General features: G+C 47.1%; 1 protein-coding gene across 10 annotated transcripts; it reads left to right on the top strand.

Moving 5' to 3' along the window:
* The first annotated feature begins 21,124 nt into the window (after window positions 1-21,124).
* Window positions 21,125-59,871, top strand: tle3b (TLE family member 3, transcriptional corepressor b). 10 transcript variants are annotated; one of them, XM_045225257.1, is made up of 22 exons: window positions 21,125-21,570; window positions 22,273-22,475; window positions 23,434-23,534; window positions 23,854-23,917; window positions 25,711-25,755; window positions 35,511-35,573; window positions 35,866-35,940; window positions 41,804-41,836; window positions 44,389-44,602; window positions 44,995-45,056; window positions 50,016-50,138; window positions 50,276-50,326; window positions 51,159-51,311; window positions 52,158-52,290; window positions 52,482-52,657; window positions 53,971-54,044; window positions 54,442-54,691; window positions 57,331-57,578; window positions 57,755-57,902; window positions 58,024-58,174; window positions 58,477-58,553; window positions 58,841-59,871. In XM_045225257.1, the coding sequence occupies exons 2-22, from the start codon at window positions 22,452-22,454 to the stop codon at window positions 58,946-58,948; spliced, it is 2,373 nt and encodes a 790-aa protein (XP_045081192.1). In that variant the 5' UTR covers window positions 21,125-21,570; window positions 22,273-22,451; the 3' UTR covers window positions 58,949-59,871. The 10 variants fall into 10 exon arrangements, with proteins under 10 accessions (XP_045081192.1, XP_045081194.1, XP_045081191.1 ...); XM_045225259.1 differs by having other exon boundaries at window positions 35,866-35,970; window positions 45,040-45,056; XM_045225256.1 differs by having other exon boundaries at window positions 35,866-35,970; window positions 52,485-52,657.
* Window positions 59,872-71,837: the final 11,966 nt, after the last annotated feature.

Below are 71,837 nucleotides of genomic sequence, written 5' to 3'. Positions count from 1 at the left end.
ATAAGTTCAATAGCGTTACCGGCCTCAGAAATTGCAGACCAAATAAATGCTTCACAGAGTTCAAGTAACAGACACATCTCAACATCAACTGTTCAGAGGAGATTGCGTGAATCAGGCCTTCATGGTCGAATTGCTGCAAACAATCACTACTAAAGGACACCAATAATAAGAAGAGACTTGCTTGGGCCAAGAAACACGAGCAATGGACGTTAGACCGGTGGAAATCTGTCCTTTGGTCTGATGAGTCCAAATTTGAGATTTTTGGATCCAACCGCTGTGTCTTTGTGAGACGCGGTGTGGGTGAACGGATGATCTCTGCATGTGTGGTTCCCACCATGAAGCATGGAGGAGGAGGTGTGATGGTGTGGGGGTGCTTTGCTGGTGACACTGTCTGTGATTTATTTAGAATTCAAGGCACACTTAACCAGCATGGCTACCACCGCATTCTGCAGCGATACACCATCCCATCTGGTTAGGCCTTAGTGGGACTATCATTTGTTTTTCAACAGGACAATGACCTAAAACACACCTCCAGGCTGGGTAAGGGCTATTTGACCAAGAAGGAGAGTGATGGAGTGCTGCATCAGATGACCTGGCCTCCACAATCACCCAACCTCAACCCAATTGAGATGGTTTTGGATGACTTGGACCGCAGAGTGAAGGAAAGCAGCCAACAAGTGCTCAGCATATGTGGGAACATCTTCAAGACTGTTGGAAAAGGATTCCACGTGACTACCTCATGAAGCTGGTTGAGAGAATGCCAAGAGTGTGCAAAGCTGTCATAAAGGCAAAGGGTGGCTACTTTGAAGAATCTAAAATCTAAAATATATTTTGATTTGTTTAACACTTTTTTGGTTACTACATGATTCCATATGTGTTATTTCATAGTTTTTATGTCTTCACTATTATTCTACAATGTAGAAAATAGTAAAAAATAAAGAAAAACCCTTTAATGAGTAGGTGTGTCCAAACTTTTGACTGGTACTGTATATCCAGTCGGATAAACACTCCAAACAGCCTACCCGACTGCTCGGAGGCGTCCGCATGGTCCTAAAGCACACCGTTGCCTCATTTTGTATCACATTCCAATGATAAAACTGGGGGGGGGGGGAATGCAATTTTAGAATATGGGGGGGGTTATGCGCCCCCTGGTTTTATGACTGTGCACTAGCTGTAGACTGTGTCTTTGTACAATGAGCCTTACAGCACAGAGGTGTCTACACAATCTCTCTGTGGCCACAATCCATCTGCCTGTACTATAACACGTCTAGCCAGAGTCACCCTGCTAAAAAGGCTGAGAGGCAGAGAAATAAAGAACAAAGGGAAGATAGTAGGGGAAAACAGGAGTTGAGTCTTAGTCTGCCATGCCAGAAGAGTATGGATTTATCTCCCTGTCTCTCCGACCTTGCGGGCTGTAGCCGGTGGGAGACGAGAGCGGGGACAAGCAGCCAGCCGGCCAGGCCAGTCGATTGTTCAGTGGAGCTGAAAATGTGTTTTCAGATCTCTGGCTGACATGCTGTCCTATGGGGGAGGAGAGAAGCTGAGTGGCAGGGATTCACCATCATTGTCCAGGGGCAAACTAGATATGATAGTGGGGGATAGACAGTCAGGGTGTGTATGTGTGACATATTATATGGAGATTGTGTGTGTCTGTGTGTGTGTGTGTGTGTGTGTGTGTGTGTGTGTGTGTGTGTGTGTGTGTGTGTGCGCATGGGTAGGTGGGTGGGCGTATTCATCTTCAATTTGTAGGTGTACTCTGTGTGATGTTTAGGCTGAGCGAGGTGTTTCAACGTGCTCTACAGTGGATGCCATTGCTGGCCTGCTTCCCCTTCTGGAACACAGTGTCAGAATTGAGTGACCTTAGGCAGACAGGCCTGGGAGTTCACTGGACCCAGATCAGTCAAAATGTGTGTGACTGTCTGTCTGTGTGTGTGTGTGTGTGTATGTGTGTGTGTGTAAGCATACATGTGTGCATATCTGTGTTTGTGTGTGTATCTCTCAGTCCCAGAGGCAGAGATCCATGTTGACAGTCTGTGAGACCCATCACATCACTGTCACAGCCCCGGGCCAGTCAGAACAGTGATGGAGTGACTTCGGAGGGAGAGAGGGAACGAGAGAACGACAGATCACATCGGACTCATCAGGAAAAGTGCTGTGACACGCTGTTCTGGTGGAGATAGGGTGAGGGCGCCGGACAGAGGAAGAACAAGCCAAACCAAAACAACTTCCCCTGATCTGGCTGTATTTCCTTAATTGGAACTCTTACATGGATTTTCCGTCTATGTATACAGAGCACAGATTTTCTAGTGCCTCCAAGGTTCACGCTGCGAGCGATATTGACTCGAGATGTACTCAATGTGCACGTGATGAAACCAGCACACTCCTGTTTAGAGAAAACTAACAAGATACCAAAAAGCATCTATAGTGAAAAGACGTTCTAGCTTGAATCGTCTTCGAGAACAGCAAGAATGTTACATGATGACACGGGTCGTTTACTTTAATGCAATTCACCAATGGCTATTTATTTGTCACAGTGCTTTGTTTAGCTGACTGTGCATAGTAGCTGCCCCCCTGGGGATATGTCAGATGTTATCTATCAACCCATTATCTCAACAGACAGACATGGTACTAGAGGTACTGTAGTGAAGGCGGATGTCTGGCTGATGTCTGATGACAATGTCAACGTGTTCGCTATGACAGGTGCGGTATCTGAGAAGGTTATTGAAAACCTGTCGTTGACTCTGTATCCTACAATACACTTTTTATCTGGTAACTTCTTATAAAAAAGTACACAGTAATCTGTGTAGTAGTGTTAAGAACAAACAGAGGTTAAACTGATACTAACAGGTTTTTTAACTCTCTCTGTTGCTCATAGAGATAGAAAGAGGACTTTGTATCTGTGCCATTGTGGCGTCTGTGACAGGATGTAGTCAGTTTTCTTCTTCACGATTGGCTGATCCCTCCTGATGACCCAGTTGGACATGACTCCCACACGGTCACTAGGAGGGATCAGCCAATGAAGTTTGAAGTCCCACATAGTTGACTACATTAAAATGGTGGAAGCCCTGAATGGCGCTGACCATGCTAAAGGTGTCAGCATGCTTCAGTTTGGCTGACGCCTAGACGAACTCGGCTACCTGAATGAGTGTTGCTCGCAATGTCCCTTAAAAGTCCTTCTCTTGAAAAATGAGAAAAAAAGCGGCAATAGTACTGTTTGTCCATTTTGAGACGCCGTAGCCAGTATACACTTCCTCAAAATAGTCAGAATTAATCTAAGATAACTCAAATCGGTCATTCATTTTGACATTTTTGCTGAAGAGAACTTAGTCGCGCAATTTGACATCTAACTAAGATGTTTGGTGCAGTATTTTTTTATGAAAAAATTAGCATGAAAACGAGTCGTCTCTCTGTATTTAAGAATCCCTACTGTTGACCAATCACCGACGAAGGGGCGTAGACTTCGGTTCCGAACTTCGGCTTGCCTCCAGAAAAAAATGTGCATGCCCGAACAGCCCGAAAAAACCCTCACTGAAGTCCAAAACGAACAGAAATGTCACCAAATGTCGTCATAATATATGCACAAACTCTACCGAACAGTTTCGGCTGGGAAGCGTGCGGATGCCTTAATACGGTCTTTTGACCACTAGAGGCCTCTGTCATTCTCTATGGTTGCGTAACACGGTTCACGTTTCCTCATTTTATAGGTGCCCTCTCTACTGCCTGAGCAAAAATCACAACAAACTGATCCACCCTGTTCAGAGAGGACACGTCGAGTAGAAGGCAACTTTGTATGTTTTTCCTTTTTGATTTATGTTTTTCGTGTTTAACAGAATTCTCCCCCACAGTAGACTCTATAAATGGAAAGTGGGTATAAACAAATCCATATACATTTTACCCTATGGGCGTCTGACATTGGGAAAGGAGAGAAAAACGTTGGAGATGAGGGAAAATTAGGTTCCATGAGGGATCTTATTAAAGAAAATGTCAATAGTTGACCTTGAGATTTAACCACGGCCATACATAAAACGGGGAATAAGAAAATCAATAGTCTCTTGAAAAATGTGTTCAACATATTTGGATCTGCTGTGGTGGGTCATTAAGTTTGAAGGCTCAAGCCTTCACATGGAAGAGATGTGTAGTGCTGTGTATGACTACGCTGGGTGCTACTACTCTATTTTCATAGGATTGTTAGATTGTTATTTTGAGTATCAAAGGTAATGCTAGTCATCTTTTAAAACCACTTTACTCAAATTCGGCCTTGAATATGTGTCTTGAAAATAATCATATTTTCCATATTTTTCTTGTATAGGCCTACTCAGGACTTACATGACTCTTTCTCTCTCCCTTTCTCCCTTTCTCCCTTTTCTCTCTCTCTCTCTCTCTCTCTCTCTCTCTCTCTCTCTCTCTCTCTCTCTCTCTCTCTCTCTCTCTCTCTCTCTCTCTCTCTCTCTCTCTCTGGTGATGTGTATGACACTCCCCTGCTCATTTGTCCTAGCCTCTCTAGGCAGCTGTGTAACCGTGGCGACACCTGCATGAATCTTATTAAGATCTCCGACAGGGGAGTAGGTCGCTGAGCCTTGGCAACGGGGCTAAGTGGCCCTCGAAGGAGACCAAATTATAGCTTTGTCTAAGGACACCCGGGTGGAAGCTAGCAACCCACACCGCTCCAACCCTCAGGAGCCTAATGCCTGAGCTCTTCCACGTCGTGATTGTTTTCTCATCATGGAGGTTTTTCCTCTCTCTCTTTACTCCTTTCTGTCTCATAAACATCACTTAACAAGATCCAGCCCCGTCTAATATGACTTCCTGGTTGTGGATGGAGTTTATGCTTCCCAAACGTGATGTTTGGCCTTTCCCCGATCAGCGTCGTTCCATTAAATCTGATCTCGCCGTTTTGGAGTAATGATTTATGAAACCGCACAGGGTAAACTTTTATGACATCATTTTATTTTCTCAGCTGTGAATGTAATCAGTTGCATGTCCAATTATACTCAAAGTCGGTCGTCTATCGCAGAGCCAAGATCTGAAGCACGACACTGTTTGGATGACAAGGGGTGTCGCGAACTGAAACCGTGTGGATTCTCTTGGATTGTTCGTCTTGTTGACTGCCGATTGTAATCTAAATTATCTCGTGAAAAAAGTGTCCAGATTGCGCCGGCACCTTTTCACCCAATCCTTTCGTGTCCCCCATGTGGCCTCGAAGAACACAAGGAACATCTCCAGGAATACTCCTGGCTTTCTCAACCTTTGCTGAAAATGTGGAGCACAGATGGCCAATAGTTTCTGCATGTGTTTATTAGTCCTGGCCAGGTCCCGGCTCTTCTAAAAGATTGGTGTAATGTTTTTACCATTTAGGGTTGTCCAGAAGTTTGGATCTGAATTCAGTCAGGGCAAGTAGTGGATGAGAAATAACAAATCTGCCTGGGAATGGAAGATGATATCAAAAACTGAGTTCTTCAGCTGTGAACTTCTTCAAGAGAATTTCAGATGACTTAATCCTATTAGTAAGGGACTAAATATTACAATTTGTTTCAAGCTTGCCATCAGGGCTGTTTATGGTAATTGGGTATGGGGAGCTACAGGCTTGTTTGAGGCCCATTTGCAAGGCGAAAAGCTCATAATTAGAGCATTAAAAATAGAGTCCATTTGAAATCTTCATTGGCATAGACAAATGAGACGCTTTGCCTTTCGCACACAGAGATGTATTAGTTCCATTAATTTGTGTTGATTCGGTTAATCATCGTCGGTCTCTGTCAAGCCCAGATTATAGGGAGATGTTTATGGCCTCCGTGCTTGGCAAACAGAGATGTTATTGTAATTCCGAAGCCGGATAATCATAGCCGGATGCTTAATGAGGTTAAATAGGGAATGGGGCAGCGCTGCAATCAATGAGTCATCAATCAAGAATTGGCAGAATGCACATCTGGGAATGATCCGGCCGAGCGGGGTCCACACACGTCAACATGTATCGAGCGGGCAAAGAGACAGACACCCCTGCTTTGCCTTCTGACCAGTGATGGGGAGAGAAAGAGATCTGTGGGCGAGAAGCACAGCCTTCTGGGAAACCCGCCTCTGGCTCTTCATGTTGGGCCGTTGAATCCCTGTTTGTTATCTCCATGTTCTTCAGTGTGTAGCAGTTTTCTGTCGTTCTTCCTTTCACTCCTTCCCTCTGTGCCTGGGAGTGCTCGCTGACAGGAAGATGCTGCTCTAAAGCGATCCGTCGTTGATAGAGGGGGTTATTTATAACGGGCCCCATGTCAGTCACCGAGCCTGGAAGTGCTTGTGTGAAGTCAATTTGTGCCTGGAGGACCATTGCTTCTGTGGCAGCGGAGGAGAAAAATAAGTTATCTTTATTTCAGGAGGAGGTCATGGAATTAACATTCAGAAAAAAAAGTCAAAATGAATCATAGCAGTGCCTAGAGAGACATGTAGCATTTGTTGTTGGTTGCTATAAGTGGAAATATGATGGATTAGAATGGCCTGTATTACTGTTGCTGCCTCTCCTCGTCTTCGCTGTAGGGTTCAGTTGACGGTGCGGCCGTACCAAAGCAGTCTAGAGAAGGTGGGAGGAAAATAACAATCTAATTTTAAAAGTTCACAGCTGGAAACAGTATTATTGTGAGACAACAAGCTGGGAAAAATAGAATATGATTGTTTAAAGTGTAATAAATTAAAGGCTTTGATTTTCTTCCAAACTTATTTTGAGGGTGGGAATGTAGGATTGTGTTCAAGAGGGCCATGTGTTCACTCTCTGGAGGTAAGAAAATACACATCTGATACCCTAAAAAGGTGAGGCTCAATTTGTGTGTCACCACTAGAGGCTGATCGCATTTCTTGAAGCAGTATCAGGTTCCAGGAGACGACCTTAAGGTGAACTCTATTGGTCCTCTATTTTAACATGTGGAAGTAGTCAATGCTCTCTCTCTCTCTCTCTCTCTCTCTCTCTCTCTCTCTCTCTCTCTCTCTCTCTCTCTCTCTCTCTCTCTCTCTCTCTCTCTCTCTCTCTCTCTCTCTCTCTCTCTCTCTCTCTCTCTCTCTCTCTCTCTCTCTCTCTCTCTCTCTCTCTCTCTCTCTCTCTCTCTCTCTCTCTCTCTCTCTCTCTCTCTCTCTCTCTCTCTCTCTCTCTCTCTCTCTCTCTCTCCCTCTCCCTCTCCCCCTCCCCCTCCCCCCCCTCACTATGACTTAGTCACATAAGCTGTGAGCTGTATCTTAGTCTAGTAGGACATCATGGCAATATACTTGTCAGAACTCCAGTTGGCTCTCATTCAACAGTCTAAATGCAACACAATTAGTACGAGAGAAAAGCCCTGTTTGTTCTGTACAGAACAATGGCCGATCTGGGAGGTGGTTTGCATAATTTCACATTCCGTTTCAGTTGTCCACGTTACGTTAGTATTCAACTTCAATAAAACATTTGATATGCAACGATTCCCTGTGATTTTTGTATTCTTCTTTGTATCGCAATCATTTCTCCTCTTGGTATTAAAGGCTTGTGTCCTACTTCTTGCTCTCTTGCACAGGAGCATGGGAGTTGTAGTGCTTTGGGCTGGCTGGCTAAACTCAGCGCCGGGTAAGGCAATCTGAATCTCATTCAGCGCTTACCTTTTGGGACAATGCCAAGGAACTTTAAGTCACGGCAAAAGGCAATTCCTTTAAGTCATTTAGCATAGGTTTAATAGCTCCCATATCGCTGTGAGCTAGCCTGCTTTAATGGCTCCCCCCAACAAGAGGCCAAGACTTACCCTTTAAATGGCCACTTCACTCTTATTTCACTCTTTGAATGTATACTGAACAAAAATATAAACGCAACATGCAACAATTTCAAAGATTTTACTGAGTTACAGTTCATATAAGGGAATCAGTCAATTGAAATAAAGGTCCTAATCTATGGATTTCACAACTGGGCATACTTCCCCTTTAAATGGCCACTTCACACTGCCTTAATCTTTTGAGTTAGGTCTGATCAACAAAAAAAATCGAGTTGACAAAACTGAGGAACAAAATATGAGTTACATTATAATAGAAGTTCATACAACTTGGCATAGAACATACAGTGATATACTCCAACAAACTGAGTTGTCTGCCTCACCTTCTTTCGAAACCTATTTTTATCCATTTGAAACTCATACTATTCCACGTCTCCGTCTTCATCCAGAACACATCACAAACCCTGATTTCCCCCTGCACATGAACACGGCAGTGGTTGCTAATGCCTCTCTCATACTGATTAATACAGAATCACACACATGAATACTGAACTGGAGGGGGTGTTTTGTGTGTGCTCTCTGAATGAGAGACTATGTGGGATGCTCAGGCTTGCTCTGCTGCTTGAGAGACACGTCAGCCCTGTTCTAAAGTTTGAGTGTGTGTGTGTGTGTTTCTGTGTGTGTGTGTGCGCGCTGTGTAGTGTGTGTGGTTGGATTGGGTTGGAGAGGATTGTGTGTGTGAGTGATTAGCCTCTTTGTCGTGACCCCTGGGCTGTTGATCACGTTTTGTCACAAACTCATCTTCTCAGCCGGGGCGCTGGAGAGGCCGTGGAGTGCCTCTGTCATTCACTGACAACACTTGAACCTGAGGCTGCCGCGCAGACAGAGGTTCCCCCCCCCCCAAAAAAATCCCAATTAATGAGGGAAAGGTTTGAAGAGGGTGCCCTTGACTCTGCCTGTGACGGCTTAATTGTAATCTCCCACAAGCCCCCTGGCAACAACCTTCCCCGTTCAACGGCCCCCCTGCACTTCTGATTGAACTGAAAGGTGTTTTGCATATTAATTTACCTCTCAGGTCTAACGTACAGCGGAACATACGTTACGTTCCGAGCCTCTGCACATTGTCAGGTAGCGAGTATATAGAGGCCTTAATGCGACTGTATAGAACCTGCTGCTCCAATGGGTAGTTAGAACTGCGGGAGGAAAAGCGGTGGAAGAGAATTTAATACACATCTGTCATATCAATATGTATTTACTCTTGAGGGATTTGACCTCGGGGTTAATACTCTCTAGGTCCATTATTGCACAGAGAGGAACAGCAGTGCTTCATGGTACAGTGAGGGAAAAAAGTATTTGATCCCCTGCTGATTTTGTACGTTTGCCCACTGACAAAGAAATGATCAGTCTATAATTTTAATGGTAGGATTATTTGAACAGTGAGAGACAGAATAACAACAAAAAAATCCAGAAAAACGCATGTAAAAAATTTTATAAATTGATTTGCATTTTAATGAGGGAAATAAGTATTTGACCCCCTCTCAATCAGAAAGATTTCTGGCTCCCAGGTGTCTTTTATACAGGTAACGAGCTGAGATTAGGAGCACATTCTTAAAGGTAGTGCTCCTAATATCAGCTTGTTACCTGTATAAAAGACACCTGTCCACAGAAGCAATCAATCAATCAGATTCCAAACTCTCCACCATGGCCAAGACCAAAGAGCTCTCCAAGGATGTCAGGGACAAGGTTTTAGACCTACACAAGGCTGTAATGGGCTACAAGACCATCGCCAAGCAGCTTAGTGAGAAGGTGACAACAGTTGGTGCGATTATTCGCAAATGGAAGAAACACAAAATAACTGTCAATCTCCCTCGGCCTGGGGCTCCATGCAAGATCTCACCTCGTGGAGTTGCAATGATCATGAGTATGGTGAGGAATCAGCCCAGAACTACACGGGAGGATCTTGTCAATGATCTCAAGGCAGCTGGGACCATAGTCACCAAGAAAACAATTGGTAACACACTACGCTGTGAAGGACTGAAATCCTGCAGCGCCCGCAAGGTCCCCCTGCTCAAGAAAGCACATATACAGGCCCATCTGAAGTTTGCCAATGAACATCTGAATGATTCAGAGGAGAACTGGGTGAAAGTGTTGTGGTCAGATGAGACCAAAATCGAGCTCTTTGGCATCAACTCAACTCGCTGTGTTTGGAGGAGGAATGCTGCCTATGACCCCAAGAACACCATCCCCACCGTCAAACATGGAGGTGGAAACATTATGCTTTGGGGGTGTTTTTCTGCTAAGGGGACAGGACAACTTCACTGCATCAAAGGGACGATGGACGGCGCCATGTACCGTCAAATCTTGGGTGAGAACCTCCTTCCCTCAGCCAGGGCATTGAAAATGGGTCATGGATGGGTATTCCAGCATGACAATGACCCAAAACACACGGCCAAGGCAACAAAGGAGAGGCTCAAGAAGAAGCACATTAAGGTCCTGGATGGGCCTAGCCAGTCTCCAGACCTTAATCCCATAGAAAATCTGTGGAGAAAGCTGAAGGTTCGAGTTGCCAAATGTCAGGCTCGAAACCTTAATGACTTGGAGAAGATCTGCAAAGAGCAGTGGGACAAAATCCCTCCTGAGATGTGTGAAAACCTGGTGGCCAACTACAAGAAAAGTCTGACCTCTGATTGCCAACAAGGGTTTTGCCACCAAGTACTAAGTCATGTTTTGCAGAGGGGTCAAATACTTATTTCCCTCATTAAAATGCAAATAAATTCATAACATTTTTGACATGCGTTTTTCTGGATTTTTCTGTTGTTATTCTGTCTCTCACTGTTCAAATAAACCTACCATTAAAATTATAGACGGATCATGTCTTTGTCAGTGGGCAAACGTACAAAATCAGCAGTAGATCAAATCCTTTTTTCCCCTCACTGTATGTATGGCTCTATACTTTATGTCGTTACTCCCATTAGAGAGCTATCCTACACAGACCCTCATCTTCATTTAAGCCTGCTGCGACCACTGGGTCATGTTAATGCGACGGTATGACAGGAAGAGGCACATCCCATCCGAAGATTACCCTGCTACATACCATGTACAACGCTCATTAGCGTCTCTGTATTCAGTAGAAACTATCATCCATTGGTACCATTTGTAGTTATCATACTGTCTATCATTACTAGGTCTATGCATAGTGTAGAACATCTGGAGCGTGATTCATATGATTTTGTGCAGTTGTGGCTATTCTGTGAAGAGATGCGTTCATGTTCTCATGTCTAATGAATTGCGTGTCTGTGTAAATCCCCCTCCCTGTCTTCCACAGTCATTTCGAAGGACTGCGATCAAAGATGACCTTTATTAAGGCCTCCGATATCTGTACAGTGGACTGCTGTTCTTCCTGCTGGCTTTTGCAGATTCAGCAGTGTGTGAGGAAATTGTCTCCGGGACACTTGGGACTGGGGGGGGAGAAACATTTTCAACATCCCCTCTCCAGCAGTAGATCATGCGCACCAACTTAAAGTAGCATATCAAAAGGCCATGGATTAATGCCAGAGTCAGCCCCTGTGTTTTAATCGAGGAGCTAGCCTAGCCTGGTACAGTGCTGGCTGAGGTAGAGTGGATGATATGTTGTAATCAAGGAGCTAGCCTAGCCTAGCCTGCTACAGTACTGGCTGAAGTAGAGTGGATAATATGTTGTAATCAAGGAGCTAGCCTAGCCTAGCCTGCTACAGTGCTGTCTGAGGTAGAGTGGATGATGTGTTGTAATCAAGGAGCTAGCCTAGCCTAGCCTAGCCTGCTACAGTGGTGGCTGAGGTAGAGTGGATGATATGTTGTAATCAAGGAGCTAGCCTAGCCTAGCCTGCTACAATGGTGGCTGAGATGATGGATGTGGATGATGCCCCAGTCCCTGCTGTTCATAGAGGTGCCATCTGAGCTCAGACCAAAGCTCTTATCTCTAGCCTGATTGCTTCCTCCATCCCGGTCGCCGCGTTGGTGTCTCAGAGTGGAGCTTGTGGTGGGTTTCACGCCCTGGTGGATTGTGGGTGGGCTCTGATGCAACACTCCCAGGACTTTACGTTCCAGACCTGACAGTATGGGCCATTATTAAATCGCAGGGCACGCTGGGTAAAGGAATGAAGACAGGGCGGCCATGGTGGAAGTAAGGTGCATTAACGGGAGGCTTTTCAAAGTGAACGAGGGTGAAAAGGCGCCCCATTTTGTCATTGTGTGCGAAGCACGCAGCTTCTGTGGATTTGCCTCTTGTTAACATAATGCCTCCTTTAAAAAAAAAAAAGAGGGCGCTGAAAGCATTTCTCCTGCATAAATAATGCAAATGGGAGAAATACATTTTGCAACAGGTTAGGGTTCTGCTCATTTCTATTCAAAGTCTTGCAGCCTTTCCCCCTCATATACATGAGGTTCTTAAAAGCCTCTCCTGAGAGTGCAACGAGGTGGGTGGCAGAGCGGAACCGAGGACCTTTTGTAGAAAAGATGAAAGACGACATAAAACTATTAAAGGCCCAGTGCAGTCAAAATGATATGTTTCCTGTGCTTTATATCATATTGTACAACAGCTGATGAAACCAACACTGTAAAAGTGTGAAAAAACATAATCCGTTTTATTTCCTGATTGTTATGATTGAAAATACAATCTACACAGGATCTTCTAATCAGCTGGTTTGCATGGGCTGGAGTTTTGTTCTTTCCATGGTGACATCACCATGCGGTAAATTGGTTAATAGACCAATGTCAGCTAGTTTTCAGTTCTTGCTTGCGAAAAAGTTTTTCCCCCTAAAAAGCAACTTTTGCCCATTTTAATGGAAATCTATTACAGTAAGGTACTTAATTGTTATCCAGAAATGATTTGATATCGATATAAAAATGGCTGCAATGGGCCTCTACTCATTGTCGAGGCTGGGGAAAAGCTGTCAAAGCGCAGGGGCGAAATCTCCGGGGGTATTTGAGAAGTGGCAAAAAGCACTCGACATGGCTGGTCTCACCCGGTGCTCAGTGCTTCCCTCCAGTGGTGGGACACTTACAAGCACGTTTTCTCTTTCTGCCCCTGGTTCTCCCACAGAAAACAGAATAGCTTACACAACCTGTCTCCCTTCCTTTCCTTCAACACCGCTAATTGAGGAACTTGATAGATGCAGTGTACATGGTGGATGCAGAGACAGATAGATGCAGTGTACATGGTGGATGCAGAGACAGATAGATGCAGTGTACATGGTGGATGCAGAGACAGATAGATGCAGTGTACATGGTGGATGCAGAGACAGATAGATGCAGTGTACATGGTGGATGCAGAGACAGATAGATGCAGTGTACATGGTGGATGCAGAGACAGATAGATGCAGTGTACATGGTGGATGCAGAGACAGATAGATGCAGTGTACATGGTGGATGCAGAGACAGATAGATGCAGTGTACATGGTGGATGCAGAGACAGATAGATGCAGTGTACATGGTGGATGCTGGATGCAGAGACAGATAGATGCAGTGTACATGGTGGATGCAGAGACAGATCGATACAGTGTACACGGTGGATGCTGGATGCAGAGCCAGATAGATGCAGTGTACACGGTGGATGCTGGATGCAGAGCCAGATATCTCTGAGATCATGAAGGAAATGAGACAAGGATCAGAACAAGGAAGCCAGTTCACATTATGGGAACACATCGTTTCTCCGCCTGGAACTGGACATACAGTATACCCCCCCCACCCTGACTCTAAGAGCTTGTTTGGTGGTGGTGCTGCTTGATGTTTGCACGGTTTCAGTTTCCTCTCAGCAGGCTGTGTGATGAAGCCGTGTAACCCCCACTAACCCCCACTAAGCCCTGGACGGGTTTATCATCTGTCTCTCCTGAGGAAGCTAAAGAGAAGTGCTGCTGGGGCCAATGCATTCCTCCACTGTGACATCATCAAATCCTGACAGCCTCCTCACTCCGGTTACATCTCCGTTGTCAACAACTGATTGAGGGTCAGTTCGACACCCTAGTTATATTCAGTCACCACTGTGAGCGGAACAGCTGAACTGGCCCTGGGCCAGTTGATAAGCATGTGCAAACAAGTTTCGCCGTTGCATTAGCGGCGGGTATCAGCATGGTGGCAGCATAGCCAAAGACCTTCAGCGGCGCATGGATGGAGACACTCCACACACACACACTTCCCGTCCCTGTGACGAGTCAACCCCAGCTCTGAGAGTTAATTAAGGAGTGCTTAACCTCATCTGGGCTTTTATGACATGATGGACTGCGGAGTGACGACACTTTGGAGTGGCGGTCTGTCCAAGTGTCCTATACGCTCCTCTCCGGCAGCGCTGTCACACACACACACACACGCAGTAGAGACCCTTCTGTCTTCTGATTAGCCCTTGCTGTCGAACGCGCTAAGTGGGCTGCCACCACGCAGGAGAGGGGCTTAAGAGGGTGGCGGCTGGTCTGCTGTGCACCAACCACGTGGGAGAGAGAGAGAGAGAGAGAGAGAGAGAGAGACAGAGACAGAGACAGAGACAGAGAGAGAGAGAGAGAGAGAGAGAGAGACAGAGAGACAGAGAGACAGATAGAGAGAGAGAGAGACCTTGTTGCAGCTCTCCAGACCAGCGATAAGTGGGACCAGGAAGTTAGGATGGGCGTGACCCAATAGCAGGATGGAAGCACTCAATGAAATCAACATGCAAAAAAAACATTACACTGACAACAGCATTGCTTTTAAGAGGGCAGCTTGAAGGTATCAGCGCTGGAGGCCGTTGGCTGTGTGTGTGTGTCAGCGGGCTTGAGGTGTCAACGATAGGACAAGAGGAAGGGGTGTGGAGGAAGCTTCCTCTAACAGGCTATTGAGAGAGTGGGGCACTGCTCTGATTGAGCCGTATCAGCAGCTCTAGTGTGTGTGTGTGTGTGTGCACACTGCGCTTGTGGGTGGTCTACATGATAAACACTAGCTCTTTGATAGCCTCACCAGATATTAGTGGTGATAATAATAGCTAGTCATTATCCTTGTGTATTACAGATCTTCCTCATTTGTGATCCCAGCTCCTTGGAGACGCTTGGGCGGTCTGAGATGACTGCCATGGAATAGTTGGTCATTAGTCGCTATTGATCGGCACAAACGATAGCCTTCTCGTTGGGGGGGCATGTGACTGGCAAGTCTCGGCGTTAGCTGATGACCCGTGAACTGCCGGACCAGTTGTTTTTACCCCCAGGTGAAGTACCCTTCTCATTTATCTCTCCCTTGCAAAACACATACACACACACATCTCCATTCTCCAGCCCCAGGCCTTAGGGGAATTGGTGCTGGGGCTTGTTTCCTTGGAAACCCCGTTCAGGGCTGTAATGACCTCACAAGTCTGGTGACCTGTGGAGAGAGAGAGTAATCTGAAGATGAGACCGGGGAAAGAGACTGAGATACCAGTGAAGTTGTACTCAAATACTGGAGAAGATCACTCATTATCTAATACCATTTGACCGGTCCAGAAGTATTAGTCATGTTTTCTAGTGACAAAGCTGGATAAACAGAGATAATATGATTGGCAAAATATGGGATGGTAAATAACAGGGTGTGTGTGCGTATATGTATGTTTGTGAGTATGCCCATTTTATGAGCTTGTGTGTGTGTGTGTGTGTGTGTGAGAGCATGAGTGTTTGTTTGGGTATGTGTTTCTACACTCACACACACACACACACACACACACACACACAGATTACCTCCATCAATCCTTCAGCATATAGACTGCCATTGGCTTTGTGTGTCTATGGAAGTTCTGCCTCCTCTTCTTAGCTGTGCCCCCTACCGTGTCACCGGGGGCTGTCAAATGGGGGTGAGATAACCTGTTTGCGCTGCATTGAGGCCTAATTGATCCCCGAGGCCGGGGAGTTAAGCTCTTCTCAGCACTGCTTGACTCCACAATGACTCGTCTGGGAGGGAGACAACACCTGCTGGTTCACACCAGGGTGTTTCAATGACAGGGAAGACAGAGGGGGGGTGTAAGGACAGTAGGAGGAGGCCTCATCTGTCTTTCACATACAGATGTAAGGGACCACATACCGTACCGAATGTCGATCTGCCGTTCATCTGTCGCTCGTCTGCTGTTCGTTCAGCGCGGTGTGTTTTTGGGACATCTGACTGCTGAAAGTTACGCGAGATTCTACACGTAGAATCGGTTTGCAAATTACGGACAGCACTCTGTTCAGAGGTGCTAAGTACTCTCGGGCCAACAAACGCTACCGGTGTGTCCGTGTGCCTTAAGGGGATTGGGAAAGGGAGAAAGTGGGGAGTTTTTACAATGGGCCTTGTTCCACAGGTGTGGGGATTGTTACGCGTTCACCACAGGGGCTATTGTACTGCCTGCCAGGCTGGATGGGACCCAGGGGGACATGCTGGAAAAACAGGAAGAGATCAGGTGAGCCAAGGAGGTGGTGAAAGGGAGAGAAAGAGAGAGAGGTGGTGGTGACACAAAGAGGTGTCCCAAACACACTCTCAGTTCTGCAAGGCTCGATTGCCCCGTGATTAGCATACCTTTGAGTAGGATCCATAAAAATTAAAAGCAGGCGAGAGGTAGAGCCAAAGCTATTGAACGCCTAAAGCTTTCAATGTAAAGACGTTTTTGCAACAACAGTGCACCAAGCATTGCAAAAGCGCCCGCATTCTAAAGTGGATGTGTGGGTGTCGAGTGAGAATGTGTCGGCTCTCCAGCACCCGTCCCCACCGCCCCCTCGCTCTCTGCGTTGCCGGCGGCGATAGCAGGGGTTGGCACTCCGGTATCGTCCCTGGCAAGTGGATGAGGTGCTCCACCACCATCGCACACCAGCTCCCTTTCACACTCCAGCTGGAGGACAGGAGGGTCACTTTGTTGACCTGCTTTTAAAGCCCCTCCACTTGGACGGTAATCACCAAAAATAACACCGCCGCTCTAAAGAGCCTAACGCCCATTGGCCTGTGAATCGAGTCACACAACAAGCACTCTCAGAATGACGGTATTAATCACCAGCAACAACAGAGGTGGACCCTTTTGAAAGCATACATATTCAACTGCATTGTGCTAAAAAGTCATTGAACGACCTGGCGCTGGGGCCCTGTGTGTTTCGATATCAAACCAGGGGAGGGGGTAAACAATAGCTTGCAAATATATCAAATATGGCCGCCCAAGCCTCCGCAGTGCGAATATAATTATTGGAATATAAAACTCATCCCCATATAAATGACATTGTGTTAAAGTGAGAAACACCATAATAGGCCCCAATTCTACTCTATTACACAATTTGACAGTTTATAAAAATAACTGACAAAAGGGATTCATTCGTCAAACAAAAAGAAGGCATTTGTATCTGGGCATCTTGAACATGTGAGACTTTGCACTTCGACCTCTCGTTGGAGGATGTTATTGCAATCTGAAAAGTGTCTCACTGAGAGAAAAATGAACATCCGAGTGAGCCGACCCCCTACACCAGCTAGAATCTCGAGTCTTCTCTTGCTCTGTGTGTCTCCTAAAGCAGAAGGCCCCATCTGAACCGAGGGCAGCCGCAGCCATTGATTCCTCTAACGACGTGGGAAAGAGCTCATTGTGGCAGAGTTTTTCAGGAGCCTCTTGTCCCCTTTCTTGTCCCCGTTTACCTTTAGTGCCTTAACGAATTGGCCTGATAGGCAGCTGTGTTTTCAAAAGGCTTACACGCCACAGGTTTCTTTGGAGAGGATGGCCTCTTTCATGGCAGGATTAGAGGCAAAGCCATCAGCCCCAGATAGGATTCTCTGAAGGGAAATTCCTCAAGAACTGGCTTCGTTTTTTTGGGGGGCGTCTGTTTGTGAAATCTGTCCGTGTCGGATTAACAAATAGAGTCTCTGGCTGTTTTTTTTTTCAAATAGGGATTTGATACAATCCGCATAGTGCACGGCCTTTGGAAAACATTTTTGGCAGCGAGGGCTTTGATAATGCTACTCCTTGTGTTTTTAAGATATGGCTAAGTGGCTGTTGATGTTAGAGAATGAGAATTGCAGAATGTTAATTGGCTCCGTTCCCCTAGTTCGCTCGACAGCGTCGGCAGCATTCGAACCAATGCGGGCCTGGGGCTTCTGCCAAAAGCCTCCATCTTTATTTTTTCCCCCCTCCCTCCCTCGCTCTGTTTTTTTTTTGTTTGGCGACACTGCTCATGTCTGCATTTGTCCCTTTTGATAAGGCCCTTTCATCCTGTTTGCATTGATTACAGGCTGACGAGTCACCCTGATACACTCGGGGCCCTATTCAGGCCGGCCTCGCTGCACACTGGGCCCATTGTGGCCAGGAATGTGTCTCCTTTCAGGGCCTGAGCCCGCCTATGAAAGCATGTCAATAATCCTGAGACAGCGGTGCTCCACAATACCCCGACTCGCCATGGAAATAAGGCCCTCATTTTCCGCTCCACTAAGAGGAGAGTACTGGCTGGATGGGAGAGAGCAGACGGATGGACGCGAAACATCAAACCCCCAGCCCACCATCCCTGCTTCTGGGTGGGAGGCGATAGCCTAGCTAAACGGCATAATGCTAGCATTTAGCTAAATGAATATGTGCATGATCCACAGAGGGAGAGAGTGTATTAGGTGCGTGTGCTCTCGTAAAAATGGATCCAAAGTCCCCATTTGGTAACGTAATAAAAGTTGTGAGAAATGTTGCACGAGTTAACATAGCCCCTCCTTGTCTTCACAACTGAGGTCTCAAGAAAATAAAATAAAATGCGGCCTCATTTTCAGGAAGTATCAGTTCTGAGATGATGGTAGTGGTGGCTGGAAGGAACCAGCAGTAGGCTTGGCCGTGAGACTGTGGTTTCGGTACCGGAGGTTTGTTTGAGTAGAAAGCGTAATTCTGCAGGCAGAACAAATGGGATTCTGGTCTTTAGCGGCCACTAAAACTACTGAAAACAGACATCTGTTCTATTTATTTGGGGGCTGGTTTGCAGGGGCCAGGTAGGGCTGTGGGAATCCGATGGTAAGCCTGGAGATGGAGTGAAAGAGGGAGGCCGATCATCGCTCTGCAAAGAATTAAAACCACCTCTGCAAATAGCCCCAGTGTGTGTAGAGCCCCGGGGTGGGAGTTTCACAGCGGCTGGGGTTCCAGTGTAAATAAACAGTCCAGAGGTCTGCGAGGGTGGAGGGCCTCTTCTCCCAGAGGTGAAGCCCTGGCCTTTGTTGCCTCCTAATCCAGACCACTCTTTATTGAGGATGAGGAAAAGTGTGTGTGTGTATGTGTGTGTGTGAGAGAGAGAGAGATCAAGACTTTCAAGTCTTCTCTCCATGTTTGAACTCCAACCACATCGTACTTATGGTCAGGTAATGGTTTTTGTTGATCTTGTTTTTTTTTTTTATGGAAACTGATCTGGGTTATTTACATAGTTTCTTTCCCATACTTTAGTAAAATTGGTAGACTAGTAGTAGCCCTTTGGCCCAGTTTTACTATTTGGGGCCTTTTGTTATGCATTCTACCTCAGTCTTTGTTCCAGCCCTCAACTATCCCACGTGGGACAGTCCAAAGTTTACAATGAGGTAGCCAATGAGGAGTGGGCGTTTTCTCCCTCCTGGAGCGAATGACCCTGTTAGCCTCCCTGAGCATAAACATCTGAGAGGCATCCAATTAAAGCGGTGATATCGCCATGCGTTTGAAGGCTAATCTAAAGCAAATGGTGTTAATTTAGAATTTACACAGCTTACACTTTAAAATGTATACCATGTTTTTTTTTTTGCTGCTTTCAGGTCTTCACATATGTTATGGTTTTGCACAGTGGAAAAGTCAGTGAAATATTAGTTTGTTAACCATGTATAAAACTAGGTCGTTTTAGTGATTAAAAATATAGGCCCATTCCATATTTGACTTCTAGCATAATTCTCACTACACTCTAGCTTGATGAATAATTTAGTGATGTTGAGTAAACAGGAGCAATAATTAGGTTCACAGACATGATGTCGACTTTGGTAATAAATCATTACCTTTATTTAGCAAACACACCTATACCCTATATTTACATTTCTAGAAGGCCATGAAGAACATTATCACTACTTCATCCTGCTTGCTTATAGGCTAGCTTTCCAAAAACAAGGGATTAAAAATATGCATATGATCTCACATTTTTGTTCTACAGAGGGAAAAAAAATACCAATGAAGACAGAAACAGTTGGCTGCAATGAGCCAATGTTTGAGCGAGGTAAATGCTTTGTTTTGCGGTAATACAAATGTATTCGGTGGAGGAGGGGGGAATCAAACTGATATTTAGCCCCTACTAGCTTCCCCCCCTCCTTCTTTTGTTTTATGCAAGGCTCTTTTTACCACATGGTAGTGACAGATTGTTTGAGCTGGAAGGAAAAGCCATTCGAAGCTAATTAAGCAGCCATTCCAGGCACTATTTGCAGGCAGGAGGGAGAGAAGCACAGGCATTTGTCAGCGCTGAGCCCCGCGTGGTATTGATTGACAGCATGGGATCCTGACTGACAGCCTTTGCTGCCTCTGGCCAATTGTAAGCGAGGAGGTAAGACAGCTGCACTCCCATTGGATAACGAGCAGTGACGGGAAAGGGGAGTCCCACGTGGGGCTGAGTATAGCGAGCAACACGTGATAGGCTGACTTCCTCGGGCGCAGATATGTTGTACCTTCAGCGTTGCCGATATGGAAGCTTGTTGATGCTTGAGGTCTTATTAAAAATGTAGGTCGATCAAATCAGTCTGATCAATGAATACATTTAATCCCCATTTTCTAGTATTCGTGTTAGACTTATGCATGGGTTATGCTTATTAAATTCAATCGTTCTTAATTATAGGCTTTCAAACCTATTTGATGGAGCAAATCATTAATTAAACACTACAGTCCTAAATTATTAGGCTATTTGTAGGCTGGATCTCCTAAGATAGCAAATTATAGAACATATCATTTCTTCAGAGCACATTTAAATGTGCTTGTGCATTTAGGATTTCATAAACTGCAGTATAGCCTATTCTAAACGTTTAAATGAGACAAGTAATTAGCTGATATAGAAAGAGTAGCTTAATTGCTAAGACACTTTTTAGTCCAGAAACACATGCTTGGCATGCAATTTGATTGTTACATTGTATCTAACATTATAGGATATTTAACCATGTGTATAGCTGCACATACACATGTCTGTATCACATGAGGGAGTTAATATATCAATGACTAAAAGCCAAACAGTATATTCTGACATTTGTGGCAGAAACATTTATAATTACCGCTGTTTATAACAAGTTGTTCGTCAGTTGAATACCAGTTTAGATCCAAAATGGCGACTATATGAGGTCATATATCACAGTCCAATAGGAACACAAGGGTACTGTATACCCCACGTGGGGACATCCCTCTCTGATAGGCCAATGCAGACAAACTCCTTCGGAGAATCCGATTGGCTTGTGAGAGGCCCTCTCGCGGCAGTTGAGTCCTCGTGTCAGTGCAGTCTGTGTGTGGTACAAGCAAGCGTTGGAGAAACTGGGGAAATCGAATGCAAGCAATTGCTTCCTTACAACATCCAACTTTTCTACGATTTAACCTCTTATAACTTACAAAATTGTATTTGGATTTACTAAGAGACTCGTCAATAATTTCATTGAGCCAATAAAGGCTTTCTTGGAAGTTTTATGCGGTCAACAACTCGTTCTACTCGACGGCTCTCGGACGTCTGATCGGAAAGGCATTGTCGAGGCAGGTCGTGCGGCGCCACGAGATCACCGGAGTTCCAAAGGGCTCGGCTGGGACAAGGATTCCATGTAACCTGCGATTACTTTTGGATAATTTTTTTTCATTTTCATAAGGAAGGTTACCAGCCGAGGATTGTGAAAATTCGTTCAACAGAGGGATTATTGCCGTCGTAGGGGAGGGGAATTGATCGAGACAAAGGTAAAGAAGAAGACACTAGAAGAGCTCGCTAACAAGACGGGGTGGTGTAACTATCATGGCTGGGCTACTTTGAAAGCAGCAGTGTGTCTTTATAACCAAGCCTGGTGGACTGAATGTCATAATCCCGCAGCCCGCTTCGTCAAATGTTCTGTTTTCCAGTTGCGCTCGAGCACTGCTGCTCTGCGAACAGCAAATTGTTACATTTGTTGCGAATGCAGATAATACAAAAACATGATACAATGTATCAACTTTGATTGTAGCGAGGCTGGTCATTTGGTTTTGGATAAATTGTTACCCGTGCTACTCCGCTATTTTTAGTTGTTTTATTTATTCTGCTAGTGTAGCCTATTATCACTCAAGCGTGAAGGCTTGACAAGCCAACAAACCTGTCAAGCAAACTCATTTAAATATCACCGTTTCCAAACATGTTTTTGTCGGATAAATATTTGCAAATCGAGAATAGCGGCTTATTATAAAATGTATTTTTGAGAGACGGACCAGCGGATGATATTATATATATTGAGCTGAAGTCTAGGGGCTATAGTCCACATATGCCATTGACTAAATTCAGCAAGTATTTCGTTGCTGTCGTCACGAACATATTTTCAAGCTATGTGCGTTTTCCTGTTGCCTACTCCAGCCATTTTAGCTAATATCCATTCTGTTCTTCTTTTTTGTTTTGTTTGTTTGTGATGGTGAAAGGAAAGGGGCTTAAAATCAACAAAAATCGAGAGATCCGAGGGTCGAAGTGTGCTCTCCGCCGCGGAGGATTGGGCTTTGTCCGACGGCTTGTGCGCACAGGGAGGGGTGGCGGACTATCGCACATCTACTCGGATTACTGAAGTATCCCCCGATTTCCCTCATAAAAGGATACATTCAAGATGTATCCACAGGGCCGGCATCCGGTAAGTAGCCCAGCTCTTGAGATTATTATCCGAATTAATGCGAATGCACCGCCTTCAAAATAATTAGCTTGTCAGACACGAGCTCGTGATCTGCACCTTACTATTTATGGTCTGCACGACGAGTAGCCTAGTCCCTCTGTTTAGGGCACTCGGCAATACATTTCGACAGAAGAAACTGTAAATAAACAATAGATTCATGCATAAGGTTCTTATGACCAGTGTGAATAACCAAAGATATGTAAGGGGGAAAATAATATTTTATGAGCGAATTATTTGTTTACCCTCTAAATTCCTCAAAGCTGCTGCATTGAAGCAGTAGCGGATATGCTGTAATTATCTAGTTTACTGCACGGCATCATTGGCATGCATTGAATTCCTCACAAATCAGGTTGTGATTCTTCCCCCCACTCTCTCCCCACTCACCCCCCCTTCCCGTGCTCTTTGAGGACGGGCGCACTGACCCGCCTCTGTCATCACACTCTTTGAGTGATAGTGGCTCTTTCCACCATTATAAAAACGGCCGCCAGGCAGGGCTCAAGGGAACGTTTGGGCACCACACTGACAAACCACCATTCAGCTGCAGCAAAAATCATTTTACACGGAAGAGAGAGAGAGGCCTATAGGAGAGAGGCTAACAAAGCAATCTTAAGGATGATAATGATACTATGTTGCCACTTTCTGTTGCTATTGATTATAAATAGCCTGTTATGCTATAGAAATGGCTGGTGATCTAGGTGTTATGTGCCATAGCCTATGTTATGCTATAGAAATGGGCTAGTGATCTAGGTGTTATGTGCCATAGCCTATGTTATGCTATAGAAATGGCTGGTGATCTAGGTGTTATGTGCCATAGCCTATGTTATGCTATAGAAATGGGCTGGTGATCTAGGTGTTATGTAATGGGTGTGGCTGCACCACCACTTCATGGGGGTATTGATATCAACACTGCTTTCTCTAGGCACCACACCAACCAGGGCAGCCTGGCTTCAAGTTCACCGTGGCCGAGTCCTGCGACAGGATCAAAGACGAGTTTCAGTTCCTGCAGGCCCAGTACCACAGGTAAGACGATGAGCTCCAAGTGAAAGAACTGGGCTAGGCTACTCATGTTCAATGTAGTTAGATATGTCTGCAGACACTGGCTTTTACATGACGTGTTTGTTATGGGAAATGTAAAGGTGCTATTAGTAATATCAAGGTGATTTTGGGGGTATGTAGAGTTTAGATTTTTCACATGCTATAACCTATCTTGAGTGATTTATGGTGTATTGTATTTTTAACCATTGATTGCTGTGAAATGGACTAACATGTATTAACATGTAATAAACCATAAATATTGGCTAATGACTAATAATAATGGACCACATTTCTCCTCTTTCAGTCTCAAAGTGGAGTACGACAAACTGGCCAATGAGAAGACAGAGATGCAGCGTCACTATGTCATGGTAAGAATATCCCCCTACACTACATACAAGTACGATCACTTACTGGAGCTAAAACCCTGCATGTGATGGTTAGTAGGATGTGCTATTATTTCCCCCCAGATGAAACGGTAGCAACCGTGTTTGTTTGCAGAGGCGATTTGAGTGCAATATTTGGGTGCATTTGAGATTGTTGACTCATGATCATCCCTGTGTTGGGATTGTCCAGAAAGGGACATTAGGCCTCCTGTGATTGGGGGAAGTGTGTGTATGTGTGCCCATAGAGAAGGAGGGGTGGGGGTTGTGAAACTCCACCAGAGTTAATTACGGACGTGACGGACAGGGTCTCGTAATGGAGGGGGGTGGGGTTATAATGGCTCCATGGCCTCTTTATGCCCCCCCGCCAAACACACACCTCTTCCCTGACCCCCTAAGGGTTAATGACTGGCCTGCTGGCTTTGTGTGTGAAGCTGATTATTTAGGGCAGTATTCCCTTCTCCCAGGGTGAGCTATGGCCTACGGGCCTTAACACACCCGGGGTTTTCACACACCCGGAGTCTTCACACACCCGGGGCCCCAGGGCTCTCATTAAGGATGGGGTGAAGAGAAGGGACCCCCTGGCCAGGTAGACAACTAGTTAGTCACGGTGGAGTATGACATTTCCATTTTAGCCTAGCTGTTTAGCGGTTGCCCCTTATCTGGGCTGACTTGCAGACAATACTGTGGCTTATGGCTGAATGACCTCATAAAGTAGAGTACATAGTCAAGGAAAGTATTACCTTTTAAAAAAACAAGTAGCAGTGTGAACCTTTGCATTGTTGTCAGTTAAATCCAGAACAACAGATCCAGCTGATCCACGTTCAAACATTCTCTGTTTGTTCCATTTTCAAAGCCCCCCCATGATCAAATAGAAATTGCGTCTGTAGATAGTATGGAGTTATTTGTACCTGAGGATTTACTATCAAGCTACAACATTGATCCAACTCAGAGCCTAGCTGAGGATCTGGGTATGAATGGAAAAGAACCAGTCAGTCCCTAGACATGATGTAACAGAGGCCAAACTCTGAGCTGAGCCCCGTGCATAAAACTCCTCTTATCTTGTTTTTCCACGCCAGGTTTTGACTTTAACCAAACGCACCGGTACTTTTGTTAAACATTATTTTTATTCTGAGGAAACGCATGCACTGGTTTAGGGGTAGTGGGTGGGGGTGGTTAGATAAACAGGATGGACTAACTAGGCAGCCGCCGGTTCACGCCCTGATAGCAAGTATCGCTACAGATGTCTAATCTGCGATTGACAACAATGTATTTGTTTTGAAAGACGCGTATCTCGCTAAACCGATTGAGTTAGCAACTTGGCATTTTTAAAATCAGACCGTGTTCAATAGAAGTCGATTTGGAGTCCTGTAGCTTAGCATTTACACTATCCAGTCGGACACGGTTCACCTCACTCACCCCCCCACCCCCCTAGACCCCCAAAAAGAGCTTGAAGAACAAAGAGCGGGATAGAAAAAGAGGGAGAAATAGAGGGATCACTACAGCCTTTGAGCCGGCCTGGGTGGAGGATTTGAAGTGTTAATCAGTAACAGGCTAGGCCAGCTAGTTCTCTCCCCCTAGCCCTGCTTAGGAGTCCCACATTCTGATATGAGGACTGGTAGAGGGGTGCGGTTCCCATAGAACACTCAGCTTGGTTTCTCCTGTCCACCTGTTGACCTTTTTTGATATTCTAACTAGTAAATAAATGTGATATTTAATGGTTGCAAGCTAAAGTCTAGAAATGTGAATGTTTTTATATATTTGACTCTTCTCTTTTCCAGTACTATGAGATGTCCTATGGGCTGAACATTGAGATGCACAAACAGGTATGTAGCAATATCCTCATCTGTCTGCTTTGGAAGAGTGGTTGTTAGCATATGGGGTCCTGTCAGTCCCGGTGGCAGTCAGTTATATTAAGGAAGATGGGGCCCTCAGCTTGTGAGTCATTGAGTACGTTTACATGCACAGTCATAATTAGATATTAAACTGATTAAGGTGTTTACATCGCTATCTTAAATTGGCGTAAGGTCAAAATGGAAGTAAGAATACGCCGATTAAAACCTGGTTTTCTGAGCAATCTTTAGAATGATTAGGACATGTAAACACCTTAATGGACGTTCCAGTGGTGTGTTTGATCTGTGCATGTGCTAGCACCAGCCCAGCGAGTCTCCCTCTTTAGCGCCAGTGAAGTGTGTTAGGAACAACTGAATGCATGTCTTAGAAATAGTTTTCACATACAATCTTTAGATGTCCAAACTCAGAATCAAATATGCTTCCCAAAAATAACATGGGCGCTGTGGTAGAACATTTATTTTGATTGGGGATTTTCTGCATTTATCAGAGTGCCATCAGGTAGCCTGATTTGAGATGTGTCCATGTAAACAAACAGGATTATTATTAGGGAAATCGTTCTTCTTACAAAGCATGTAAATGTTTTAATCGAACTATTATATTAATCGGATTATCCACAATCGCATTATTGTGTGCATGTAACGTACTCATTATGATGTCCGACAAATTGTGGTGTGTGGCTGTATCTGTTTGTTTGTAGGGGATTGGGAAGCAAGAGATTTGATTGTTCAATGATACACACAACCTTAGTCTATGCCCTCAGTCTTAAATAATCCTCAAAGTGACACACACACACACCGACTCCCCTCCTGTCTGTGAAAATGCTGACAGGCTAAACAGCGAGCGGGGCAGGCAGCCTGATGGGGCTGCTTTGATAAGATTAAAGTGAAGTCTGGCAAGGAGGCTGATGCGACGTGTGTGTGTGTGTATATGTCTGCCTCTGTGTGTGTGTTGCTCCCAGTGATGGGCCTGACATCACTAAAAGCAGCATACACAGCCAGCCAGGCTAAAACCTCATTAGGTCAGCTGCCTCCCAGCAGAAAGTATTAATCAGCAGTAGATCCCAACCAGAGGGCTGCCTCCCTCAGCCTCAGCCTGGCTGGGAATGGAGGAGACGCTGCATTAGACCTGCCTCACTACTGGAGAAACAGCCAAAATGGCCGCCGTAGAGCGAGGAAGGGGGGAACAGCGCTCAGTCAAACCAGACTGTCAATATCCACCGGGGCGTGAAGCGGGCTTTTTAGTGGTGAGGTGATTTGTGGCATCTATCACGCACAGACTTCTCTAGTCTCGCTCTGGTTTCTTTCATCTCTCTTCTCTTTCCTGGTTTCTCTCTTTCTTTCCTTGTCATTTCCTTTCCTCTTTACCCCCCCACCCCCTTCCTTCTCAGTGTGACGTGAGAGATGGGCTGTGCCTGTGTGTCATTAGCACTGTAATATGATGTATGAACATGAGCTTTAGGCAGGCTGGTCTAGGATGAGAGGATGGGCTTTAGGCAGGCTGGTCTAGGAGGAGAGGATGGGCTTTAGGCAGGCTGGTCTAGGATGAGAGGATGGGCTTTAGGCAGGCTGGTCTAGGAGGAGAGGAGAGGATGGGCTTTAGGCAGGCTGGTCTAAGAGAGGAGAGGAGATGAGCTTTAGGCAGGCTGGTCTAGGAGGAGAGGAGAGGATAAGCTTTAGGCAGGCTGGTCTAGGAGGAGAGGAGAGGATAAGCTTTAGGCAGGCTGGTCTAGGAGGATAGGGCTTTAGGCAGGCTGGTCTAGGATGAGAAGATAGGCTGTAGGCAGGCTGATCTAGAGGAGGGTGGAGAGGTGGGGCTGGCTGCCTTTGACTCACCCCCCGGGCCTGCAAGGTTAATGGCATCAGTGGAAGGATGGTGGATTGGAACAGCATGGCTGATTTATCAGGGCGAGAAGTGTGTCTGCATATATTTGTGGCTGCCTATATACGTGTTTGTGTATGACTGTATATGCATTGTGTGTGCTTCTGCCTATATGTGTGTGTCTATGTACAGTGCCTTGCAAACGTATTCATCCCCCTTGGCGTTTTTTCCTATTTTGTTGCATTACAGCCTGTAATTTAAATGGATTTTTATTTGGATTTCATGTAATGGACATACACAAATAGTCCAAATTAGTGAAGTGAAATGAAAAACATAACTTGTTTCAAAAAGCATAAATAACGGAAAAGTGGTGCGTGCATATGTATTCACCCCCTTTGCTATGAAGCCCCTAAATAAGATCTGGTGCAACCAATTACCTTCAGAAGTCACATAATTAGTTAAATAAAGTCCACCTGTGTGCAATCTAAGTGTCCCATGATCTCAGTATATATACACCTGTTCTGAAAGGCCCCAGAGTCTGCAACACCACTAAGCAAGGGGCACCACCAAGCAAGCGGCACCATGAAGACCAAGGAGCTCTCCAAACAGGTCGGGGACAAAGTTGTGGAGAAGTACAGATCAGGGTTGGGCTATAAAAAAATATCGAACTTTGAACATCCCACGGGGCACTTTTAAAATCCATTATTAAAAAAATGGAAAGAATATGGCACCACAACAAACCTGCCAAGAGAGGGCCGCACACCAAAACTCACGGACCAGGCAAGGAGGGCATTAATCAGAGGCAACAAAGAGACCAAAGATAACCCTGAAGGAGCTGCAAAGCTCCACAGCGGAGATTGGAGTATCTGTCCATAGGACCACTTTAAGCCGTACACTCCACAGAGGTGGGCTTTACGGAAGAGTGGCCAGAAAAATCCATTGCTTAAAGAAAAAGAATAAGCAAACACATTTGGTGTTCACCAAATGTGCATGTGGGAGACTCCCCAAACATATGGAAAAAGGTACTCTGGTCAGATGAGACTAAAATTGAGCTTTTTGGCCATCAAGGAAAACGCTATGTCTGGCACAAACCCAACACCTCTCATCACCCCGAGATGCTGGTGGCAGCATCATGCTGTGGGGATGTTTTTCATCGGCTGGGACTGGGAAACTGGTCAGAATTGAAAATGATGGATGGCGCTAAATACAGGGAAATTCTTGAGGGAAACCTGTTTGTCTTCCAGAGATTTGAGACTGGGATGGAGGTTCACCTTCCAGCAGGACAATGACCCTAAGCATACTGCTAAAGCAACACTCGAGTGGTTTAAGGGGAAACATTTAAATGTCTTGGAATGGCCTAGTCAAAGCCCAGACCTCAATCCAATTGAGAATCTGTGGTAAGATTGCTGTACACCAGCGGAACCCATCCAACTTGAAGGAGCTGGAGTAGTTTTGCCTTGAAGAATGGGCAAAAATCCCAGTGGTTCGATGTGCCAAGCTTATAGAGACATACCCCAAGAGACTTGCAGCTGTAATTGCTGCAAAAGTTGGCTCTACAAAGTATTGACTTTGTGGGGGTGAATGCACGCTCAAGGTTTTCTGTTTTTTTTGTCTTATTTCTTGTTTGTTTCACAATAAAAAATATTTTGCATCTTCAGAGTGGTAGGCATGTTGTGTAAATCAAATGATACAACCCCCCCCCAAAAAAAATCAATTTTAATTCCAGGTTGTAAGGCAACAAAATAGGAAAAATGCCAAAGGGGGGTGAATATTTTCGCAAGCCGCTGTATGTGTGTGTTTGACAAGGAGCCAGATGTCTCCCATGGGGAACTAGATCCCCCCCCCCCAGAAAGGTTCTGTCAGGCACTTATCACTGACGGGAGGGAGGGAGGGAGATGGACAGAGTCGGACGAGAGGGAAGATGGGACCACTGGGTAAACAGGTTAATCGACTGGCCCTCTCCCTCGCTCGTCTTTTCTTTATCAATAGAGCCAATGGAGTCGACTGAGCGGCATGAATAATGCATGACCCCCGCCCCCCCGTCCATCGCTCCCCTCTCCTCTCCCCACTGAACACTAGTGTTTGTAATGACATCAGTGTGGTGTAAACAGTGAGCATCGCTCGCTCGCTCTCTCTTTTCTTCTCTTATCCAGGTTGCTAGTGGTGAAGGTGGTGGGATGGAGGAGAGGAGAGAGTGGGATGAGGGGAGAGTGGGATAGAGGGAGGAGAGGGAGAGGGGAGAGAGGGATGGGGAGAGGAGAGGAGAGGGGGAGAGAGAGAGAGGGAGGGGAGTGGGATAGAGGGAGGGAGGGAGAGTGGGATAGAGGGAGGGGAGAGTGGGATAGAGGGAGAGGGATAGAGGGAGGGGGATAGAGGGAGGGAGGAGAGTGGGAGGAGAGAGGGATAGAGGGAGGAGAGAGTGGGATAGAGGGAGGAGAGAGGAGAGTGGGATAGAGGGAGGAGAGAGGGGATAGAGGGAGGGGAGAGTGGGATAGAGGGAGGAGGAGAGAGGGAGGGAGGGGAGAGGAGGGAGGAGGGAGAGTGGGAGGAGGGAGGGAGAGTGATAGGAGGAGGGAGAGTGGGATAGAGGGAGGGAGGGGGATAGAGGAGGAGGGGGAGGGAGAGGGAGGAGGAGGGAGGAGGAAGAGAGAGGGAGGAGAGTGGAGGGAGGAGGAGAGTGGAGGAGGGGAGAGTGGGAGGAGGAGGGGAGGGGAGTGGGAGGAGGGAGGGAGGATAGAGGGAGGGAGTGGATAGGAGGAGGGAGTGGATAGAGGGAGGGGAGGTGGGGATGAGGAGGAGAGGGAGGAGGGAGGAGGGAGAGTGGGATAGAGGGAGGGAGTGGAATAGAGGGAGGGAGGGGGAGGGATAGAGGGAGGGAGAGTGATAGAGGAGAGAGGGGGAGTGGGATAGAGGGAGGGAGAGTGGGATAGAGGGAGGAGAGGTGGGAGGAGTGGAGGGAGGGGAGAGTGGGATAGAGGGAGGGGAGGAGGATTACTTGGTGATGGAGGAAACATGGCTCACCGTCTTTGCCCCCTTTTTCAGTAGAGATACTTAATAGTGTGCGTGTTCTCCCTTCAAACACACACAGATATGTGTATATACAAAGCTGCATGTACATAATATAAACATACTTCTAGTCTAACACATTCTGGCGGTGCCCCGGGTGGGTAGGCAGCGCAGGCTCTATGGCAGCCATGGGGGGGATTTTGTTTTGACAGAGCTCTTATGATGCGCCAGCGCGGGGCGGCGTGGGTTGTCGAGGGTGGCGTGGGGCGGAGGTAATCACCCTCGTTTCGCTGTCAATAAGTGATTTTAATTAGCGCAGCTCATTAGGCTGCCACGGCAACGAGTCCTGCTGAGGGCTGTACTCTGTGTGTGTGTGTGTCTCAGTGTGAGGAGTTCAGGGGGTACTCCATCTTATTCACTGCTTAGTTTTTCTCTTTCACCCTGTCTCTCGCTTTCTCTCATTCATATTTTCTTTCCCTTTCTCTCCTCTGTTCTCATCTCTCTCTGTCTCTCTCTCTGTCTCTCTCTCTGTCTCTCTCTCGCTGTCTGTCTCTGTTGCTCTGATTGAGAACCTGGGATTTCTTCCTCAGGCGCTCAGTTTTTCCACTGTGTTTGCTCAATTCCTCCCTGCTTGTCGATAACGAGGCTTCACAGAAAGACAGGGGGGAGTGTGTAAGGGGGGGGGGCGAGGGATCTTTATTTATTTAAGTCGTGTCTGTGGCTTGAGTGGGAGGGAGAGAGATGGAGGTGTGTGTGTGTGGGAGGGAGACGACGTGTGGGGGAGGAGAAAGGGAGAGCTTGTTCAAATGAATAATTTCTACAGGATTCCAGGAATTGTTTGCCAAGGTGATGATAGTCGACTTGTATGTGAGCCAAAACAAACCGACTGGGAGAACACACACTGAGGGAGTGTGTGCAGGTTACTAGTGTCTGTAACGTGCTCCATTACCATGGTCAGCTTGGAGCTGCTGCTTGAAGCCCACCAGACAATCATGTCTTTGTTGATACAGTGAGTTACACAACCATCCTACTGGGTTTTTATGTGTCAGGCAGAATGTCGATCCAGTATCTGGTCCATTCTCCAGGCCCCTTAATGAACTTTGTAGAGAAATAGCAACAATTTTCTATGCTCCTTGTTACGGGAGGGAGGTGTGTGTGTGTGTGTGTGTGTGTGTGTACGCATGTCAGGTTCCAGGAGCATCTGGCCCTGTCTGCCTGTCAGGCCTCAGTAGTGTGTCCCTGTCTATTAGGAGGAGTGGCCCCTGGTCCCGCTCCCAGCCAATCAGTGGAGAGGTAAATGCATGCATCAATAAACCGTTAGACCCTGATCTGCTGCACATTAACAATAAGGGGCCGGGAGGAGGGACACCAATACTCCTACTAGCCCAGTGTGGCTGCTACTGAGGCGGAGGATTGCAATGACGGCAGAGTAGCGTGACGTCATTGAGACGGATAGGGAAGTGTGTGTGTGTGGATCATAAGCCACCGTGGCTCTCTCGTTCAGTGTGTGACACTGTGACTCCCTGTCACCAGTTGTTTTCCTGCCAATTGAAACCTCATCAGTCTCTTCCTCTCTCCTCCCTCTCTCCACTCGGCTAGCGGCTTCCAGCGACAAACAGGCTAATGGTTTTCAACACAGCTATTGACAAGTCCATCCTCTGAGAGGCCTCTCTATACTAGCAGCACCAGATAGCTCTGAGACACTGAGTACCTGTAATTGTGGAGCCGGAGTGAACAGCCTTTACCGCCACGACACTCAAGGGCTTGGTTTTCATTGGCTTAAAGCGACAATACCCTATTTTTATCCGCCTCCTGGCCTAAAAGCTATTTGCGTTGAGTCGACGCTGTGCGTGCGTACACTCTGGAAATCGGCAGTCCAAGTCTTCCCACGTTGTCAACGTCGTCAACCCTTTGGCACCACTCTCTCTCGTCTCTCTCCCAACATATGCCGGGATGGAAATATGAATGTCACAGGCGTTATTAGTGATGGGGGGGGAAAACTATACAGTTACGTATTGGGATTCCCAGCCCTAGGCGTTATGAGGTAGCATTATTTATTTACTGAACATGTGTAGTGAAACGATAAGTAGATCTTCGACTAGTTTCCATAAAATGCATGTAAAATGACATCTGACTAGGATTCTATTGAAACTCTGCTACTTGGCTCCTCAATATGTTTACTGGGTAGTGATTTGGTCCTGACATCTGAGATGTTTTGGCCTTTTGACAGCTGGTAAAACATTGTTCCCTGGATGTTTTTGGTCAGTCAGTCGGTATCTTAGGGCTTTTCAAAGGAGAGCGGATGCCTGCCTCTGAAGAAAGGAGAAGATTAGTGCTGCTCAAGGATTTCTTACCCCTGATTTGGGTCTTTGAGTAATGATAACTATTTATAGAGCACTTTCCATACATTCTGTTCATACATTTTATACTTCCTACTTTTTCTACATTCTGGTCAGAGCCAGGAGTTGGACCTCACCAGCTGACCAGAACAGGAACAACTGGACAATGATGATAGTTAGTGCAGGAGAGCAGTGTTTCCCAACTCCGGTCCTCCAGCACCCCCAACAGCCCAACTCCGGTCCTCCAGCACCCCCAACAGCCCAACTCCGGTCCTCCAGCACCCCCAACAGCCCAACTCCGGTCCTCCAGCACCCCCAACAGCCCAACTCCGGTCCTCCAGCACCCCCAACAGCCCAACTCCGGTCCTCCAGCACCCCCAACAGCCCAACTCCGGTCCTCCAGCACCCCCAACAGCCCAACTCCGGTCCTCCAGCACCCCCAACAGCCCAACTCCGGTCCTCCAGCACCCCCAACAGCCCTGACAAGTTGAATCAGGTGTTTTTGTCTGTGGCTACACCAAAAGTGTGTGCTGTTGGGGCTCCTGGGAACTCTGCAGAAGAGGCTACATGCCAGTACATACACCCCTCATTTTAAGCTGATTGAGATGACGAAGCCTCCAGTAGCACCAGAAGGGTGTGAGGGACATGGACTTTCTCATGAGCCAAAGCCAACAATCTGTCTGGGATTCTTGTACTCCAGAGTCGACGTTAAGGGCGGGAGAACGTTCCAGGAACGTTGTAACCTGGACGGACCCTAAAGGCAACGCGGCGTTGGTGAGGTCACGGCTGTCAGAGCACCTGGTGTTCCAGCTCGGATTGTGCCATGCGAGCCGCCCATCCAGAAAGAACAGCATGTATACGCAACTCAAAACAGAACACGTTCCAATTCCAATCCGTGCAAGTCCCTTTTATATGAGGGATAGTGAAGTAGTGTGTCTGGACGGTTGAACTGGTGGCTGTGTTGTTGTGTATTGTGCAGGTTATGTGTAGTGAGGATATTTGGTTGTTGGGTTGGGCCCAGCCTCTACAGATCTAGCTGTGTGTCTCTTCTTGTTTCCGGAGATGGAGCCTAGTAGTCGCCCCCTCCTCCCTCTTATCCACTATTAATGTCTCCCTCTGATCTGATCGACAGCCCAGGAAAATTCAATTTAATGACCTGCCTCTGTGCGCGTAATATGATTTTACAGCCTGCTATGGTCAAGCCCAGGCCCAATTTACATAATGATCACCACCGCCAGATAGGGCCTGCTGTGCCGCTGTTGCCCTGGCAACAGGGGAGAGAGGGGACAGGAATGGGAGAGGGGGAGGATGGAGCTGGAAGGATTGGAGGAGGGGAATGAGAAATGTGAGGGGAGTCGGCCTGAGGTTAAGGGGGTTCAGAATAGGTCTCTCTCCCACACACACCCTCATTCCCTTCCTTCCTTCCTTCCTTCCTTCCTTCCTTCCTTCCTTCCTTCCTTCCTTCCTTCCTTCCTTCCTTCCTTCCTTCCTTCCTTCCTTCCTTCCTTCCTTCCTTCCTTCCTTCCTTCCTTCCTTCCTTCCTTCCTTCCTTCCTTCCTTCCTCCCTTCCTCCCTCCCTCCCTCCCTCCCTCCCTCCCTCCCTCCCTCCCTCCCTCCCTTCCTCCCCGAGTCAAACTGAAGAAGGGCAAAAGACCACCACAACCCCCTTTTTTAACTCCATCCCCTGTTCACTATTAAACGAGGTTAGGACCCACCCAAAATGAGAGGAATGCGGGAATAAACAAAGGAGAAATCCCCCGTCTCTCTGTCCCCCCCCTCTCACACACACACCTGCTGGGCCATCTGCCCCACAATCCATTAGTTCTTCTCTCCCCAACACAGTCAAATTAGATTACCTTAGTGTCAAGTCTCTCGCTCTCTCTCTTGCTCTCTGGAAATCCGTTAGGAGGAAATGGATTGTGTTTTGGCAACTATGTCCGTGGATATTCAAGAGCAGCAGAACTGTATCCAGCCCTCCAAATGTGGGGCTCTAAAGTGTTCAGTCTGAACCCCCCCCCCCTCCCCCTGCTCTATACCAATGATGATGGTGGTGATAGATATTGCTAGTCAGCCAGCCTCCCCTCTCCTCTCTCTCCCTGTCTTCTGTGAAATGGCTGCGTAGTAATTGTGAAGTATTACCATGGTTTGTCTCCCTCCTCCCAAATGCTATTATCATATTTCAAACTGCTAATGAAATAAGGCCAGCTGTCTAATGGATGGGGGATAGAGGGAGTCCAGATTTGGTTTGTTTTAAGGAGCGCTTCTCCCCCATTTGTTTCAGTTAAGAGTAATGGGACATCCGGGGTCCAGATGGACTCTGGAGTGGACTGAGGGATGTAGTTGTGTGTGTGTGTGTGTGTGTGAGAGAGGGGAAAAACAGGCCCCCTTGCTGTGTTATCAAGCTTATTGATGTGTCTCTGTTCAACCAACCAAAACTGAACTGGTATCTTGGAAGGTGGGGTGGAGGGGTAGACATTGACATTGTCGTCTTCTCTCTGTCTGTTAGTAATCCACGCTGGCTGCTGATGTAGTCCTCACCCCTTTTCCTCTCTCCTCTCTTCCAGACTGAGATTGCCAAACGGCTCAATGCAATTCTCGCACAGATCATGCCTTTCCTGTCCCAGGAGGTGAGTGCCCCACACATCCATCCCAACGTTGTCTTAACACATACAAAAAAAAACTTCTGGGGTTCCCATGATTGTGTAGTCCTGTTGTATAGAGCCCCTTTTCAGGCCTTATATAATTGAAGGTTAATCCCTGTTCACATGTTAAGGTTTTTGATTAATTTAACCCGAGATGAGCCTAATTCTGGTTTAATAAATCTGTGTCTATGAAACAGGCTCTATAACCATCGAGACTTGGTGTACAGTAGCCTAGCTAACGTTGGCTAAACCTTGTCTCTGTGTTTCTCCTCAACAGCACCAGCAGCAGGTTGCTCAGGCTGTTGAGCGTGCCAAGCAGGTCACTATGACTGAGCTCAATGCCATCATCGGGGTACGTGGACTTCCCAATCTGCCTCTCACCGTGTGTACCCCCCTTACTTTACTTCATTCAGCCAGAGACCGGGGCAAGCCTGCACGCACGGACGGGACCGGTAGTCCACTAGCTATATAGTGTCTCATTTAGGCCCATCTATCTCACATAGATATATAGCCCTAGTTCAAAGTACAGTACATGTTGTTTGATATATATATATATATATATATATTAGTCTAGTGTGGATGTGGTACATGGTTAGAGGATGTTAAAGTAGTAGCATGTAGATCAGTCCAGGCCCCCCCCCACTCGGGGGGCACATTTTGGGTTTTGCCCTAGCACTACACAGCTGATTCAAATAACCAACTGATCATCAAGCTTTGATTATTTGAATCAGCTGGGTAGTGCTAGGGTGAAACCCAGGACCGAGTTTGGGAAACACTGATGTAGAGGATGTTACCCATACAGGATACTGCTGTAACGTCCTCTACCAGGATAACATACAGGATACTGCTGTAACGTCCTCTACCAGGATAACATACAGGATACTGCTGTAACGTCCTCTACCAGGATAACATACAGGACACTACTGTAACGTCCTCTACCAGGATAACATACAGGATACTGCTGTAACCTCCTCTACCAGGATAACATACAGGATACTACTGTAAAGTCCTCTACCAGGATAACATACAGGATACTGCTGTAACGTCCTCTACCAGGATAACATACAGGATACTGCTGTAACGTCCTCTACCAGGATAACATACAGGATACTGCTGTAACGTCCTCTACCAGGATAACATACAGGATACTGCTGTAACGTCCTCGTACAGGATGTCTACAGTAGTCCTGTAAAGTCCTTACCGGATAAGGATACTACTGTAAAGTCCTCTACGGTAACATACAGGATACTACTGTAGTCCTCTACCAGGATAACTACAGGATACTGCTGTAAGTCCTCTACCAGGATAAATACAGGATACTGCTGTAGCGTCCTCTACGGAAAATACAGGATACTGCTGTAGCGTCCTTGATCAGGCATACTGTATGGTAGAGGATGTTACAGTAGTGTCCTGGTAGAGGATGTTACAGTAGTGTCCTGGTAGAGGATGTTACAGTAGTGTCCTGGTAGAGGATGTTACAGTAGTGTCCTGGTAGAGGATGTTACAGTAGTGTCCTGGTAGAGGATGTTACAGTAGTGTCCTGGTAGAGGATGTTACAGTAGTGTCCTGGTAGAGGATGTTACAGTAGTGTCCTGGTAGAGGATGTTACAGTAGTGTCCTGGTAGAGGATGTTACAGTAGTGTCCTGTATGGGCATCTTTGCAGGGGTGCACTAGCTTGCTACAGTATGACACCACCATACCCCTCCCACGTGCAGCGTTGCCTCGGTCACCACTGGTTTTTGATTATGAGTTGATGTACTGTATGTGATGCACTGTCTATTTGATTTACCAGTTACCATGGTGGGTTTGATTAATTTATCTTCAATTTATACATACGTCTGATGGTTATACATACTATCCCACTGGTCAGCAGTGTGTCGGTCGGTCAGCAATCAGTCCTTCAAGGGGGCCCCCTCCTGCAATGGCTGAGAGAGTGGCTAGTGTTGGTTGTGAACTGAGACGGTCACAGAGAGGGTAACGTAAAGACCTGGCTGAGATTAGAGCAGTAAGACTGTGATCAGATCATGGGGCTTTGCTCTGACTCCACTTTGCCAGTAAGGATGTTTTTAATTGGATAAGGGCAGTCTTCATCTCTACCACTCAGGCTGCTTATTCCTCTATAGGGAAGACCAGTAGTGTCCTGAAGCTGAGATTACACCCCCGCCCCCCATACACACACACACCATCATAGAGCTCTATGGAAACTAGGCTATAGAACTTAACCATGTTGTGGCTGTATCGTAATAAGGCTTTATCTAGTAATCCCTTTCTTAACTCTGAAAGTCAAAGCTCTCCTCATTCCACTTATTTGATCTATTCCAGTAGTGGCACAACTGATCCAGTTAACCAAGGGCTTGCTGATGAGTTGACCGGATGCACAGTATGTTGTGGGTTTCTAGGAGATGCGGATCGATTTGGGAATCTGAACACTCTGAAATGATAACACCTCGTCTTCCTATATTGCTCCTTCCGCCCTATTAAATAAAGCTAACATGCTAGCTGTTTTCACTTGTTCGAGCTAGCTGACCCCTTAGCTGCCAGTAGCTATCCTGAAGCCCTTAGCGGTTAGCTAGCTGACCCCCAAGCTTTCAGTAGCTATCCTGAAGCCCTTAGCGGTCAGCTAGCTGACCCCCAAGCTTTCAGTAGCTATCCTGAAGCACTTAGCGGTTAGCTAGCCGACCCCCTAGCTTTCAGTAACTATCCTGAAGCCCTTAGCGGTTAGCTAGCTTACCCCCTAGCTGTCAGTAGCTATCCTGAAGCCCTTAGCGGTTAGCTAACTGACCCCTAGCTGTCAGTAGCTATCCTGAAGCCCTTAGCGGTTAGCTAGCTGACCCCCGTAGCTTTCAGTAGCTATCCTGAAGCCCTTAGCGGTTAGCTAGCTGTCCCCGTAGCTTTCAGTAGCTATCCTGAAGCCCTTAGCGGTTAGCTAGCTGACCCCCTAGCTTTCAGTAGCCATCCTGAAGCCCTTAGCGGTTAGCTAGCTGACCTCCTAGCTTTTAGTAGCTATCCTGAAGCCCTTAGCGCTTATCTAGCAGTTAGCCAGCCCCAGGGGTGGGGTCAAGCCGGCCGGAGGCAGATATTGAAATTCAATTAAGGCAAATGAGCCAAGACTGTGACCCCCGTTTCCAAGGTAATTACTTCCTCCTCTCCTCCCAGCCACTGGGCGGTTTAATTCTACTGTCCACACGCCTTTGCCATTAAGCAGGGGCAGGGCTGTTGAGCTCGGCAGCTTGGCACACACACACACACACACACTATGAAAACAGGCTTTTATTTGTTGGAGGAAGAGATGACAGGAGATCAATCTCCATGCTTCCACTGTGTGGGGGAGAGAGCAAGGGATAGAGAGATGGAAGAAGGGAGGTCATTAAATATCTCACAGTAATCCGAGGCCAGCAGGGTTTGGCTAGTTGATGTGTGTGTCTGACTAAACGATGTCCAGTGTCAGACACACAAACACCCACACACACACTTCTGTCAGAGAGGGAGACACGATACATTGACAGGGAGAGGGACAGAAGTGTACACTTAACCCGGTCTTCTTTAAACCTAAGGGACTCAACTATGTCATCTTTACACTGAGGGACAGACATGCAAAGTAATTTGTCTGAGAAAGAATATCCATGCACTTAACTCAGCCCTGAGGGAGAGGAGAGAGCGAGAGAGAGATACTTTTGTATATATAGTGTATGTGGACACCCCTTCAAATTAGTGGATTCGGCTATTTCTGCCACACCCATTGCTGACAGGTGTATAAAATCGAGCACACAGCCATGCAATCTCCATGGACAAACATTGGCAGTAGAATGGCCTTACTGAAGAGCTCAGTGACTTTCAACGTGGCACTGTCATAGGATGCCACATTTCCAACAAGTCAGTTCGTCACATTTCTGCCCTGCTAGAGATGCCCCGGTCAACTGTAAGTGCTGTTATTGTGAAGTGGAAACGTCTAGGAGCAACAACGGCTCAGCCGCGAAGTGGTAGGAGGCCACACAAGCTCACATGAATGGGAACGCAGAGTGCTGAAGCACGTAACAATGGTCTGTCCTCGGTTGCAACCCTCACTACCGAGTTGCAAACTGCCTCTGGAAGCAACGTCAGCACAAGAACTGTTAGTCGGGAGCTTCATGAAATGGGTTTCCATGGCAGAGCAGCCGCACTCAAGCCTAAGATCATAATGTGCAATGCCAAGCGTCAGCTGGAGTGGTGTAAAGCTCTCCGCAATTGGACTCTGGAGCTTGAACTTGACTGGCCTGCACAGAGCCCTGACCTCAACCCCATCAAACTTATTTGGGATGAATTGGAACGCCGACTGCGAGCAAGGCCTAATCGCCCAACATCAGTGCCCGACCTCACTAATGCTCTTGTGGCTGAATGGATGCAAGTCCCCGCAGTAATGTTCCAACATCTAGTGGAAAGCCTTCCCAGAAGAGTGGAGGCTGTTATAGCAGCAAAGGGGGGACCAACTCCATATTAATACCCATGATTTTGGAATGAAATGTTTGACGAGCTGGTGTCCACATACTTTTGGTCATGTGGTGTAGCTCATACACTTAACTGGGCACTGAGAGAGATACAAATTATCTGTTCAACACACACTCACACACCCAGTCCTCCAGAAAGGGAGCAACACACACACACACACACACAGAGAGCTCACCCTGACCCTTGTCCAGGTTAGATGTTTTCCAGCAGTCAGTCTCCCGTCCCCAGGACAGGGCCATGCCAGTGTTATCTCAGGAGATATACTACCTGCTAATCTGTCCTCTCCCCAAGGCACAGAGTGACCTGAGAGAGAGGGTGCACCAATAAACAACATATTCCAACAGGGTTTACAGCCCCCCAATACAACGCTGCATACCAGCCAGTCTGTATACAAACCGTTTTACATGGTTTGTATACAGTAGTCTCTTCACAGACAACAAATGGTTTACAGACTGCTTCCCATAACACAGGTGCAGTAATCTAGCTCTACTCAGCCAACCAGCACAGTCGGTGTACAAACAGTTTGCACATTATGTTCCAGAACGTCAACCCCATTCCAAAGTAAGCACGGAACCATTCTGTGTTAATCATACTGAAGTTCACACAAGTAGACAACCCAGGTGTACATTACTTTAGTTAGTGTGTGAAGTTACTAGCTTTTTAGCACCGGCTTGTTCTTTTAGATAATGGTTAACAGGACAGGATGAAATTGCCCCCCAGACACTGATCTAAGACCAGTTTAGCGGTTTCCACACTATTGGTTAAAGTTGGGATTATGGCAGGGAAAGCTGATCCTGGATCTGTACCTAAGGGCAACATCAATGGTTAACAGATGGGTTACTGTTGGTCTTTTGCCTATTTGATCTAGAACACACATTTCATGTAAAACATTTTATTACAGCGCCTGTTTTGTTGTTATTCTGGGACAACCATTTGCTTTTTGGAGGACCCACTCGCTCACTTTGCATGTTTTTATTTGCTGCAGATTTGAGTGTCAAATTCACATTTCCATTTGGTTTGAGTGTGTCCCTTTTCACACAGAGGGCATTTGTCTGCAGTCACATTGGCTGAAACCCCTGTACACACATGTAGTACCTCATGATTTCCATATTAGAGATGTCTCGTAGATATGGCTTTGGTTTTCATCTAGGTGGAGCGTAGCATACGGGCTAAATGGACACTACAGTCTGTAAATAATACAGAAATTGGACGGATTTAAGACCAGACAATTGTCTGCCATTTTCCGGCGGATACGTTAGTATGTGTAGGCCTATCCCTCTATTTAATGAGTCTCCTTGGGTTTTTTTTTAACACCTGAAAAATAATTAATACAAACCACTGTGCATAAGAACCTCAGCCATTGCAGGTACCTCAGCTCCTCTTGAAGGACTCTCATACTGCTGACCAACGATGTGTTCTCACAGTTCATTTCACTTTGGACACTGTATTATCATAGCCTTATCACTCAAACTGTACTGCATTGCAATGCACCTGTGGTTAGCCTCCTAGCATTAGCATTGAGCTAGATCTAGGGAAGATCTCAATTGCATACTCCTCACGTCCTCTCGTCTCCTTCTTAAAACCCATTGGATGAGAAAGCCAGAGGTCCCTCCCCTCTGACCTCCTCAATGGGTTTTGAGAAGAAGAGAGGACGTGAGGAGTATCCAATTGAGATCTTCCCTAGCCACAGCTACCTCCTCTTACCGCCATCTTTCTTTGACTCCTTCAGCAACAGCAACAAACTGTCTACCCAGCCTTCATGGTCAGTGTTTGGGAGAGGGATGGATGGATGAATGGAGGGAATGAGAAGAGATGTGTTGTTGATATGTTGTTGTTGACGTTTGTTTGAATTGCTACCACTTAGCATGCCAAGTGGTTTTGTAACGACAGATAACCACTGTGTGTTAGGAAGTCAGGAACTAAAGCATGCATTGGGTGTCTTGATACTCAAAATTGCACTTTAAAGTATTGGAACTCAGCCTCATTTGTGTCTATGCTATTTAGTCATGCAGTCTGCCAGCCAGTCTGCCAGCCAGTCTGCCAGCCAGTCTGCCAGCCAGTCTGCCAGCCAGTTAGTCTTTCATAGTGTTGATGTTGGTTCCACCTGACGCTAACGGTCTGTCGGTGGGAGCTGTGATTCGCCCCGTTAGCTTTAATAGCCTCGTTCCTGCGCATCCCCTCCTGACAAAACCCGCCCGAGATTTGGAGTCATTTACACAGATAAAAACAGATCAGTCTGAAAGGAAGTCTGTCACCTCTTTATCCAGGAATATTGAATCGGAGGCCATTTATTTCCCTCATCCTTCACTCCTCTCCTCCTCCGCCACGGTGGCCCCTTAATGAGGCTTCTTGATGATGCTTCTCTGCATGCTTCCCTCATTAGTACCCTCAACAGGGACGTCTCTTCTCTATTCCCCCCCCCTTCCATCCCTCCCTAACACAAATAGGCCTCTGCTTCACACACCACCAGCACAATATTGATTAACAATCCTGCCTGTCTAAGTGGGTTCCATCCATTCTATACCCCTACTCCCCAGCTCCAGTTAATGAGCCTACTGGAAAACAGGCCTATTGTTAAGAGACCAGACTTGATCAACCTTTACTGTTAAAAGGCTTACAAGCTCCTCCTCCTTCTAATGAGTCGTATGGGTCAGGGCTATAAGACTCCCAGCTAGCGAGCTATCAGGAAGGTCAATAGATTGGTTTGGGACTGACACTTGATGGATGTGCTAAGTGTTATTTAACCTAGTTTTAAAGCACTCACTTCCCCTTTTCAGCTGAGTGGCTATTTAACTCCCGTCTGTTAGTCTGGATCCCTGAGTCGCTCTCGTCTGTCTGTCTGTCTCTCTCGCTCTCCCTCTCTCTCTCTCTCTCTCTCTCTCTCTCTCTCTCTCTCTCTCTCTCTCTCTCTCTCTCTCTCTCTTTCTCTCTCGCTCTCGCTCTCCCTCTTGCTCTCTCTCTCTCTCTTTTTCTCTCTCGCTCTCCCTCTTGCTCTCTCTCCCTCTTGCTCGCTCTTTCTCTCGCTCTCGCTCTCCCTCTTGCTCGTTCTCTCTCTCGCTCTCTCTCTGGCTCTCTGACGTTGACAGGCTCTTGGGAGGGCTAAGTGTGTGTCCCCCTCCCTCTCTGCCTGTTAACAGTATTTGCCAGAGGGCCAGGATGGGGGCGATCATGCCGTGGGTGAAGTTAACCCTATATGCAACCCTAGGAGAATACAGCTCCAGCCATGTTCTTGTCTGGAGTGTCTGCTAAAACAGTCGACATAGAACTGAGATCTTCGAGTAGGAAGCCTGCGTTGAAGCCTTGAAGGACTGTTAACTAGCGGTTGTTGTGTTGTTGTGGTGCCGACTGCTTCTCACTAATTGCTGCAGGCAGCTGGTATTTGGGCGCAGTTCATCCAGTATGTATCAAGTGTGTTCTGTTTATGAAATGAGGTGGACCTTATTTAGCGTGACGTGTGTGAAGGATACGGTGTGTGTGTGTGGGGATACGGTGGGTGTGTGGATACGGTGTGTGTGTGTGGGGATACGGTGGGTGTGTGGATACGGTGGGTGTGTGTGTGGGGATACGGTGGGTGTGTGTCCAACCTCATATCCAGGGCCTCATATAATAGCCATCCTCAGACATTTGTGAGGAAGATGGCCTTATTGCTAAGAATGGTTCTTACCTACTGGCCTCTAACAGATGTGTGGACTTCAATTCAACTCCCCAATCCTTCCTCCTTTCCATGGTTTAGGACTGTGATTGGGGAGGGGAGGGAGACTAACAACTTTATGTACCTCTCCTCGGGAACCCCCAGCCGGTCCAAACCTCTACCCGGGGACCCCCAGCCGGTTAATGTATTTTACCTATTCCAGAACTAGCACACCTGATTCAAGTTGTCAACTAATCATCAAACCCTTGACTAGGTAAATCGGGTGAACTAGTTCAGTGCTAAAACCCAATTGTGAAACGTCTGAGGGGTCCCTGAGGAGAGATTTGAGAACCACTGTACTAGGGCTTGTTATTCAATGGGGTGCAACATTTTAGACCGTTGCCGATAGAAATATGTACTGTCTAGAGCTGATATTGAGGATTCCCTATTTTACATGACAAGAAAAAATACTTTTAATTCGACACATCAATGCCACATTTTTATCTGAGCTTTTCTGTAATGTTGCGCACACCTGAACTAAGCCGCCTCGTGTTGTAAAGCCAGTCCCCCGGTCTCTTCCCAGCCGACCCACTGAACTAAACCCCCTCTCTCATGTGTTGTGTAGCCAGTCCCACGGTCTCTTCCCAGCCGACCCACTTGTCGTATGTCTTGTTCCCCAACAGCAGCAGCAGCTCCAGGCTCAGCACCTGTCCCACGCTGCCCACGGTGGGCCACCCATCCAGATGCCCCCGCACCCCTCAGGCCTGCAGCCCCCTGGCATACCCCCCATCCCGGGCGTGGCTGGCTCTGGCCTGCTGGCGCTGGGCGCCCTGGGCAGCCAGGCCCACCTGCCCTCCGTCAAGGATGAGAAGAACAACCATGACCTAGAGCACAGAGGTGAGGAGCTTGAGGGTGTGGATACTGAGGTGGTGTGGTTCTGCTCGATGGGCAGTGTCTTTTTGTATTGCGGCCATTTTGGATCCATACAATGGGCGTTGTGGTTTGATATTGCGGCCATTTTGTCTCTACTCAGTGGGCATTGTGGCTCTACATTACAGCCATTTTGGTTCTGTGCTGATTCTATTTGAGTGTGAATTGGGTGGCCTGATGTCCATGTACTCTCAGACCACAGTGGCTGCAAACAGTCAGTTAGGACACTCATTAAAATGACTTGTCTGAATGTGAAACCAACGTTTTTTTAAAATGCTGTTTTGTCGTGAATGCAGACCAATTAAGTCACAATACATATTGCCATGCGTACTAACGTTCTCTTCACTTTCTCCCTCTTGGCCTGTCATCCTTTCACTCCCCCCTGGCGATCCCTCTGGTAAAAGAACGAGAGTCGAGCACGGTAAGTTCTCCTTTATTCTTCTGAGGTCCCCCCATCTCTCCCCCACCTCACCCTCTCCCCCACCTCACCCTCTCCCCCACCTCACCCTCTCTCCCCTCCCTTGACATTGACTTTGAGCCAGTCTGTTTGGTGATTAAGGCACTTTGATTGACTTTAAACACCACGCCTCGTTAGAAATTCAAAATTCATGATCCCTGCAGTAGAACACACACGTTTTGTCTCGTATAAGCCGTTCTGAAATCAAACAATGAATGGGGGAGCTGAGTCTGCCACATAAAGCCGCTGCTGCTTCCGCCGCTATGCTGTCTAATCCAGGTGGAAAATGACTCCAATCACCAGGCGAGGATTAGCCCGCTCTATAATTTCATCACAATTAAAAGAGACTTTGACTCTCTTCTCTCCGTCTAAGAGGATTTACTGTAGCCCATCTATCCTCCCTCCTCCCTCCCCACCCCTCTCTGCCTTTTAGTCCTCCCATCTTTCTCTCCCGTCCTATTCTGCCTCTTTGTTTTCTAATGCACTCCTTTTCATTTTGTCTGTGTTGTAATGTCTCTCTCTCTGTCTCTGTCTCTGTCTCCCTCTCTGTCTCTCTCTGTTGGTCTCTCTCTCTCTCTCTCTCTCTCTCTCTCTCTCTCGTCTCTCTCTCTCTCTGTCTGTTTCATACTCAATCGTTCCCCCTTGCTCTCTTTCTCTCTCTGCCTACTTCCAGTAAATATTTATGAACACAGATAGTGAATTGTTTCCTCTCCCTCCTGCTCCCGGGCTTCTTCTCTTGTTAAAGCCTCTGTTTATTAGACTGGATTAAATCTCTCTGATATCCAGGGATAGCGACGCGGTGGCGGCTGCGGCAGTGCAGGGATTGGGTTCCCAATGACTGGGCAGCGTGAATGGGTGCAGTCATGTCTGAAGGGAACGAAACCGGGCCCCTGCGATTAGCGCTGCTAATGCTAACTCGACTCCCCTCCCTCATCCCCCTCTCCCTCCCTCCTTCTGTCGCTTCCTCCCTTCCTGTCCTGTTGTCTCAGGTCATCTGATAGGGGGTGTCTGAGGTTATCCAGTCTGTTAATCATGCCTTAAAAGGCCACTGTGTATTACAGACAGAGAAACAGACACACACATTTGTTTTACTATCCTTGTGGGGACCAAACAATGTATTCCAATTCAAAATTATATTTACCCTAGCCCTAATTCTAGCCCTAAACCTAACCCCTAAGCCTAAAAACCTCTAAGGCGTAATGTCCCCACTTGTCTGAATTCTCCTTGTTTTTACTATCCTTGTAAGGCGTCCGCATGCTTCCCAGCCCAAACAGTTCGGAAGAGTTTGTGCATATACTATGACAACATTTTGCGATGTTTTAGGACTTCGGTAAGGTTTTTTTTTGGCTTTTCATGCACACATTTCTTTCTCGAGGCCAGCCGAAAGTCGGGAGCCCGAAGTCTACGCCCATTCGCCAGTGATTGGTCAACTGAAGGGATTCTTCAATAAAGTCTTTGTTGTCATTCAACGAGAGATGACTAGTTTGCATGCAAATTTTTTCATTGAGAAATAATGCACCAAACATTTAGTTAATGTAAAATTGCGAGACTAAGATCTACTTGGCAAAAACGTCAATTTCATTACAGATTTCTTGAGTTATCTTAGATTAATTCTGACTATTTTGAGGAACTGTACAGTCGTGGTCAAAAGTTTTGAAAATGACACAAATATTAATTTTCACAAAGTCTGCTGCCTCAGTTTTTATGATGGCAATTTGCATATACTTCAGAATGTTATGAAGAGGGATCAGATGAATTGCAATTAATTGCAGTCCCTCTTTGCCATGAAAATGAACTTAATCCCCAAAAAACATTTCCACTGCATTTCAGCCCTGCCACAAAAGGACCAGCTAACATCATGTCAGTGATTCTCTCCTTAACACAGGAGAGAGTGTTGACGATGACAAGACTGGAGATCACTCTGTCATGCTGATTGAGTTAGAATAACCGACTGGAAGCTTTAAAAGGAGGGTGGTGCTTGAAATCATTGTTCGGCACAAAAAGGGCTTCATAGGCAAGGATATTGCTGCTAGTAAGATTGCACCTAAATCAACCATTTATCGGATCATCAAGAACTTCAGAGATGTTCAATTGTTGTGAAGAAGGCTTCAGGGCACCCAAGAAAGTCCAGCAAGCGCCAGGACCGTCTCCTAAAGTTGATTCAGCTGCGGGCTCGGGGCACCACCAGTGCAGAGCTTGCTCAGGAATGGCAGCAGGCAGGTCTGAGTGCATCTGCACGCACAGTGAGGCAAAGAGTTTTGGAGGATGGCCTGGTGTCAAGAAGGGCAGCGAGGAAGCCACTTCTCTTCAGGAAAAACATCAGGGACAGACTGATATTCTGCAAAAGGTACAGGGATTGGACTGCTGAGGACTGGGGTAAAGTCATTTTCTCTGATGAATCCCCTTTCCGATTGTTTGGGGCATCCGGAAAAAAGCTTGCCTGGAGAAGACAAGGTGAGCGCTACCATAAGTCCTGTGTCATGCCAACAGTAAAGCATCCTGAGACCATTGATGTGTGGGGTTGCTTCTCAGCCAAGGGAGTGGGCTCACTCACAATTTTGCCTAAGAACACAGCCATGAATAAAGAATGGTACCAACACATCCTCCGAGAGTAACTTCTCCCAACCATCCAAGAACAGTTTGGTGACGAACAATGCCTTTTCCAGCATGATGGAGCACCTTGCCATAAGGCAAAAGTGATAACTAAGTGGCTCGGGGAACAAAACATCGACATTTTGGGTCCATGGCCAGGAAACTCCCCAGACCTTAATCCCATTGAGAACTTGTGGTCAATCCTCAAGAGGCGGGTGGACAAACAAAAACCCACAAATTCTGACAAACTCCAAGCATTGATTATGCAAGAATGGGCTGCCATCAGTCAGGATGTGGCCCAGAAGTTAATTGACAGCATGCCAGGGCGGATTGCAGAGGTCTTGAAAAAGAAGGGTCAACACTGCAAATATTGACTCTTTGCATAAACTTAATGTAATTGTCAATAAAAGCCTTTGACACTTATGGAATGCTTGTAATTATACTTCAGTATACCATAGTAACATCTGACAAAAATATCTAAAAACACTGAAGCAGCAGACTTTGTGAAGACCAATACTTGTGTCATTCTCAAAACTTTTGACCACGACTGTATACTGGCTACGGCGTCTCAAAATGGACAAACGGTACTATTGCCGCTTTTTTTCTCTTTATTTTTTTAAGCAAATGAATTTTAAGGGTGTATGAGAGCCCACTCATTCGGTTTTGCCAGCCAACTTCGGCTATCCGCCAGCCGAACTGAAGGCTTAAGGACTTCTGGTCCCCACAAGGATAGTAAAACCAAAAACACACACACAGAGAGAGAGAGACAGTAGGGCCTGGAAGGTAGCTAACTAGTTACCCACCACCACCCCTCCTCTTTCAGCCCCACAGGACAATCCACCTCTATTTGGCACTTTGCTTTTTATCCTTTCCCAAAAGAGAAGCTGCGCATTCTGGAGCCACAATGGCAACATTCATGTACATATTTAGAGCCGGGATGGGGGGGGGGGAGGAATGGCGGAATGGCAGGATGGAGGGTTTGGCTTAAAGAGTCACGAAGAGTCAGATTCCTTTGTGCGGCAGCCAAGACGAGGGCACGTTGCCTAGAAAGCCCTTCCGATGGGGGCTCCCCAACACTGCCCAAACACATCCTCCTCCTCTCTCTCTCTCTGTCAACCACACGCTCTGAGGCCCCATCTCTTTTTTCTTCTTTTTTTTCACTCCATTTATTTTCTGTTTACTCTTTCGCTGTCATTCGTTTCTTCTTTCCCAGTGGACATGGGTGAGGGGTTCAAATGGGCAGCTCTTGTCCGCTCTCTCTCTCGGTCTCTCTCTGTCTCTCTCTCTCTCTCTCTCTCTCTCTCTCTCTCTCTCTCTCTCTCTCTCCGGTAATGAAAGACTGGATGAGAGTGTGGGCTTGGCACGGAGGGCCAAGTGTACCCAGCGCCACCCTGGCAGTGCCAGCCTAACATGCCCACAAGTGGGGAACTCAACTCGGTGCCACACTACTGGCCTCTCATTGGATGCCAGCTCCCTTTTCTGTTTCTCTTTCTTTAATTCTTTCACTCCCTCTTTTTCGGCAACTTTCCTGCCCTACTTTTTTTCTCTGTTTCCGTTTGCTCTTTGTCCACGCTTCTTCTTCTCTCTCTCATTAAGGCTCTCCTATCATTCAGTCGTTCAGTCAGTTTCCTGTCCCTCCCTCCCTCGTTACTTGTTTTATGTACTGTATAAACACTGAGTGGTCCTGTCAAGGTGCCCACACCAGCCGACTCTCCAGCGGTCATCCGTTCAGCCCCAGCAGCTCTGGAGAAAGAGCCTTTCTGATGGTGTGTGTGTTCAGGTGTGTGTTTTGGAGGGCTAGCAGGAGGAGGACAGGAAAACAAGCTATGCATTGTTTGCGTTGTGTGTCTGCTGCCCCAGTCACTGGAAGGCCTGGGTGAAGATGACAGTTGAGTCGCTGCTCCAGTCACTGGAAGGCCTGGGTGAAGATGACAGTTGAGTCGCTGCTCCAGTCACTGGAAGGCCTGGGTGAAGATGACAGTTGAGTCGCTGCTCCAGTCACTGGAAGGCCTGGGTGAAGATGCGTCTGTGCAGTTTATCTCCTGGGCTCACTCAGTCATGCTCACTCCCTGTCCCTCACTAATGCATCATGGAGCTTGTTGAGCTAATATACTCTACTCCTGGGGAGGTTTAGCTCTGTCAAGGTGTGTGTGTGTGTGAAGGACTGACTTCTTTGGTAAAGCCCCGTCGGTCGCCTGGCAGCTCTATACAGCACAAAGCCCCACTTCAAGACCTAAACTAGCAGAGCAGTTTTTCTCCTAGACTCTTTGTTACGTGGGAAGACTCCTGTGACTGACGTGGTTCCTCATCTGTCTGTCTGCGTTGTTCCAGAATAACTCGGTGTCTCCGTCAGACAGCCTGCGTGCGGCCAGCGACAAACACCGCAGCTCCTCCGATTATAGCATGGACTCCAAGAAACGCAAGGTGGAGGAGAAGGACAGTATGAGCAGATACGTGAGTGGGAAAGAACACACACACACACACACACACACACACAAATAATACACTTAGCACATTTAAACAGGAGAAGTTTGTACACAAACACACACCAATTATAAGTGTGGTCACTGTCTAACACTGTCTCTCAACAGGATAGCGATGGAGACAAAAGTGACGACCTGGTCGTGGATGTGTCCAATGAGGTAAGAGCAGCTGGTCGCTTTCGTGTGTGTGTTTGAGTGGACACATACCTGTGTGTGTGTGTGAGTGTGTGAGTGTGTGAGTGTGTGTGTGTGTGTGTGTGTTGGTATGTTAGTGTGGTTGAGTTGCAGAGCCACATTCCACCCCGTCTCTCGAGTAGCTGGTGACTGAACACTGGTGTCTTTGTTGAGGAACCAAAGCTGACAGAGACCTTAACAGCTGTCACACCCTCGCTAAGGTCACCAGGGAAACCTCCCCTAAAATAAAGAAGGAAACGGAACAGTGTGGTTTTGTGTAACATCCACGTATGTGTACCAAATACAACTTTTATTTGTACGGAGACATGCTTATACAAATAAATGCTTTTCAAAGAAACCTAGAGGTGACGGAACCCTAGGGTGACAGAGGAGAAACATAATGTGGATCTGTGTTTGCACATGTGGCCCGGGTTTGTTTGACCTTCATGTACATTCTCATTCTCTCTCTCTCTCTCTCTCTTCCCATCCCTATTACATCCCCTTCCTTTTTCCTTCCTCTCTACCTTCCTCATCATCATCATCTCTCTCTCTCTCTCTCTCTGTCTCTCTGTCTCTCTGTCTCTCTGTCTCTCTCTCTCTCTGTCTCTCTCTCTCTCTCTCTCTCTCTCTCTCTCTCTCTCTCTCTCTCTCTCTCTCTCTCTCTCTCTCTGTCTCTCTGTCTCTCTCTGTCTCTCTCTGTCTCTCTCTGTCTCTCTCTCTCTCATCATCTCGGTCTCTCTGTCTCTCTGTCTCTCTCTCTCTCTCTCTCTATTATTATTATTATTATCATCATCATCATCTCTCTCTCTCTCTCTAGGACCCAGCCACTCCCAGGGCCAGCCCCGCCCATTCTCCTCCAGAAAACGGTCTGGACAAATCACGGGCCCTGAAGAAGGACGCCCCCAACAGCCCTGCCTCCGTGGCCTCCTCCGGCAGCACGCCCTCCTCCAAAGCCAAGGACCACGCCCACGTGAGTGTGTGTGAAAGGGGAGAGTAAGAGAGAGGGGTAAAGCAGGGGGTAGAGGAAACCAACAGACAAGGGGTGTGTGTAGCTATTAAACTGCTGAAGGAGTGTTTGGGGGGTTGGGAGGATGCACACAGGAGACACACAGTGCTCTGCTCCTATCAGTCTCCTTTATGGCAGGCAGAATTAATGTCAATTGCTTTCCCAGCCTCGGACCGTAAATAAACCGGGGCAATGACAGGGAGATTGCTCTGTCCCTCCATCTCTCATGTTCTCTCTCTCTCTCTCTCTCTCTCTCTCGCTCTCTCTCTCTCTCCCCACCACCTTACCAGGCCCCATGTGCTTAATTATTGGTCTAGTCCAGGGAGCAAACTACAGAGATCTCCCTCCTCCCTCACCAGCCCTATCTCCTTGGCTGTGATATGGCAATGTGCTTAACTAGTCAGGGCTCATGTGTGGCGGAGGGGTGCAGATTAAAAGGAAATGAGGGATAAAGAAGGGCCACCATCTTGGCTGTTAGGGCTCTGACAGGCCAGTCTAATAGAGGTTTATGTGGCCCCACAGGGCTCTAATGAACTGGCACTAGTAGGTTGGATTATGTTGAGCTCACCACTCAAATTGTCACTGGATTTTTGGGGAAAGCGGTTCAGCTATTTTAGGATTTTGACTTTCTATTGCTCCCTGTCTCTCTCATGTTCTTGGTCTTTATTCATTGTTCTTCTTTTCCTGTCTCTTGTGACCTGGTTGTAAGGAAATATAGTTTGGTGGTTTGGGGTTCTATTGCTTTTGTGATTATCATATATTTTTTAATTAAAATGAATCAAATGAAGTATCTTTCTCTCTATCTGTCAGAATGACAAGTCTTCCACGCCGGGCCTGAAGTCAAACACCCCCACACCTCGTAACGATGCCCCTACACCAGGTACCAGCACCACCCCTGGTCTACGACCCATCATGGGCAAGCCCCCGGGCATGGAGGCACTGGGTAAGTCCTCACACACATACACACTCATGTACCCATGCATACACACCAAACACACTCGTCCGCTAACCACAAATAGATTAACACGAAAATAACCACAAAAAACCACACACACACGCACTTCTCTGTAGGGCTGCCCATTAGCCTATGGCAGAATCAGTTGGCCTTACATCTCTCTCCTACCCTCTCTCTAGCAGCTCCAGCCCTGCGTACCCCTTTGTCCATAGCTGGCTCCTACGCCACGCCCTTCGCCATGATGGGCCACCACGATATGAACGGCTCCCTGACCAGCCCCGGGGTCTACGCCGGCCTCCACATCTCCCCCCAGATGAGCGTGGCGGCTGCTGCTGCGTACGGACGCTCGCCCATGGTACGCTCTCCCAAAACTCCCACCTCATGTAGTCACATACTAACATGTAGCCCCTCCACACGGTCACACACTCTTCCCTACACACAGGCTACAGTTACTAATACAAAACATGAGTAATACAATACAGGAATAGGAAAGAAAAGGTGTGTTCACTCAAACACAGACATGCAAACATACATACAACTATACATCAGACTCACTTCTCACTATATATTACACGTCTCCGCAGCGCTGCCAACACTGCTTTCGGCTAAAAGACCTCTTGTAATATGACTAGCAGCCAATTTACAATTCATTTCCTATTTCAATAATTCACTCTTTCAATATTTCTTTAGAATTGTTGTAATTTTTTTTCTCTCAGCTCTCTGTGTAAAGTGTTAGGCAATAGAAACATTGGAGTAAGCTAACCTCCCCTGCTTTGATGTCTGGTGCTGCAAGGGAGGGGGAAAATAACTCTGGCAAAACACTGTCTCTGTGTGTGGAAATCTCCCAGGCTTTCATTAGCATTAGCAAGTGGGATGTTGTGTAAAGCTACAGCGTTACCACGAACCCGGGCAAAGGCTCTGCCTTTCAACGAATGTAGAATCCACACCGCTGGATGAAATGATGGTAAAAATACCCCTTATGACCCCCATACTCAACTGGCGGACCGCGATCCGGACCCAGAACGGGGTCAATACGGACCGCGGGTCTCGACTACTACTACTGAACTAGGTCGGGCTTCGACCTAGTTCAGTAGTGTGGTATATGGCCAATATACCACGGCTAAGGGCCTGGATACAGCCCTTAGCCATGGTATATTGGCCATATACCACAAACCCCGAGGTGCCTTATTGCTATTATAAACTGGTTACCAATGTAGTTAGAGCAGTAAAAAATCATGTTTTGTCATACCTGTGGTATACGGTCTGATATACCACGGCTGTCAGCCAATCATCATTCAGGGCTCAAACCACCCAGTTTATAAACCCACAAGACCTGGTGAAATGTGTAGAATTGTGGGAAATTTGCTTTAAAACTGCAAAATTATCTCTCCGCCAACAAGAGGGGTGTGAACCGTTTTGGGTTGCATGGGTTGTGAGGTGGGAGTTTGTCACTACGACGATAAATGATAATGTCCATCTGGACCTTTGCCACCTAGGAAATTTGTGTGACCGGACCTTCTCTGCCTTATTGAATGCTATAGAAGCAGCGATGCTAAGTTTCCTGTTTTAACAATTAGCCTAGCTTAGTTGGCAACATGGATTAGCTTTGCACTGTTTTTTAGGCTAATGTGTTAACATGCTAACTGTCTGTCTGTGGTGTTTTCCCAGGCGGGGTTTGACCCTCACTCCCACATGAGACCAGGCCTGCCAGCCAGCCTCACATCCATCTCTGGAGGAAAACCGTAAGTCTCCAAACCCAGTTTGTTTAAACTGTTAAAACTATTTATCACGAGCGACTGGATGGGTATGATGTCTCTTTTGGATTAGACTAATTAGCAGGACCAGGCATGTTTTTAATTGAGAAGTTATGATGAGATTTAGCATTTCCACAAATGTGCAATATAATTATTTGGCATGTATCATTCCAATGCTAACCTGCTGACGGTGTTATTTTAATTTTATAAAACCAATATGATTGAGTTTTCACCAAGCATGTTTGTCATGTGCAAAGGGTTGGTTTCCCAACACACTGCATTAGCTATACTTTAATTGCACTAAAGTCACAGGTCAAGTCCACCATTTTGGTTCCAGGTTTCATTTTGGCTCAAAACAACAACTGCCTTTTCTCCCCTTCGACAGTGCCTACTCCTTTCATGTGAGCGCCGACGGCCAGATGCAGCCGGTGCCCTTTCCCCCGGATGCGCTGATAGGCCCGGGCATCCCACGACACGCCCGCCAGATCAACACGCTGAGCCACGGCGAGGTGGTGTGCGCTGTCACCATCAGCAACCCCACGCGCCACGTCTACACTGGCGGCAAGGGCTGCGTCAAGATCTGGGACATCAGCCAGCCAGGCAGCAAGAGCCCTGTGTCCCAACTGGACTGCCTGGTAAGGAGCCATTTTGTTTTAGGAAACATAGATATGTGTTTAAACTGTAAGACCATCACTTTGGATAAAAGCCATCTGCTGAATGAACATATCATTATTATATTTGCATAAGGCATAACAACAGGCAACGTGGGACAAAGGCAATAATTTAGGTTGGCTGGGCTGTACGCTAGCTAACAGGATAGCCAAGCTGGACAAGCTAGCTAACAGGATAGCCAAGCTGGACAAGCTAGCTAACAGGATAGCCAAGCTGGACAAGCTAGCTAACAGGATAGCCAAGCTGGACAAGCTAGCTAACAGGATAGCCAAGCTGGACAAGCTAGCTAACAGGATAGCCAAGCTGGACAAGCTAGCTAACAGGATAGCCAAGCTGGACAAGCTAGCTAACAGGATAGCCAAGCTGGACAAGCTAGCTAACAGGATAGCCAAGCTGGACAAGCTAGCTAACAGGATAGCCAAGCTGGACAAGCTAGCTAACAGGATAGCCAAGCTGGACAAGCTAGCTAACAGGATAGCCCTCTTCACCCCACATCCACTCTCTGAACCAGCCCCCTTCACCCCACGTCCACTCTCTGAACCAGCCCCCTTCACCCCACGTCCACTCTCTGAACCAGCCCCCTTCACCCCACGTCCACTCTCTGAACCAGCCCCCTTCACCCCACGTCCACTCTCTGAACCAGCCCCCTTCACCCCACGTCCACTCTCTGAACCAGCCCCCTTCACCCCACGTCCACTCTCTGAACCTGCCCCCTTCACCCCACGTCCACTCTCTGAACCAGCCCCCTTCACCCCACATCCACTCTCTGAACCAGCCCCCTTCACCCCACATCCACTCTCTGAACCAGCCCCCTTCACCCCACGTCCACTCTCTGAACCAGCCCCCTTCACCCCACGTCCACTCTCTGAACCAGCCCCTTCACCCCACGTCCACTCTCTGAACCAGCCCCCTTCACCCCACATCCACTCTCTGAACCAGCCCCCCTTCACCCCACGTCCACTCTCTGAACCAGCCCCCTTCACCCCACGTCCACTCTCTGAACCAGCCCCCCTTCACCCCACGTCCACTCTCTGAACCAGCCCCCTTCACCCCACGTCCACTCTCTGAACCAGCCCCCTTCACCCCACGTCCACTCTCTGAACCAGCCCCCCTTCACCCCCACATCCACTCTCTGAACCAGCCCCCCTTCACCCCCACGTCCACTCTCTGAACCAGCCCCCTTCACCCCCACATCCACTCTCTGAACCAGCCCCCTTCACCCCACATCCACTCTCTGAACCAGCCCCCTTCACCCCACGTCCACTCTCTGAACCAGCCCCCTTCACCCCCACGTCCACTCTCTGAACCAGCCCCCCTTCACCCCACGTCCACTCTCTGAACCAGCCCCCTTCACCCCACGTCCACTCTCTGAACCAGCCCCCCTTCACCCCACGTCCACTCTCTGAACCAGCCCCCTTCACCCCACGTCCACTCTCTGAACCAGCCCCCTTCACCCCACGTCCACTCTCTGAACCAGCCCCCTTCACCCCACGTCCACTCTCTCCCTCCATCTGCTCTTGTGAATGTAATAATTCAAGGCACAGCGTCTTGTTCGTTGGCCTGGTGTGTGACGTTTTGGAAAAATACCAAAAGTAATGATCTTCTGATTGTCCTGCCCCGGTTCGCCATTACCCACCCAATTAGTCATTCTCCCAGGCTCCCCATTCATCAGTTTGATACTGTCAACCCTCTCCTCGCCACTTTGGAGAGGGGGTAGGAGCAGAGAGAAGAGGGAGAGGGAGAGTGCTGGCTTTGTGACAAGGTCTTATATAGCCATCAGCAAGCTGTTTAATTCGTCTGAGAGCCCCGGCCCTCTATTGATCTCTCATTCACATCACCCGCCTCATGCACCCAGTCCAGCTAGCACTCTTCTGCCCTTGTTAAAGCTGAAAATGAGTCTCGCTCCACAGCCGAGGGAAGCCACACTCAAACACTCACTCTGTGATGCTTTTACCGCCATACCTGCTTTTACCGCCATACCTGCTTCAAAATTCAAAAGGCACTCACACATCTGAGCTATCTTTGTTGCAGGTGCATGGTAACAGTTGAATAAGATGAGAAACCCTCACACTGCTCTTGCTAGCTAGTGTCACTGCTCTTGCTAGCTAGTGTCACTGCTCTTGCTAGCTAGTGTCACTGCTCTTGCTAGCTAGTGTCACTGCTCTTGCTAGCTAGTGTCACTGCTCTTGCTAGCTAGTGTCACTGCTCTTGCTAGCTAGTGTCACTGCTCTTTATTAATCTTTACGTATCGGCCTCAAGGCCTTCGTCAGAGCTTTTGTGAGTGTTCACAACCTGCACCCCTATGTAGATACTGCTCCACCCACATCCGTTCAATGTATCGAATGGGGTTAGTCGCCATACCTGCTTTTAAATCAAATTAAATCTTATTGGTCACATACACATATTTAGCAGGTGTTATTCCGGTTGTAGTGAAATGCTTGTGTTCCTAGCGCCAACAGTATAGTAATATCTAACAATACACACTAATTTATCACGATTCCTGCTATTATCACGATTCCTGCTATTATCACGATACCTGCTATTATCACGATAACTGGCTGAAGCCCAAATCTTAACCCGCTCCCTCTCTCTCTGTCTCCAGAACAGGGACAACTACATCCGCTCCTGTAAGCTCCTCCCTGACGGCCGCACCCTGATTGTGGGTGGTGAGGCCAGCACGCTGACCATCTGGGACCTGGCCTCTCCGACGCCACGTATCAAGGCGGAGCTCACCTCCTCGGCCCCCGCTTGCTACGCACTGGCCATCTCCCCCGACGCCAAGGTCTGCTTCTCCTGCTGCAGTGACGGGAACATCGCCGTCTGGGACCTGCACAACCAGACCCTGGTCAGGTGAGTGATCGATCCATCCACAGAGTAGATGACTGGCTGGAGGCTGGGAGGAATGTGCTACTACCTATATGATCTTAAAGGGGCAGCAGTAATAATTGAAGTGGGATTACATTGAAATGTCCAGAGCGTCAGTGGAATCACTTGGCTAAATCCACTGTGTTTGTTGGGTGTTGTAGGCAGTTCCAGGGCCACACGGACGGAGCCAGCTGTATTGACATCTCACATGATGGGACCAAGCTGTGGACCGGCGGTCTGGACAATACCGTTCGCTCATGGGACCTGAGGGAGGGACGGCAGCTCCAGCAGCATGACTTCACCTCCCAGGTACCCATATATATATTATATATGTTCCAACACACACACACACTCACTGATACCACACACTCACACCAACACACACATTCTATTTTGCCCTCATTCACCCCCACCTCCCGTCTCCTCCCAGATCTTCTCTCTGGGCTACTGCCCCACAGGGGAGTGGCTGGCGGTGGGTATGGAGAGCAGCAACGTGGAGGTCCTTCACCACACCAAGCCTGACAAGTACCAGCTCCACCTGCACGAGAGCTGCGTGCTCTCTCTCAAGTTCGCCTACTGTGGTAAGAAACATGTCCAGGGAGTTTTTTGTATATAATTGATAACCTGTATTTATGTAGTTCAAGTGTAGAAACCTTTTTTCTCAAGGAATTGAACCAGGTTCAGTTTAGTTGGTACTGCTACTGTACCAACAGGTAATGTCAACTGCCCCACATCAGTTGTATTGGGTTAGCTGCTAAATCTGGAACGATGTGGACTTCCAATTCCGTGCTTGGAGAGTCTTGTGCAGCCCTGTCCTGCTTGGTGAGGACAACCTGGTCTCTGTGTGCTCATATATTTCTCTCATGCCCTGTGTTTTTTAAAGGTAAATGGTTTGTGAGCACGGGGAAGGACAACCTCCTGAACGCCTGGAGGACTCCATACGGCGCCAGCATATTCCAGGTACGCCAATCAATAACACACACACATACACACTCTCACACATATACACACTCTCACACATGCATAGATGCTCACTATCCTGTAAAATGGCCAACAGTGTGGAAACCCGAGCTACCACTGTCAAATCTAATCTGTAAATCATAAGCAACCAAAATTGTTCAGAGAATTCTCTTTCAGACCAACCAAGCCAGATGGTCACTTTTGCTACAGGGTTAGTTCAGGCAAACAAATGACTAGATCTGAATGGGATCGCTAACACGTTTTTCTTTCCCCTTTTACCACAACAGTCAAAGGAGTCCTCTTCCGTCCTGAGCTGCGACATCTCTGCAGACGACAAGTACATTGTGACAGGCTCCGGAGACAAGAAGGCCACCGTGTACGAGGTGATCTACTAGAAACACCACAGTTTGAACTACTGGCCTGACAAGGGGAGCTGCTAGCCCCTCCCCCTCTTACTTCACTCATCACACCCCCTAACCTCAAAGACCACCAGGGATTGGACTACAGACAATGTCGGCCGATACCACTCCCGGTTTGGTGCTCAGAAGGCACTATGAACTGCGATTGGCAGTTGACCAGGCTATTATTGGCTATCGGCTTGCATATCTAACCAACACTTTGGTGCAGACTGTAACCCTATGGGCACTGAAGATGTAAATTGTCTTGCTGTTTTTTTTCTTCAAAATCTGTTCCTGGGCTTGTTTTTTTTTTGGAGGGTTTCTTTTTTAACGCGATTAATGTTTCTGTAATGTAACTGGATGAAGCAGCGCTTCGTCTTTCCAACAGTTGCTCCCTGGACGTCTTGTGAAAATTGTACATAATGGAGTAATAAAGACATTTTATATATATATTATAAATATATATATCTATTTTCATGTCCTGGTGTACTTGTGACGTTTTTGCTTTTGGCCTCTCCCTTCTGCTTGATATTCAAGGGAGAACAGAAAGTAGAAAACTTTCTTTTTTAAGGATTTATTTTTGTTTTGGGGGGGGGGTTGAAGCACATTCTTCAATCCAGGCTGACCTTTTTGGACATCAAATGGAAAGGTCTCTAGTAACAAAGAGGCTGAAAAACTAAATGGTCAACCAGAATGTTTTGTGGAGATTAAAATGTCAGTTTTGTGATGGTGCCCTTTTTTTTTGAGCTACGAAAATGTCTGGAAAGTGGAGCCTGCCGGCTCAGGCAGAGCCACGGACAGCCGTGGAATACCACAGGACCCCCGCTTGGACACGGCCTATCAGAGGAGACTGGGGGATCAGCGAGAGGAGGAGAACAATGTAAATTAAAACGATATTAAAGAAACTAACTGTACTACTTTCTCTGTGCCCTTTTGACTCTTCTCTTTTACGTCTTGGATTATTGGTGGGAAGGGGGGGGAGGGAAATCGGGGGGTCTGGTTGTTTATTCTAACGATGGACTTCAATTCTACTGGATTATTACTAATACGGGGTGACAAACCGTGCTTTGGCTAGCCTGACATGATCTGAACGTTGAGTCTGTACCTGAATCTTGCCGATGTAGAACAACCCACAGGGTCATCTAGATGGTGGGTTATTAAGGAGAACATGCTTCTATGGAGTCCCATTGATTTGATCCTCCAATCCTCATTATCAGTACAACATCTTCTTGGACTAACCGGACTTGAATGGAAGTCAACCAAACTATTGGATTCCACTCAAACGATATACAGTGCCTGTTAAGTGCTAGGGTGTATTCAGGGTTGGCTATTGGGGTCTTTCAAAATGTAAAACAGAAGTTAGCGTTGTGACCAGCATCTACATAATGTTCAGTACCGAGTAGGATGAAGTTTCCCCTAGACACTGATCTGTTTTGTCCCCAAATGGTTACGTTTAGGAATTGCTGAGGGTAAGCTGATCTGTGTCTAAGGGGAATTTCTACCTTTACCGTTCAGTACAAGGCTGTTGGGGTGAACACTCAAATTCTCCACTGCGTCCCAATACCTGCCTTTCCTTCAGTCATAACGAGGTGTGAAATGTGTCTCCAATTCACGCCAAAGTATGTAGCAAAACTGTGTCAGCACTGAACATAATGTACAGTTGTTAATAATTCAATAAACTGTTGTTTTTTTTTTGTAGAAAGACTTCCCAGTTCATTTCAATGCAACGACTTGTTGAGGAATCGTACAATCGTTGTATCGAAGAGCATTTGAGTACTTCTATGAGAGCCGTGGGTGTCTGTGCCTACCTACCCTGACATTACCTTCCTCTTAAAATGTTTGAAAGTAGAGACATTTGAACGTAGTGTCTAAACCACTCAAGCACTGGAGCCTTCCACTTATGCCCAACACTTGTGACACTTCAACACTTTTAACTGTTTCATAATGAATACCTAACCTCAGACTTATGCCTCATGATTCCTTCCAGCTATCTGGATAGTGTACATGAGGTGTGTGTGCCTGTTGAAAAGCAGTAGGGGAGTCCGTAGGCTGCTGTCCAGGCGTGGCGTTGTGGTTGCAGGCTGTTGAAATGATTCATGCTGGGAGATGAGACACATTGCTGAGGATCAGGGTGTGTTGCCAAACCACCCGTGTGACTTAGGGAGCATCACACACTGCCTCGCTGAAACCACAGGCCCGACAGACATCACACACAATCAGTCCGAGTAGCTGCCGCTATGCATTATGCAGTCTGTGCACACGGCGGTGCGGATGACTCTGTAGTCTACTCAAGATGACCGTGTGGCAAGCCAACGTTTTCACTTCATTGTCTGTTAGTTGAGACCCTCCAGTTGTTACTGGTTTCCTCAGAACTTCTTGAGAATGAGAGCGAAGACGAAACAACATGTAGTTATTGGGTCATAAAGCCCCTCTCTCTCTCTCTCCTGTCCTGGATAGGAAACAACATGTAGTTATTGGGTCATAAAGCCCTCTCTCTCTCCTGTCCTGGATAGGAAACAACACGTAGTTATTGGGTCATAAAGCCCCTCTCTCTCTCTCCTGTCCTGGATAGGAAACAACACGTAGTTATTGGGTCATAAAGCCCCTCTCTCTCTCTCTTCTGTCCTGGATAGGAAACAACATGTAGTTATTGGGTCATAAAGCCCCTCTCTCTCTCTCTCCTGTCCTGGATAGGAAACAACATGTAGTTATTGGGTCATAAAGCCCCTCTCTCTCTCTCTCCTGTCCTGGATAGGAAACAACATGTAGTTATTGGGTCATAAAGCCCCTCTCTCTCTCTCTCCTGTCCTGGATAGGAAACAACATGTAGTTATTGGGTCATAAAGCCCCTCTCTCTCTCTCTCTCCTGTCCTGGATAGGAAACAACATGTAGTTATTGGGTCATAAAGCCCCTCTCTCTCTCTCTCTCTCTCCTGTCCTGGATAGGAAACAACATGTAGTTATTGGGTCATAAAGCCTCTCTCTCTCTCTCCTGTCCTGGATAGGAAACAACATGTAGTTATTGGGTCATAAAGCCCTCTCTCTCTCTCTCTCCTGTCCTGGATAGGAAACAACATGTAGTTATTGGGTCATAAAGCCCCTCTCTCTCTCTCCTGTCCTGGATAGGAAACAACATGTAGTTATTGGGTCATAAAGCCCCTCTCTCTCTCTCCTGTCCTGGATAGGAAACAACATGTAGTTATTGGGTCATAAAGCCCCCCTCTCTCTCTCTCCTGTCCTGGATAGGAAACAACATGTAGTTATTGGGTCATAAAGCACCTCTCTCTCTCTCTCCTGTCCTGGATAGGAAACAACATGTAGTTATTGGGTCATAAAGCCCCTCTCTCTCTCTCTCCTGTCCTGGATAGGAAACAACATGTAGTTATTGGGTCATAAAGCCCCTCTCTCTCTCTCCTGTCCTGGATAGGAAACAACATGTAGTTATTGGGTCATAAAGCCCCTCTCTCTCTCTCTCCTGTCCTGGATAGGAAACAACATGTCGTTATTGGGTCATAAAGCCCCCCTCTCTCTCTCCTGTCCTGGATAGGAAACAACATGTAGTTATTGGGTCATAAAGCCCCCTCTCTCTCCTGTCCTGGATAGGAAACAACATGTAGTTATTGGGTCATAAAGCCCCCCTCTCTCTCTCTCCTGTCCTGGATAGGAAACAACATGTAGTTATTGGGTCATAAAGCCCCCCTCTCTCTCTCCTGTCCTGGATAGGAAACAACATGTAGTTATTGGGTCATAAAGCCCCTCTCTCTCTCTCCTGTCCTGGATAGGAAACAACATGTAGTTATTGGGTCATAAAGCCCCTCTCTCTCTCTCCTGTCCTGGATAGGAAACAACATGTAGTTATTGGGTCATAAAGCCCCTCTCTCTCTCTCCTGTCCTGGATAGGAAACAACATGTAGTTATTGGGTCATAAAGCCCCTCTCTCTCTCTCTCCTGTCCTGGATAGGAAACAACATGTAGTTATTGGGTCATAAAGCCCCTCTCTCTCTCTCCTGTCCTGGATAGGAAACAACATGTAGTTATTGGGTCATAAAGCCCCTCTCTCTCTCTCTCCTGTCCTGGATAGGATACAACATGTAGTTATTGGGTCATAAAGCCCCTCTCTCTCTCTCCTGTCCTGGATAGGAAACAACATGTAGTTATTGGGTCATAAAGCCCCTCTCTCTCTCTCCTGTCCTGGATAGGAAACAACATGTAGTTATTGGGTCATAAAGCCCCTCTCTCTCTCTCCTGTCCTGGATAGGAAACAACATGTAGTTATTGGGTCATAAAGCCCCTCTCTCTCTCTCTCTCCTGTCCTGGATAGGAAACAACATGTAGTTATTGGGTCATAAAGCCCCTCTCTCTCTCTCTCCTGTCCTGGATAGGAAACAACATGTAGTTATTGGGTCATAAAGCCCCTCTCTCTCTCCTGTCCTGGATAGGAAACAACATGTAGTTATTGGGTCATAAAGCCCCTCTCTCTCTCTCCTGTCCTGGATAGGAAACAACATGTAGTTATTGGGTCATAAAGCCCCTCTCTCTCTCTCTCTCTCCTGTCCTGGATAGGAAACAACATGTAGTTATTGGGTCATAAAGCCCCTCTCTCTCTCTCTCCTGTCCTGGATAGGAAACAACATGTAGTTATTGGGTCATAAAGCCCCTCTCTCTCTCTCTCCTGTCCTGGATAGGAAACAACATGTAGTTATTGGGTCATAAAGCCCTCTCTCTCTCTCTCTCTCCTGTCCTGGATAGGAAACAACATGTAGTTATTGGGTCATAAAGCCCCTCTCTCTCTCTCTCCTGTCCTGGATAGGAAACAACATGTAGTTATTGGGTCATAAAGCCCCTCTCTCTCTCTCCTGTCCTGGATAGGAAACAACATGTAGTTATTGGGTCATAAAGCCCCCTCTCTCTCTCCTGTCCTGGATAGGAAACAACATGTAGTTATTGGGTCATAAAGCCCCCTCTCTCTCTCTCCTGTCCTGGATAGGAAACAACATGTAGTTATTGGGTCATAAAGCCCCCTCTCTCTCTCTCCTGTCCTGGATAGGAAACAACATGTAGTTATTGGGTCATAAAGCCCCCTCTCTCTCTCTCCTGTCCTGGATAGGAAACAACATGTAGTTATTGGGTCATAAAGCCCCTCTCTCTCTCTCTCCTGTCCTGGATAGGAAACAACATGTAGTTATTGGGTCATAAAGCCCCTCTCTCTCTCTCTCCTGTCCTGGATAGGAAACAACATGTAGTTATTGGGTCATAAAGCCCCTCTCTCTCTCTCCTGTCCTGGATAGGAAACAACATGTAGTTATTGGGTCATAAAGCCCCTCTCTCTCTCTCTCTGTCCTGGATAGGAAACAACATGTAGTTATTGGGTCATAAAGCCCCTCTCTCTCTCTCCTGTCCTGGATAGGAAACAACATGTAGTTATTGGGTCATAAAGCCCCTCTCTCTCTCTCCTGTCCTGGATAGGAAACAACATGTAGTTATTGGGTCATAAAGCCCCTCTCTCTCTCTCCTGTCCTGGATAGGAAACAACATGTAGTTATTGGGTCATAAAGCCCCTCTCTCTCTCTCCTGTCCTGGATAGGAAACAACATGTAGTTATTGGGTCATAAAGCCCTCTCTCTCTCTCTCCTGTCCTGGATAGGAAACAACATGTAGTTATTGGGTCATAAAGCCCCTCTCTCTCTCTCCTGTCCTGGATAGGAAACAACATGTAGTTATTGGGTCATAAAGCCCCTCTCTCTCTCTCCCTGTCCTGGATAGGAAACAACATGTAGTTATTGGGTCATAAAGCCCCTCTCTCTCTCTCCTGTCCTGGATAGGAAACAACATGTAGTTATTGGGTCATAAAGCCCCCTCTCTCTCTCTCCTGTCCTGGATAGGAAACAACATGTAGTTATTGGGTCATAAAGCCCCCCTCTCTCTCTCTCCTGTCCTGGATAGGAAACAACATGTAGTTATTGGGTCATAAAGCCCCTCTCTCTCTCTCCTGTCCTGGATAGGAAACAACATGTAGTTATTGGGTCATAAAGCCCCTCTCTCTCTCTCCTGTCCTGGATAGGAAACAACATGTAGTTATTGGGTCATAAAGCCCCTCTCTCTCTCCTGTCCTGGATAGGAAACAACATGTAGTTATTGGGTCATAAAGCCCCTCTCTCTCTCTCTCCTGTCCTGGATAGGAAACAACATGTAGTTATTGGGTCATAAAGCCCCTCTCTCTCTCTCTCCTGTCCTGGATAGGAAACAACATGTAGTTATTGGGTCATAAAGCCCCTCTCTCTCTCTCCTGTCCTGGATAGGAAACAACATGTAGTTATTGGGTCATAAAGCCCCTCTCTCTCTCTCTCCTGTCCTGGATAGGAAACAACATGTAGTTATTGGGTCATAAAGCCCCTCTCTCTCTCTCTCCTGTCCTGGATAGGAAACAACATGTAGTTATTGGGTCATAAAGCCCCTCTCTCTCTCTCCTGTCCTGGATAGGAAACAACATGTAGTTATTGGGTCATAAAGCCCCTCTCTCTCTCTCCTGTCCTGGATAGGAAACAACATGTAGTTATTGGGTCATAAAGCCCCTCTCTCTCTCTCTCTGTCCTGGATAGGAAACAACATGTAGTTATTGGGTCATAAAGCCCCTCTCTCTCTCTCCTGTCCTGGATAGGAAACAACATGTAGTTATTGGGTCATAAAGCCCCTCTCTCTCTCTCCTGTCCTGGATAGGAAACAACATGTAGTTATTGGGTCATAAAGCCCCTCTCTCTCTCTCCTGTCCTGGATAGGAAACAACATGTAGTTATTGGGTCATAAAGCCCCTCTCTCTCTCTCTCCTGTCCTGGATAGGAAACAACATGTAGTTATTGGGTCATAAAGCCCCTCTCTCTCTCTCCTGTCCTGGATAGGAAACAACATGTAGTTATTGGGTCATAAAGCCCCCTCTCTCTCTCTCCTGTCCTGGATAGGAAACAACATGTAGTTATTGGGTCATAAAGCCCCTCTCTCTCTCTCCTGTCCTGGATAGGAAACAACATGTAGTTATTGGGTCATAAAGCCCCTCTCTCTCTCTCTCCTGTCCTGGATAGGAAACAACATGTAGTTATTGGGTCATAAAGCCCCTCTCTCTCTCTCCTGTCCTGGATAGGAAACAACATGTAGTTATTGGGTCATAAAGCCCCTCTCTCTCTCTCTCTCTCTCTACTGTCCTGGATAGGAAACAACATGTAGTTATTGGGTTATAAAGCCCCTCTCTCTCTCTCTCCTGTCCTGGATAGGAAACAACATGTAGTTATTGGGTCATAAAGCCCCTCTCTCTCTCTCTCTCTCCTGTCCTGGATAGGAAACAACATGTAGTTATTGGGTCATAAAGCCCCTCTCTCTCTCTCTCCTGTCCTGGATAGGAAACAACATGTAGTTATTGGGTCATAAAGCCCCTAGCTCTCTCTCTCCTGTCCTGGATAGGAAACAACATGTAGTTATTGGGTCATAAAGCCCCTCTCTCTCTCTCCTGTCCTGGATAGGAAACAACATGTCGTTATTGGGTCATAAAGCCCCCCTCTCTCTCTCCTGTCCTGGATAGGAAACAACATGTAGTTATTGGGTCATAAAGCCCCCCTCTCTCTCTCTCCTGTCCTGGATAGGAAACAACATGTAGTTATTGGGTCATAAAGCCCCTCTCTCTCTCTCCTGTCCTGGATAGGAAACAACATGTAGTTATTGGGTCATAAAGCCTCTCTCTCTCTCTCTCTCTCTCTCTCCTGTCCTGGATAGGAAACAACATGTAGTTATTGGGTCATAAAGCCCCTCTCTCTCTCTCTCCTGTCCTGGATAGGAAACAACATGTAGTTATTGGGTCATAAAGCCCCTCTCTCTCTCCTGTCCTGGATAGGAAACAACATGTAGTTATTGGGTCATAAAGCCCCTCTCTCTCTCTCTCTCTCTCTACTGTCCTGGATAGGAAACAACATGTAGTTATTGGGTTATAAAGCCCCTCTCTCTCTCTCTCCTGTCCTGGATAGGAAACAACATGTAGTTATTGGGTCATAAAGCCCCTCTCTCTCTCTCTCTCCTTTCCTGGATAGGAAACAACATGTAGTTATTGGGTCATAAAGCCCCTCTCTCTCTCTCCTGTCCTGGATAGGAAACAACATGTAGTTATTGGGTCATAAAGCCCCCTCTCTCTCTCTCCTGTCCTGGATAGGAAACAACATGTAGTTATTGGGTCATAAAGCCCCTCTCTCTCTCTCCTGTCCTGGATAGGAAACAACATGTAGTTATTGGGTCATAAAGCCCCTCTCTCTCTCCTGTCCTGGATAGGAAACAACATGTAGTTATTGGGTCATAAAGCCCCTCTCTCTCTCCTGTCCTGAATAGGAAACAACATGTAGTTATTGGGTTCTAAATCCCCTCTCTCTCTCCTGTCCAGGATAGGAAACAACATGTAGTTATTGGGTCATAAAGCCCCTCTCTCTCTCTCTCCTGTCCTGGATAGGAAACAACATGTAGTTATTGGGTCATACAGCCCCTCTCTCTCTCTCCTGTCCTGGATAGGAAACAACATGTAGTTATTGGGTCATAAAGCCCCTCTCTCTCTCTCTCTCTCCTGTCCTGGATAGGAAACAACATGTAGTTATTGGGTCATAAAGCCCCCCTCTCTCTCTCCTGTCCTGGATAGGAAACAACATGTAGTTATTGGGTCATAAAGCCCCCCTCTCTCTCTCTCTCCTGTCCTGGATAGGAAACAACATGTAGTTATTGGGTCATAAAGCCCCTCTCTCTCTCTCCTGTCCTGGATAGGAAACAACACAGTATGAGTCACCCAGCTACACTACTGATCCATCTGCCATCTTGCTGATCTCTCTCTTTCACTTCCTCCTGTCTTTCTCTCCCTCCTCCTCTCTCTCTCCTTCCTCGCTCTAGAGTGTGAATGGTTCCCCCTCTTTCTCTGTTTCCACCACAAGTGGCCACAGTACTAATTTGCACTTGAGCGGGAGTTCTGGCTGTCAGGTCGTGATATTGGTCGGTGTGTGTGTGCGGGAGTTCTGGCTGTCAGGTTGTGATATTGGTAGGTGTGTGTGTGTGTGATGGTGATTATAGCGGGACAAGGAGCGATTCTATTCCAAGCCAACAATGTGCGTGTGTAAATACCGACACAGCCATGAACGGTATATGTATGGTGTGTGTACATGTCCCCCTCCCTCATAGGAGGGACAGTGATGGGGTCATAGTAGGCATCATAACAGGACCTTTACTTGGCATCATTGGTGACACGCTAAAACTAGTGGTGTTCCTCTTTTTCTCTCCACTGAATGCAGCATTAAATGAGCAGAACGTGTGGGGATAAGAGGTCCATTGCAGCATTGAGCTCTGATGACTCACTGGGGACCCGTAGAAGGAAAACTGAAGCAAATGAGCCAGTCTCGCCTCCTTAGGAGTGATTGGGCTTTTCCCATTGTTTAATGTGCTGCCGCTACACCTCTGTCTGAGCTGCAATTGGAGCGTGCTAGCAAGGGTCCTTGAAAATCCCATTGTATTGCACTTAACGCTAATGCTAACGCTTAACTTGGGGTTAGTAGTGGAACTCACAGTTCCTTTTATCCTGAACATTTGAGGAATTTGTCATTTTTGGGGGGGAAATTACACCCTTGTCTTCAGCAACTGGTTCCCATTGTTAGAATATCCTGGAGAGAGCAGCAGACTCACTGCAGGACATCTGATTCCCATTTCACCTTCAAACAGGAAATGATAGAAGTAATTTTCTGAAGTGACATTAACATTGGGTTGGTTTATTTTCATACTGTCTGATCCCAGGCGAATAGACAGACCTTTCAGCTGAAACTCAGATTGTTTCTTTGTAGCGTTTTAAAAAGCCTCTTTGTGCCACAAAATAGTTGAATCTTCCTTGGCTCTATAGATGAGACTGACGCAAGACGTTGCTTTTCGAAGAGCCCCTCACTGTATGTGTTGGACGATGGATGGGGAATGGGGGAAAGAGAGATGAAGGAGTCTCTGTCCCCCCTCCTCTTTTCTCTCCTCTTCTCTCCTCTCTTCAGTCTGTCTTCTGTTTCTAGAGAGGCGCCCATGCCGGCTTCTACTCACTATGAGCTGACAGCTTCCTGACTCAACTGTCTCCTCACTATACACTACCACTGGCTGAGAGGAGATGATTCTACTGTCTCCTCACTATACACTACCACTGGCTGAGAGGAGATGATTCTACTGTCTCCTCACTATACACTACCACTGGCTGAGAGGAGATGATTCTACTGTCTCCTCACTATACACTACCACTGGCTGAGAGGAGATTCTACTGTCTCCTCACTATACACTACCACTGGCTGAGAGGAGATTCTACTGTCTCCTCACTATACACTACCACTGGCTGAGAGGAGATGATTCTACTGTCTCCTCACTATACACTACCACTGGCTGAGAGGAGATGATTCTACTGTCTCCTCACTATACACTACCACTGGCTGAGAGGAGATGAAAGGCAAAGTGACATGCTTTCAGCAACATCGCTCTCTCTCTGTCTCTGTCTCTCTCTCTCTCTCACACACACACACACACACACACACTCTCCCTTTCTCTTTCCCTCTCTCTTCACCCTTCTCTCTCTCTCCCTCTCTCTCTCCCTCTCTCTCTCTCTCTCTCACGCGCACACAAACACTCTCTCTCTTTCTCTCTCTCTCCCTCCCTCTCTCTCTTTGTCTCTCTCTCCCCCTCTCTTGCTCTCTCTCTCTCACACACATAAACATACTATTTCTCTTTTTTTGTCACTCTCTCTCTAACACACACACACACCTGTTGCCTCTTTTTAAATATTTCCTGTATACAGTATGCTTACTTACTTTGTTTATTTCATATTTCTTATTCTATTCTTATTTCTTGTTATTAAATATTGCATTGTTGGGTTTTGAGTTTGCACGGAAGGCAATTCACTGTACTTGTGCTTGAAACACACAGACACACACACACACACACACACACACACACACACACACACTCTCCCACTCTCTCCTCAGCAGTACTATCCCAGCCTCTTGTCTTTTATCTCTCAAACTCTCTCTCTTTTTCCCTTTTGTACCGCTGAAGTAGGCAGCTCTTGAGTACCCAGGCTGAGTTGCTGAGTTCAGTGTGTGTATGCTTGTGTACTTTTGTTTCTTTGTAAGTTTGTGTGTGTGCTTTCATGCATGTACGTGCACGCGTTTGTGTGTGTATGTGTGTGGGTGTGTTTGTCTGAGAGAAAGGCTCTTTATTCCTCACTTAATATTAATACAGCAGTCTGGGAGAATAGCTGCAGATTAAAGGAAGACGGTGGAGAGGGCAGTGATCCTTCAGCACGGCCACGGTGGGTTCTGAGGTCATCTGTGCTCCTTCAGCACGGCCACGGTGGGTTCTGAGGTCATCTGTGCTCCTTCAGCACGGCCACGGTGGGTTCTGAGGTCATCTGTGCTCCTTCAGCACGGCCACGGTGGGTTCTGAGGTCATCTGTGTGAGAGTGGCCGGGGAGTTTCTGATAGCTTCCTCTAGCGCTGACCTGCCCTTGACTAGAGTGCTTTCATCACAGGGCCATCGTCCACATGAACACAAGTGGCAACTTCAGAGCCAGGCCCCAAATTAGAGAAGGGGACTGGAAGAGGCTTTGGAGAGGAAGGGTGATGAAATGGTGACTCAATCTCTTGTTCCCTTGTCATCTTCTCTCTCCCATGCTCTCACATTCTGTCTCTCATCACTCTCTCTCTGATGACCAATGAGCTCACTCGCGCGCTCATGCACCAGCACACACACACACACACACACACACACACACACACACACACACACACACACACACACACACACACAGACAGACAGACAGACAGACAGACAGACAGACAGACAGACAGACAGACAGACAGAGTGAGAGGGGGAGTGAGAGGGGGAGTGAAAATAGAGAAAGAGAGAGAGAACATAGTGTGTCCCGGGTGGTCCTTGTGTAAGGCGATTGGGGCAGTAGGAATGCAGTGTTGTGGATTAGAGTTTCCCTGCCTGCCTCTATGCCCAGCCGGTCCAGACCAGTCTCTCTCTCCTCCACAGTAAAGACATTATTACCCTGATCAAACACTGTCATCACAAAGCATGGAGAAGGAGTTGAGGAGGAGGAGGAGCGGGTGGGTGGTTCACAGCATAGCCTGCTAGCTAACACTAATACCCCCTGACTGCCAATGCCACCCTGCTTAACGGATTTGGAGTGGGGTTATACAGGGTGCGGTGGGGGGTTGAGGGTTGGTGGGAGTGGGCATTGAAGAGGGAGGGAGGGTGGTTGGAGGGAAAGAAGGTTATTTGAGAGTGTGGAACTTTTCTGTGGTGAGCTTCATCCAATAGTGAAGGACCCTTACATCTCATCTATGGAATGCTGAGGATGGTTTGTGCGTGTGTGCGTGGGTGGTGTGTGTGTTGGGGGGAGGGGGGGTGATGTCAGTCATTTCACAATATAGTGAAGCAAGCTAAGGACTGGTTCTGTGTTGGGATTCCACTAAGTGATTCCACTGCATAGTCATCCCACAGTGGTGTCATGGAAGGTCAGAAGGTCACAGGACTGCACACACTGCTTTCCTTAGTCAGAGCAGAGGTGTGTGTGTGTGTTATACTGTGTGTGTGTGTGTTATACTGTGTGTGTGTGTGTTATATTGTGTGTGTGCATACACCAACCCATGTCTGAGTGATCTTTTAATGGGAGCGGAGAACTGACACGGATTGGTTTATATGATCTCATCTATCATCACAGTATATCAGGATTACTGAGGCTGGCTTATTATCCACATCCATTAACCTGATCCAACCAAGGCTTATTATCCACATCCATTAACCTGATCCAAACAAGGCTTATTATCCACATCCATTAACCTGATCC

The sequence above is a fragment of the Coregonus clupeaformis genome, chromosome 15 (genome assembly GCF_020615455.1).
Source record: "Coregonus clupeaformis isolate EN_2021a chromosome 15, ASM2061545v1, whole genome shotgun sequence".
NCBI lineage: Eukaryota > Metazoa > Chordata > Actinopteri > Salmoniformes > Salmonidae > Coregonus > Coregonus clupeaformis.
This window is presented reverse-complemented; position numbering and strand designations above follow the sequence as displayed.

Excerpts from the sequence above, each read along its gene's own strand:
- tle3b (XM_041882889.2), top strand. The coding sequence starts at position 22,452 with ATGTATCCACAGGGCCGGCATCCG. Across the intron at positions 35,971-41,803 it reads TTCCCAATCTGCCTCTCACC|CAACAGCAACAAACTGTCTA; the intron begins GTGTGTACCCCC and ends TGACTCCTTCAG. Across the intron at positions 45,057-50,015 it reads AAGAACGAGAGTCGAGCACG|AATAACTCGGTGTCTCCGTC; the intron begins GTAAGTTCTCCT and ends GCGTTGTTCCAG.